We start from the raw sequence: 72,089 nt of genomic DNA on the forward strand, positions 1-72,089 counted from the left end.
GAGCTTCCCTTGGTGGTTAGGAACCCACAGCCTTGGCAGACTTACTCTCCACTCATTCACTTTTAGAAGGCATCACATCCACCCATGAGAAGAACCAGTAAAGGGGGCTAAAATCTCATGGATATTTCTTTACCTGCAGCTCTTTATTCCCCTCCAATTCAGGGATAGGAGATTTAGCCCAGTCATGCGCACAGGGCTGAAATTCAGAGGGCTGGGTGGAGAGGAAAGGGACGATATGGGGGGAGCAAGTAACAGACAGAGGCCTCTACTGTTACCATCCCTCCCACCTGTGCACTCCTCACTTATTTCTCCCATATGAGCTGTAACAACAGAGCTCCAGCTGGCATTAAAGTGCTGTGGTAGCGCTTGCCACGCCCAGGCACAGGTGTGACCTCCACTGGGACAATTCTCAAGTGCACAGAGATGTTTTCAAACTGATTCCACCAGGGAACTTGAAAGGTGTGTCTTCACTCAGTATCTCAGAGGTCTTGGGATTTGAAACACACCAAACTCAAGACAGCCCCTGCTCCAGCCTCGCTGTTTGAGGATGAAATACTCGGCAATCCATCTCAGCTGTCATCTCAATGGGATTCTGCAGCCCGATTCCCCAGTACTTACTCTTTTGGGTTATGGCACTGAAGGCCCCTGTGCAAATTTATTTTGCTTGGGATGGCTAATTGATTAACCCATGCTATCTTAGTTGCAGATACATTCTGCCACCTCGGGGCCCTGAGGGCATGGAAAAAGAATGCTTAAGTATTGAGGCTAAGAGAAGGGAGTGAGCAAGACAAAAATAACCTAAGAGCTTGTACTTGGTGGTTTATTAGCCATACCACTGCCTTAAGAGCCTTTTGGATTTGTCCCCTCCTCTCTATGTTCATTGCCACCATCCTAGGCTGGGCCCTAAACACTTCTCCCTTAGTTTACTACAGTACCTTACAAGCTGATCTCAAGACTCTCTTTGTTCCAATCAATTCTGCTTCCTATTGCATGACTAACCATCCTAAAACACTGCATATAAATGTCCAACAGCACTCCAAGGTCGCCCACATCCAAACTCTTCGTCCTGATATCAATGGCCCCCCAAATCTGGCAACCCTTTAGCCAACCAATCTTTTTTTTTCCCCACTGTGCCACCTCACCCATCCTCTCTATTCAGACATCCTTCTCACTCCTCCTTGATCACACCACGACTATCTCCACCTCCAGGCTTTTCTCTACACTGTGCTTCCCCTTCGGAAGACTATTCCTTTTCTAGCCAACAGACTAAATCTCAAACATTATTCAAAACCTAACTCAAGTTCAACCTTACTGGGACAACACCTCCCTCCACTCTGGCCCACAATGCTCACTCTCTCTGTGCCCTGAATCCCTATGATGCTTACTGTTTGGAGCATTTTGTTTTCCAACTTGCATTATTCCTAGTTGTTTCATATGAATAAATATTATTTTTCTTTGTTAAATTCTGAGTTTAACGAGCAGGTTTTTTTCTTACCCCTTCTTACCACAACAATGGCAAAGGGCTAGATCCAGGAGTGCTCAGACTCTTGTTCCCTTGTTTTGGCTCCAAAGAAGGAAAGCAGATATGAATGAAAGCCCTCTGAGGATCACCCCTGTCCATTCCCTCCCATTTCTAAAGAAATATTCCAGGCAGTAGAGGAGCTGAGATGCCCTGGGAGGCCTAGCCAGCCAATCCACCATCGGCTCTCTAGCTCTCAGGTGACTCCCACTTCCTAAGGCTTTCAAGGAAATCAACAATGCTGCTTAAGTGATCAATATGAAACACAATGGGCTGCAGGGGCCATTGTTTGATTAACTCAAGAGAATAAATGTATATTGGAAGAGACAGCAGGGAGGAAGGAGCAGAAGAGAAATGACAAATGATGAGGTGGTTCGGTAGAGGAAGAGAAGGATTTTTATGCATGAGGATATGATAGGATGGAGCTGAGGGTAGTTCTCACCTGATCTGATACAACAGCTTAAGCAAGTTCTTATGGAAGCAAATAAATAATATTACTTCGGGCTTTCTCAGTGCCCAGAAACTATCCTGGGCCTCCTGGGCAAACTTGGACCTTGATAGGATCACTTTTACCATAGTCCACTAAAAGTCTATGAGGCCATAGGCTCTATATTGGATAGAGAAGTAGGGGACCTCAAGGAAGGACTTGGTTCTTGAGCTATGCTCACTGGCTAATTCCACAGAGATTCCAAACTCTTCAATCTGCCAGTGTGCCACTCAAGGTTGGTGATTCAGAAAACCATGATGGAATGGGAAGGTAGGCTGATTTGCATTAGTAACATCAGCCAAGGCATTGCCTTCTCTCTAATCATCAGTACACTTACTATCCCTCTTCCTGTTTCTGGAGATTAGAATTTAATTATTTGGCAGTTATAAAAAATTGAGAACTTCCAGAGAAGATGGCAGAGTAGTGAGCACTAGCACTCACTCCTCCTCCAAGACAACTAGAGGATAGAAAGGAACTCTGTGAAACAAATGTTCTGGGATTCTGGAGGCCAGGGAGTACTGTTTTGCATCCAGGGAAGAGCAGGATGAAGAGGCTGAGAAACTGTGGTAAAGAACTGAGAGTACCTCACTCTCAGCAGCTGCCAGTGCCCAACCTGACTCTTGAGGTAGGCTACCTTGGGATCCATCTCTGGCTGAGGATGTGGACAGAATGGGATGTGGAAGTCCTCTTTCCCAAAGGGGGGGGGGCACTGATCCTGGCTTTTGATCAGCCAATTCAGATAGCTGGGGCCACAGCCATTGTTTCAACCCCACCCCCAACAGATGCAAAGGCAGTAGAGGTTTAAAGACACAGTGCCTCCTTAGGGCTGCAGATAATAGCTTATGAAGGGTGTCATCTGCTCAGCAGGCAAGGAAAGTGCACCTTCAGGGAGTCATCAGAAAGGCTTTTGGCAACTTTCCTGACCAGGGCAGTTAGGAGCTAGTCTCCACCCCCTTCGTGGGTCCCTGGCCCTGATTTGGCTGGGAAATACTGACTTGAGAAGGTCCTCTCTGGGGTCATCTGTCTACCAGAATTTGCCCTCCAGGCAAAAGTAGCTAAAGGCATCGAAAAGAATGTAAAAAGTACTATAGAAGCAAAACAAAAACAAGCAGAACAGGTCAAGATTCCTGGAGAAAGAACAGAGAAAAGGAAGTTTTCTTCTGGGAATGAAACAATTGCACAAATACTGCAATCTTAAAAATCGTACTATATAACCATGGCAAGAATCAGGCAAAGAGCTGAAAAAATATGATCATTTAAACATGGCAAATTCTAAAGGCCTAGAATAAGTTGAAACAAGTGTTAAAGAAGAGTCATAACATAAGGCCAATCAGCAATAAAATCTTAGGCAAGAGAGAAAGAATTGACCATCAGAGTAAATTCATCAAGAAAATCAAATGCGTAGATATCAGTAAAAAATTCCAAGCCATACTAAGAAATAGGAAGGTATGGCCCAAAAAATCTTAGGCAAGAGAGAAAGAATTGACCAACAGGTAAATTCATCAAGAAAATCAAATGCGTAGATATCAGTAAAAAATTCCAAGCCATACTAAGAAATAGAAAGGTATGGCCCAAGCAAAGGAACAAATTAAAACTTTGGAGGACACACAAAATCTGGAGCAAATAATCAAAGATGTTCAAACAAATCTCCTAAATCAATGAAAGGAGATGAAGGAAAATATGGCTAAAGAGATAAAGGATATTAAGAAGACACTAGGTGGACATAAGAATTAGAAAGTATCAGAAGAAACATAAAACAAATTACAGAAATGAAAGGCACAAAAGAAGAGATTAAAAAAACACTAGAGGCATACAATAGCAGATTTGAACAGGCAAAACAATCAGTGAACTAGAAGAAAGGACAATCAAAATGTTACACAGAAGAACAGATAGAGAAAAGAATAGAGAAAATTGAGCAGGCCCTTGGGGATTTGAATAACAGCAAGAAGCACACAAACATATATGTCATAGGTGTCGCAGAAGGAGAAGAGAAGGGAAACAGGTAAACAATATTTGAGGAAATAATGGCCAAAATTTCCCCAACTCTTTTGAAAGACATAAATATACATGTATATATACTCCCAAAAGAATAAATCCTAATAGACCTACTCCAAGATAAATACTAATCAGAATGTCAAATGCCAAAGACAAAGAGAGGATCCTAAAAGCAGCAAGAGAAAAGCAATTTGTCAAATACATTGAAACTGCAATAAGACTAGGTGCTGATTTATCATTAGAAATCATGGAGACAAGAAAGCAGTACTCCTAAGGTACTGAAAGAGAAAAACTGCCAGCCAATAATTCTTTATCTGGCTAAAATGTCCTTCAAAAATGAAAGAAAATGTAAAATATTCACAGATAAGCAGAAACTGAGAGAATTCATCAATAAGATGCCTGCCCTACAAGAAATACTAAAGGAAGCTCTGCAGGCTGAAAAAATACAGGAGAGAAAGGCACAGAGTAGAATGTAAGAAATGGGGATTATCAGTAAAGGTAACAAAAAGGGTAAAAAGGGAGGCAAAAATAATATATAACATTTAAAACCAAAGGATAAAATGGTTGAAGTAATGCCTTTACTGTAATCACACTGAATGTGAATGGATTAAACTCCTCCATCAAAAGACACAGATTGGGAGAATAGATAAAAAAGTATGCTCCAACTATATGCTACCTACAAGAGAATCACCTTAGACCTAAAGACACAATAGGTTAAAAGTGAAAGGTTGTAGAAAGATATTCCATGCAAACAGAAACCAAAATAGAGCTAGGGTAGCTATACTAATATTGGAAAAAACACTTAAAACGCAAAACAGTTATAATAGACAAAGAAGGACACTATATATTGATAAAAGGGGCAATCCACCAAGAAGAAATAACAATCATCAGTATTTATGCACCTAACCATGGTGCCCCAATATACATGAGGCAAACACTGGTAAAACTTATGGGAGAAACAGATGTCTGTACAATAGTAGTTGGAGACTTCAATATACCACTCTCATCAATAGATAGAATATCTAGACAGAGGCTCAATAAAGAAACAGAACATGAATTATACGATAAATGAACTAGACTGAAAAGACATACAAAACACTGCAGCCCAATACAGCAGTATATACATTTTTTTCAAATGCTTATGGATCATTCTCCAGGATAGATCACATGTTGGGTCACAAAACAAATCTCAGTAAATTTTAAAAGTTTAAAATTATACAAAGTATCTTCTCTGATCATAATGAAATGAAGCTCAAAATCAGTAACAGGCAGAAAACTGGAAAACCCACAATATATGGAAGTTAAAGAACATTCTCTTAAATAATTAGTGGGAAAAAGAAGAAATTCAAGAGAAATCAGTAAATATCTTGAGACAAATGAAAATGAGAATAAAGCACATCAAAACTTATGAGATGCAGCAAAGGCAGTGTTGATGGAAAATTATAGCCCTAAATGCTTGCTTGCACTAAAAAAGAAGTAAGAGCTAAAATCAAAGAACTAATTGTACACCTGGAAAAACTAGAAAAAGAACAGCAAACTAATCCCAAAGCAGGCAGAAGGAAAGAAATAACAGAGATCAGAGCAGAAATACATGCAATTGAGACTAAAAAGACAACAGAGAGAATAATAGAAAAATTGGTTCTCTGAAAAGATCAATAAGATAGACAAACCCTTATCTAGGCTGACAAATTAAAAAGAGTGAAGACAAGTAAATAAAATCAGAACTGAGAAGGGGGGCATTATCACTGACCACAAAGAAATAAGAAAGATCATAGGAGGATACTATGAACAACTGTATGCCAACAAGTTAGATAACCTAGATGAAATGGACAAATCCTAGAAATATGAACAATCTACATTGACTCTAGAAGAAAGAGAAGATCTCAAGAGACCAATCACAAATAAAGAGATTTTATCAGTCATCAAGAACCTCTCAACAAAGGAAAATGTTGGACAAAATGACTTCACAGGGGAATTCTATCAATCATTCCAAGAAGAATTAATGCCAATCTTGCTCAAATTGTCCCGAAAGAATTGAAGGTGGGAATGGTAACTCGTTCTATGAAGCCAACATCACTCTAATACCAAGCTAGATAAAGATACTAGCAGGAAAGAAAATTACAGACTAATTTCTCTAATGAATATAGATGCAAAAATTCTAAAAAAATACTTGCAAATAGAATCCAACAGCACATTAAAAGAATTATACACGAAAGGGTTTTATCCCAGGTATGCAAGGGTAGTTCAACAAGAAAATCAATTAATATGAATACCACATTAACAAAGTGAAGGGGGAAAACCAAATGATCATTTCAATTGAGGTAGAAAAGTCATTTGACAAAATCCAGCATCCTTTCTTGATGTAAATAATTTGAAAGATAGGAATTGAAAGAAACTTCCTCGACATTTTAAAGGGTTTATATGAAAAAAAACAACAGCTAACACCACACTTGATGGTGAAAGGCTGAAAGCTTTCCCTCTAAGATATGAAACAAGATAAAGATGTCCACCGTTTCCCCTGTTATTGAACGTTGTTCTAGAAATTCTAAGTAGAGCAGTTAGGCAAGAACAAGATATAAAAGGCATTCAAATTGGAAAGCAAGAGGTAAAACCTTTACTATTTGCAAATGACATGATCCTATATAGAGAAAGTCTTGAAAAATCTGCAACAAAGCTAGTAGTACTAATAAATGAGTTCAGCAAAGTGGAGAGAAACAAGATCAACATGCAAAAATCAGTAGTGTTTCTATAAACTAGTAATGATCAATCTAAGGAGGAAATGGAGAAAAAAATTCCATTTATAATAGCAACTAAAAAAATGAAATATCTAGGAATAAATTTAACCAAGTATATAAAGGACCCATACAAATAAAACTACAAAACATTACTAACATAAATCAAAGACCTAAATAAATGGAAGGAAACTCCATATTCATGGACTGGAAGACTAAATATTAAGATGTCAATCCTACCCAAACTGATTTACAGATTCAATGCAATTCCAATCAAAATTCCAACAGGTTACTTTCCAGAAATGGAAAAGCCAAATATCAAAATTATTTGGAAGGGTAAGGGGCCCTGAATAGCCAAAAGCATCTTGAAAAAGATGAATGAAGTTGGAGGACCCCCACTTCCAGACTTTAAAATGCATTACAAAGCTACAGTGATGAAAACAACATGATATTGGCATAAAGATAGATATTTTTTATTGTGAGAAATAACATATATACAAAAAAGCAATAACATTTCAAAGCACACTGCAACAATTAGTTATAGAACAGATTCCAGAGTTTGGTATGGGTTACAGCGCCACAATTTTAGATTTTTCCTTCTAGCTGCTCCAAGATACTAAATACTAAAAGAAATATCAATATAATTATTCAGCAGTCATACTTATTTGTTAAATCTTATCTTCTCTAACTCCACATTCCCCTTTAATGTTTTTTCCAATCTTTAGGAGTATTTGGGCTATGCCCATTCTAACTTTTTCATGTTGGGAACGGCTGCCAATAATATGAGATAGGGGGATGGAACTAGTTAATGTTCTGAAGAGGCTGGCCCCTCTGGGTTTCAGGACTTATTTGGTCTAGGAACCCATCTGGAGGTTGTAGGTTTCTGGAAAGTAATCATAGCACATGGGACCTTTGTAGAATTTCAGATAGAGCCCTAGATGTTCTTTAGGGTTGGTAGGAATGGTTTGGGTTGGGGTTTGGTAAACCATGGTTAACAGCAATATGTTACTGAAGCTTGCATAAGAGTAGCCTCCAGAATAACTCTATCTGAACTCTCTCAGCCACTGATACCTTATTTTGTTACAGTTCTTCTCCCCCTTTTGGTCAAGACAGAATTGTCAATCCTACTGTGCCAGGGCCAGGCTCATTCCTGGGAGACATATCCCACGTTATGTCCCACATAGGGGGAAGGGTAATGATTTTACTTGCAGAGTTGGGCTTAGAGAGAGTGAGGCCACATCTGAGCAACAAAAGAGGTCCTCTGGAAGTAACTCTCAGATATCACTATAGGTAAGCTTAGCTTCTCCACTACATAAATAAGCTTCACAAGAGCAAGCCTCAAGATCAAGGGCTTAGCCTATTGACTTTGGAGTCCCTAATGTTTGAGACAGTATCGGGGGTTTCCCTGGTGGTAAAGTTTAATAGTTCCATATTTCTAGTCCTATCCCTCAAAGGACTTTGCCAATATCTTTTGATTATCTGCTCAACATACTCTGGGATGTCTCTAGGAATTACATTGAGCTATACAGAATTACAAGCCCTCATTCCCATTCTGGGCTCCATGTGTTTGGGTTCTTTAAATGATCTAAGATAGATATACTGACCAATGGAATTGAATCAAGAGTTCAGAAATATATCCTCACATCTATGGCCAATTGATATTTGACAAGGCTGCCTAGTTCACTCAACTGGAATAGAATAGTCTCTTCCACAAATGGTATTGGGAGAACTGGATGTCCATATGCAAAAGAATAAAGCGGACCCCTACCTCACACCTTAATACCAAAATTAACTAAAGACCTAAATATAAGAACCAGGGCTACAAACTCCTAGAAGAAAATGTAGGGAAGCATCTTTCATATTTTGTGGTAGGCAATGGTTTCTTAGACTTTATACCCAAAGCACAAGCAATGAATGAAAAAACTAGAGAAACAGGATCTCCTCAAAATTAAAAATTTTTGTGATTCAAAGGACTTTTTCAAGAAAGTGAAATGCAACTTACTTAATAGGAGAAAATATTTGGAAACCACCATCTGATAAAGGTTTAATATCCAGAATAAGTAAAAAAAATCCTACAACTCAACAATAAAAAGACAAACATCCCAATCAAATAACAGGCAGAAAACTTGAACACACATTTTTTCAAAGAGGAATTACAAATGACTAAAAAGTACATGAAAAGATACTCAATATCACTAGCTATTAGGGAAATGCAAATCATATCAACAATGAGATATCATTTCACACCTTCTAAAATGGCCACCATTAAAAAAACAAAAAACTACAAGTGTGGTAGAGGGTGTAAAGAAATAGGGAGACTCATTGACTGCTGGTGGGTATGTAAAATGATGCAGTTGCTTTGGAAGATAGTTTGGCAGTTCCTCAGGAAGCTAAATACAGAATTTCCATATGATCTGGCTATCCCATTATTAGATATATACCCAGAAGAACTGAAAACAAAAACTCAAACAGACATTTGCACACTAATATTCATAGCTACATTATTCACAATTGCCAAAAGATGGAAGCAGCCAATTGTCCAGCAACCAATGAATGGATAAACAAAATGTGGTACATTCAACAGAATATTATTCAGCTATAAGAAGGAATGAAGTCCTGATGCATATGACAACATAGATGAACTTTGAGGACATTATGTTGCATGAAATAAGCCAGACACAAAAGGACAACTTTTGTATGATCTCACTGATATGAACTAATTGTAAAAAGCAAACTCATAGAGCTAGAATCTAGAATATAAGTTCCCAGGAGATAGAATTGGGAAAGAGAATGAGGATCTGATGCTTAATTGGTGTAGAATTTCTATTTATGGTGCTATAAATGTTTGGAAATCAATAATGGTGATGGTAGCACATTACTGTGAGTGTGATTAACAGTGCTGAATTAGGTTTTGAATGTGGTTGAAAGGGGAAGTCTGGGGTCATGCATGTTACTAGAAAGAAAGTTAGAAGATAAAACAAAGACTGTATAGCACAGTGAACCCTGTTATGGATAATGTACTGTGGTTAATAGCACAAATAAAAGAATATTCTTCCATAAGTTGTAAGAAATGCATGACGTTATTACAAAGTGTTATTAATAGGAAGGTAAATGGGAAAAATACATGTAATGTAAACTATGGACTACAGTTAACAGTAATATTTTAATATTCTTTCATCAGTTTTAACAAAGGTACCACAACAAAGTGTATTTGTATATTTCGGGCATATACGGGAATGCCGTATTTCTTATATGACTTTTTTGTAAACCTACAACTTCTCTAATTAAAAAGAGATAACAATGGTAGGAAGTGGTTTCTTATACCTTACACCCAAAGCATGAGCAATGTAAGAAGAAACAGATAAATAGGATCTCATACAAATTGAAAAGTTTTGTGTATCAGAGGACTTTGTCAAGAAAGTAAAAAGGCAGCCTACCTAATGGGAGAAAATACTCAGAAACCACATATCCAATAGGGGTTTAATATCCAGAATATATAAAGAAATCCTACAATTCAACAACAAAAAGACAACTCAAAAAACAGGCAAAAGGGCAGTGTGACAGTGGCTCAGTGGCAGAATTCTCATCTCCCATGCCAGACACCCCGGGTTCGATTCCCAGTGCCGTCCCATGTAAACAACAAAACAAAACAAAAAACAAAAGACATGGACACTTTTCCAAAAAGGAAAATATAAATAGCTAAAAAGCATATGAAAAGATGGTCAACTTCACTAGTTATTAGGAAAATGCAAATCAAAACTACAGTGAGATACCATCTCACACCTACTAAAATGGCCATTATCAAAAAAACAGAAAACTACAGGTGCTGAAGAGAAGTAGGTATATTTGTTCACTGTCAGTGGTAATGTAGAATGGTGCAGCCACTCTGGAAGGCAGTGTGGCAGATCCTGAGGAAGCTAAGTATAGAATTGCCATAGGATCCAGCAATCCTATTACTATGTATATACTAAGAAGAACTGAAAGCAGGGGCATGAATAGACATTTGCACACCAATGTTTACAGCATCATTACTCACAATTGCCAATAGACGGAAACAGCCCAAATGACCATCAACTGATAATTGGATAAACAAACTATAGTATATACATATGATGGAATACTATGCAGCTATAAGAAGGAATGAAGTCATATGCATGCAAGGACATGGATAAACCTTGAGGACATTAAGCTGAGTGAAATAAGTCAGAAATGAAAGAACAAATACTGTATGACCTCACTAATATGAACTAACCATAATGAGCACACTCTGAGAGTTAAATTTGAAAGCATGGATTATTAGGAGATAGAAGGTAGAGATTAGGCAATTGATACTTAAGGAGTGCAGAATATTTAATAAGGTTTATTGTAAAGGTTCAGAAATGGATAGCACAATACTGTGTGATGGTAGCACAATACTGTAAGTAACAAAAACTGAATGTGAGTATGGTTGAAAGAGGAAGGCTAGGGCATTGTATGTCACCAATGGAAAGGTAGAGGATAAAAACTGGGACTGTATAATTTAGCAAAACCTAGAGTGGATGATGACAGTGATCAATTGTACAAATATAAGAAAATTCTTACATGAACTAGAACAAACATATATCCCTATTACAAGGTGTTAATAATAGAGTGGTATGCTGGCTTGAAACTGTTGTGTACCCCAGAAAAGCCATGTTCTTTAACCGTGATTCAGTATTGCTGGGTGGGGCCTTCTGATTAGGTGGTTTCCGTGGAGATGTGTCTCCACCCATCCAAAGTGGGGTTGCTTACTGGAGCCCTTTAAGAGGGAATCATTTTGGAGAAAGCTTTAGAGCCCACACAGCCAGAGACCTTTGGAGATGCAAAGGGATAACACCCCCAGGAAAGCCTTATGAAATGAGGAGAGAAAGTTATCGGACATGTCCATGTTCCTTCCCAGCTGAAAGAGGTGTCCAGAAGCTAAAAACCCTAGCAGACACCAGCCACATGCCTTCCCAGCTGATAGAGGTGTTCCAGATGGCATCAGCCTTTCTTGAGTGAAGGTAACCTCTTTTTGGAGCCTTAATTTTGACATTTTCACAGCCTTAGAACTATAAACTTGCAACTTAATAAATTCCCTTTTTAAAGGCCAAAAAAAAGAAACAATAATTTTTAAAACTATGTTGTTAAAGAAACCATACACAAAGTACTATATATTGTATGATTCCATTTATTAAAAGTATAAATATAAATAAATCTATAGAGACAGAATTAGATTAGTGGTTATGTAGGGCTGGGAAAGGATAGAGGGATTGAGAGGTGACTGCTAAGGGGTATGGGGTTTTCTTTTTGGAGTAATGAAATGTTCTAAAATTAACTTTAGTGAAGAATGCACAGCTCTGTGATTATTCTAAAAGCCTGTGGTTGTATACTTTGAATGGATTGTATGGTATGTAAATATATCTCAATAAAATTGCTTTTAAAAATTAAGGAGTCCCTTTCTGAATTTTTTCTTAAGGGCCCAAATTTATAGCTATACCACTAATCAAAAATTTTCTTGGAAAGATAGTTTTATCTAAAAGAAAAAAACAGAGCAGATGGTTTATTACTATGAGGAAGTTCCTACTTTAATCTATACATAATTCTTGCTGCTCTTATTAAAAACCCATCTTTCAGATGTGAAGGCTTCATTACCTTTCCTATTACACAGGCTCAAAGCCTCAGAGTCATCTTTGACTCCTTCTCTCTCCTAATCCCATTCATCCAATTGGTAGGTAAATCAGGTTTCTTCTTCCTCTGAAATCCATCCATACATCTCTTTCTTTCTATCCCCTTCCAGCTATTGTATCAGCCTTCCAACTGGTGTTCAGCCATCTAGGGTCACCCCCTTTTAATCAATCTGCCAAAGGGGATATAAAAAAGAAGAAAATTTAAAATGAGCCTGAATTTAATCAGGCCCAGTGCTAACTTCCAGTGACTGGAAGTAGAAGACATAGAGGAACAAGCTAAATGATAATAAGAAGCAAACAGACAAACCAGAATGGGGGATGTTGTATAGAAAAACTGACCTGATTTCTCTAACAAGTCAATTGCTGAAAAAAAAGAGAGAGGGGCTGTTGAAAAAGTCCAAAGACACATAACCCAATGTAATGTATAGACCTTTTTTTGATCTTGATTCAAACACGCCAACCATAAGATTTTTTTTTGAGACAATTGAGGACATTTGGTTATGATCTGAGAAATGGGTAATACAAAAAAATAATTATTACATTTGTTAAATGTGTTAGTAGTACTGTGGTTATATGAGAAAATCCATTTTTTCAGAGAAGTATTGGGGATGAAATGACATGATAGATAGAATCATCAATCCAATCGTGATTGTTTGGAATTTCTCTTAAAATACTTCAGGAAAGAAAAAAGTAAAAAGGGATAGAGGTGGGAAATATGGCAAAGTTTTGATGATTGCTTATTGTAGATGATGGGTATTTTCGGGTTGTACTATTTTCTCTCTCTCTCTCTCTCTCTTTTTTTTTTTTTTGAGTTTGAAGAAATTCATAGCCAAGAATTCCTATCCCATATTTCTATGATATAGTTACCCTATGCTTTTGCTCAAGTTATTCCTGTCTGGACTTCATCCATTCAGTTACATACTCAATCATTTGTTCATTCAACAATACTTATTAAGCATCTCTTATATGCACTAGGAACTATAAACATACCCTTTGCCCTTATCTGTATATATGTTGGTCTACATTACCATAGTATGTGTCCTTGGAGGACAAAGGAGCCTCTTTCATCTTTAAATCTACCATAGCAACTAGCACAGTGCTTTGCACATAGGTGCACAATAAATGTTTATTGAACTGATGTGCAAGTAGAGATGTGGTAGAATACCTGTCAGATAAGTAGTCAATAAGGATTCAATCCAATTCAACAAATGCTTATTGAGTACCTATAATGTGTAGTTATTATGTGCCTTAGGGATGAAAAAGAGATGAAAAACATCATGTTCTTTCCTTCATTGAATTTATAATGTAAATAAGACATACAAATGTGAGACATTATATCTGTAAGTGAATAATATATGAATTAATGAGTCAAGCAACACTGGAGAGTGTCACAGTGATGTACTTTCCAAATACATTTTAGAGACAGTAAGTGCAAGAAGAGTTCAGAGGAAGGAGAAAGATCACTTCAGTCTAGAATGATCAGAGAAGATTTCAAGGAGGAGGTGAATTTGAATGCAGAGTTGAAGGATAAGTATAGTGGTATTGGATAGGAAAGGGGTATAGGTAGAGAGGAGAGGACATTCCTGGTGGGTGGAATGGCATTAACCAAAGCACGGAGGCAAAAAGAAGTACATACGCTATGTTTATTGGCTCCTGAGGAAATAAATTTGGCCAGAATAGAGGGTCTGTATAGGGTTGTTTGTCAAGTTGACCAAATACAACAGAATCACTTGGGGGAGTTTGTTAAAAATGCATATTCCTGGACTCCAGCTCAAGATCTACTGAATTGGAATCTCAGGGGGTGAGACCCAGGAATCTGCATTTTAACTAGTTTCTCCAAGTGACTTTGAGATACACTAAAGTTTGAAAATCCATGATGTAGATTACAGGGTGGAAAATAAGGTTGGATGAATACACAGTGTTAGGCCCATTCATGGAGAGCCTTGAACACAGGCTAAGGAAGCTGAAATTTATCCCACAGGCAATCAGGTATTACTCAAGGATGTTGATCAAAGGTGTCATGAGTAAACGATATTTAGGAATATAATCTGACAGGTATATTATTTACTGGAAAGGAAACAGACCAGTGACTAGTGCATTGATCTAGACAGGGTTGTGGTGGACCAGGGAGGACTTAGAGATGGTTCTGAATTTTCTAGTCTTGGGAGACTAGTACCCTATGATAACAGAAAGGTCAGACAAGCAAGTCACCTTTGAGCGATAAAGAGATAAGTTTGTGAATGTTGTGTGTGAGGTAATGGCAGACTATCCAAGGAGAAATGCTAGCAAGTAGCTGGAAATAATGAACCAAATCTCAGGAAGGGGCAAATTCAGGCCAGAGAAGTGGGAATGGCCAGCAGGGAGGTGAGACGGGAAGACATGACATGGCTGCATGTCCTTGCCCCCAAATGATGTGTAAAGCAAGAGGAGTTGAACAACACTCAAGTTTGAGGGGAAGGAGGAGAAACTAGAGAAAAAAGGAGGGATCACTGGGATGGAAGGAGACCCAAATGGTACAACCAGCCACAGAGCTCCTCAAAAAGCAAGGGATGGCTATCAATGTGGCTAATGCCAAAGTGATACTGAGGGTCTGAAAAAGGTCATTAGCTATGCACACATACAGAGAAACCTGCTAAAGCACACTTACTTTTTCATAGTCCTGTCCAGTAACATACACATATATAAACAGGAGTTTGCTCTCTCTGTGTATCATATTCTGCATGTAATATTCTAATTTCCAGACTTATTCCCGGATCCCCAAGAGAATAGGCACTAGTGTCCACTGGACTCTTAATGTTCCATTGTAAGCATGGTGGCCCTGGTCTCAGAAAAAGGAGTGCTGCTTGTCATGAGTAGGAAATAGTACAAAATCCTAAGATCCCTGTCTTTTACTTACCACCTCAGCTGAGGGAAAACTGGAAAGGAGGGAAGATAGCTTGCTTCCCTCCCCTCGCTCCCTCCTCTACCCCTTTGTCCCTAACCTGTGGGCAGGAGAGCCACAAGGTTCAGCCCATTTTGAAAGTCCTAATTTTGGCTGCTGATAAAGCAAGAGATTGTTTTTCCTTTTGAATTTATAGTAAGGAGGAAAACAGAAGTCCTTGAGAGAAGAGCCAGAATAGAATTTTCTGCTGTGAATGCTAATGGCCTCAAGGCTGGCCCACAAATGAAGCTGACTTAGATGTAGCTTCCTCCCAGGGACTTGACCAAGCTAATGGGCCTTTGCTCAGTATTAATGGGTGCCATTCCAGCCCTCCTAGAAGAGATTGGTAGGGCCTCTGGGAAGGCTTGAACCCCATCCCAGAAGCCAAACTTGTCTGCAAGAGCCTCACCTCCCACAAATTGCCCCAGGTGTGTCTGTATGTTTGTGTGTATGTGTATCTTTTATGGCTTCAGCTAGCCGACAGGCTCCAAAAGAACAAGGATCTTTCTTCTATTGCATCACTGCTACCCTCCCAGGGTGCCTAGTCTGGTGATAGTCAAGAGCCCAATTATGTATATGGAGTGGGTGTGGGTGTGAACAGAGTGCTTCAATTGGTCTGCATCCACCTCCCTCCAAGGGCTGAAGTAGGGATTATTGCAGTGGGCCAATGTGAGACCAATGCCTCTCTTCTGCACAACTCACTCTGAATCACCCCTTACCCACTGTGGCAACCCAGGCCTACAACTGCTTCATCTCTCAGTATCTTCCCCAGTTTGCTGCTATCAGTTATCCCAGGGCTTTCTTACTGCACTTTTACAACCTACTACTGTTCCCAAAGGATCTTGTTGGTGGCACAAGCCCCAATTGGGCCACACAGGTTACTTCCCAACACCTTTAGATTGTGCCATTCACCAGAGGAAGGGGACCCCCATTCAAAATGGGACCTGCTGTCTCCTAGCAGTCCCCACCCATATCACCCAAGGAGCCAGAAGTTCCTCTGCATTGTACAAAGCTGCAGCACCAACGGCATCACCAGCTTGTATATATAGGAGCACTGGCTGGCTTCAGGCCCCTAGCCTGGCCATTCTGCAGGATGCCTCTGATCTGGGAGATGCTCAGAGCCTAACCTAGCTGTTCTCCTCTCTCTAGTGGCTGTGTCAACCCACATTTGCAATGCAATTGGTCAGGGAAGGAGGTAGGTGGGGGAGAGGGGAGAAGTTCTCCACACAAGGAGTGTGTTTCTCTCCTGCTTGGATTATATCCCCTCCCTTCTCAGAATCCTGCAGTGGCTCCCAACTGCCTCTCAAATCAATTTAAACCGCCTCTCTGTGGGACTCTGAGGACCTCTCAAAGCCCTCTATAATTACATCCCACCTTCTCATGTCCTCACTCCCCCACACACATCATACATAACTTGGGGCCAGACAGATAATACACAAGCAAAGCTATCCCTAGAAGCCCTGGCTAGGGTCCTTCCACAGGTGCTTGAAAGCCCCACCAACTGAGCCACTCCTTGGCCTCCTTTAAAAATGCAAATGTTACTTGAGGGGTGTAGGCAGTAAACCATTACCGGTTATTAACACCTTGGCCTGGTTAGGATTCTGTCATCAGATAAGACAGAGCAAGGAGCAAAGCCCCGCCTTAATGGTCTGGGGGGGCAGGGAGGTACAGAGAGGAGCCTAGAGCAGCCAACGGGAGGGGTGCAGACAGGAGCAGGGAAGGGGCTCTGACGTTGAAACCATCTCTGTCACGATTTTACCGAGGGCTACAGTGTGACTTGGCGTCTCTACTTAAACCAGTCAAAAACACTAGTCCTTGCCCTCCCCACCTTGTTTCCCCCATCACACACACATTATGTTTTATTTCACCTCAGGAGTACCCTCATGCCAAACTGTTAAGGTTCAATTGCTCCCCTCACATGATAAAAAAAAAAAGCCATAAAATTGGGTAGAAGCCAGCATGTCTGTTTTGGCATGGGCAAATCCTGTTGAGATCTCCTGGGAGGGAGATGAGAGCCCTTTGCTCAGTAGAAATAGCATCTCTCAGCCCCCAGAAGGCTGTGAACTGGTCCCCCTGCCCTCCCCGCCCAAGTCCTGCTGCTCTGGCAGTTACCTTAGTGGGTAGAGCGGGGAGGGAGGAGCGGGTCTAGCAGCTGAAGACCCCTAATTGAACTGCCACACCAATCCCTGCCCTCTAGATAAAGACGCATGCCATTTAACCCAACCTTTGAACTGGGAAAACTTGATGGGGGCTTTGTTCTGAGTCAGCAGAGAGTCCCCCACCCTCCACCCCAAGAAGGGCACCCTCAAGGGATCCTTGCTCTTAGAACAGTTTCTCCAGTGGGCAGGAGTCCAGAGATTGCCCCGCCCTCAGCAAGGGCTGCAGGATGCTGAGACCACCCTGTGAAGTCCAGGGCTCTGCAGCTGAACCAAGATGCCAAGGGGAGGGGGCAAATCTGGTAGAATTCAGCAGTCACTTTGGTGGCAGCCCAAGGGTTGGGGTGACACCTGCTTCTGGGGGAAGGTATCAAGCATTTGCCCCTGCAGTGGTTTCGATGTGTGTATGGGTGTGTGGGCATGGGATGCCCAGCAGCTCAGGTGTGGAGGGCACGACTACAGGAGTTAGGCACGCTTTTAGCTAGAATGGAGTTCTTAAGGGCCCTGGTCGAGATGTCTACAGTCGAGTGAGGGGGGAGGGTGTTGGCTGCGTGTGTGTGGGGTTGGGGAAGAGCAGGTACTAGATTTGCAGTAATGTGCAGTTGTCATGTAGTTTCTCAGGGACACTCTGTGACAACACACACACACACTCACATATGCACTCTTCAAGCCCCAAAGCACCAGGATGCGGAGCAGATGAGTGTGTATGTGTGTGTTTGTACATGTTTCAGCAGCACTAGGGGTGTGTGTGTAGCTGTGTATGTGTTTGGGTGACTGCTTTATTAGCATCCTGTTGGTAGGGGGCAATGTGATGAAACAATACGAAGATTGTTTCATCTTCGTATAGGGATGACTGTATGGCTAAACGCCAGCTATGTGGTGTGGTTGTGTGTGTGTGTGTGTTCGTGTGTGAAGATGGCCTCGGGAACCACGCACATGCCACAGACAGTTGTTTCTGGCAGCCCTGGGTCTCCGGCTTCGCTGGGCACCCCGACTAAGTGGCCACCTCCCAGCAGCCAGGCCTCACATCTCGCCAGCTCTCCCAACTGTGCCCCCAGCCCCAGCGCGCACACAAAGGCTCCATAACGAATGCGCCGCACTCCCCTGTGCTCGCCTCCTCATCCGGCACCTCCAGCGGCCAAGGCGAGCCCGCCAATCTGCGATTCATCGGGGCAGTGGGCACGCAGCTGGCCGCTCCCCTCGCTCGCCCAAACTCCGGGTGGCCCGACTCTCGGCGCCCCCCGCCCTGCCCCCGGCTGCCGGGGGCGCCCCAGCGCCAGTCGCCCCGGAGTCGGCGGGGGGCTGCACGCTACCGCCGCGACCCACCCCTAGCCGGGCTGAGACTGCGGGCGCGCCCCCCTGAAGGCAGCGCGCCTCTTACCTTTCTCCTCCTCCTCCTCTTCCTCCTCCTCCTCCTCCTCCGTGGCACGGCAGCGGCGGCGGCGGTGCAGCGGCGGCTACAGCAGCGGCGGCGGGACTAGGGCTCCCGTGCCCCCGAGCCCGGCACGGGCTTGGGGCTCAGTGGCACCGGGCAGCGGGGAGGGCAGAGGTTGACCGGGTGGCAGCAGCTGGCCCGGGACGCGGGGAGCTGGTGCGCAGGCGGCGGGCTGCAGGCAGGCTGGCAGCGGCGCGCGCGGGCTCCTCGGGCGGGCTCCATGGCTGCGCCGCGGGCGGCACCATCGCCGTGGCTAGCTCGTCGCTCTCTCGTTCCAGGAGTGCGGCAGGCGGCGAGGTGATGGATGGCGGCGAGGCGGCCGGACGGCCGAGGAGGGGAGGGAGAAGGGGCGGGGGGAGGGGGAGGGAGGGGGAGGAAAGAGGGGAGTGCACTGTGAGGGGCCTCTCCGGCGCCTCCCGACCCTTGAGTGCTGGCGTCGGTTTCCCCGAATGGGAAACTGGCTTAAAGGCACAGCTCCTGGTTCGGGTCACAACTAAAAATAAGCACAAAATTGACAATTGGGGAAAGAATCTCCCAAGACACAACCCAGCAACCCAGCCACCCAACCCGGCTGCAGCCTCACTTCTTGAGCCTGACCGTTCCAGCTGGGCTCTGCCAGGAACTGCTGGCAGTTAAAGAGGGCAAGTAGATTTCTAAAGTGAACCTGGGAAAGGGGGTGTGAGTGTGGGGAGTTGGTGAACTGCGGAGAAGAAGCAACGGGAACGCTCCCTTCTGGGGGCTCCATTCCCTGGCCCCGACCTTGCCTCCTCGAGAGCGCCCCCTCTCCCCTTGTTTGCTTGCCTTCTGCTGGGATGCCCTCCCTGCAGCTTCTCTCCTGGTCACCACCAACATCCACATGCACCTTGAGTTTTGGCCCTGGCTCCTGCTCGCAGCACCTCACCCCAGGACTGGAGTGTGAGCTGCTGAGAGCCTAGGCCCAAGTGGAGATCCCACCTCAGGCAGGGGAAGATCTGGCAACTGGCAGAGGTCTGTTAGATTATGCGGTTAGTTTGGTGAGGAGAGAAGGAGGTTAAGGTGTGTGTGTGTGTGTGTGTGTGTGTGTCCCAGCAGATTTAGCGAGGGTCCTGGCCACACACACACACACCCGGAAGGAGAGCGAGCACAGTGCTGATGAATGATATCAGGGCAGTTTTTAGAGACATGCAATGAATACTAAACATGTAGCAGCAAAAATTCAAGAGAGGCTCTCTCCTTGATCTCCCAGCCTGCTCCAATTCCCCTTTGAAGGAGTTCTGGGGACCAAGAAGAAAAACCACTCTCCCTCCCCCTAAATGGGTAGCTCAGTGGGGACCGAGAGGAACTTGGAAGCTGGACAGTGGGTCTGGGAAGAAGAAGTTGAGGCCACGGACAAGAGAAGCAAGAGGTATCAGTAGAGTTTAAGAGCCTTTGGTGATACCAAATGCATGGTGAACTTTGGAGTGTCAGAGGCACTTTGGAAAGACAGCTAACTGCATCTGAGCTAGAGGGTTTTTTTGTTGTTGTTTTTTACTATCATTATACTTTTATTTCTTTTCTCTATATTAACATTTTATATCTTTTTCTGTTGTGTTGCTAGTTCCTCTAAACCCATGCAAATGTACTAAGAAACGATGATCATGCATCTATGTGATGATGTTAAGAATTACTGAGTGCATATGTAGAACGGTATGATTTCTAAATGTTGTGTTAATTTCTTTTTTTTCTTTTTCTTTTTTTTTCTTTTTTTTCTTTCTTTCCGTTAATTAAAAAAAATAAAAAATAAAAAAATAAAAAATAAAAATAAAAAAAAAAGAAAGACAGCTAACGTTGGCATATTTGGTCCTCAGTAGTTCAGAGTTTGAAAAGAGCCCTCCTCGATTCCCCCTGTGTTCTTGAACTCCGGAAGGGAGGATGTTAGGAAAAGGGGACTCATTCCAGTTAGAATATTTTCCTCACCTCTAGCTCTGTTTAAGCATTTGATTAAAGCCTCAGAAGAGGCTTTATGGCTACTTAGGATGATTGTGGGGCAAGAGGATGGTCTTGTAAACTGCCTGGAATTTCCAGGATACACAGGAAAGCTCCTATGAGGGCTCTGTGGCTCCCCGCATCTGGTATCAGAAATGGAATAGCTGACTAGCAGATTTAGCCAGCCATCCACTGAGCACATTGTTTGCTTCTTTTCTGGCACTTCCTACCTTGAAAACAAGGATGGAAATTCCCTGCACCTGGATGAGGGTAGCCCTAGGTTGGGAAAACAAGCTGATGGAATTATTAAAAACGGATGACGGATGAAAGTAAAGACACACAGGGAGAGAAACACGCAGCATCTCCAGTAAATGCACAGGCAGACCCACAGCAAGGAGATGCTCTGAGGACCACAACACATACGTAGGGACATACATGAAGTCATGTCTGGGGCCACAGACACACTGAGCTAACACACACACACATACACACACAAAGACGTCTAGCCAGAGAAGTGACTCACACTTGATTTCTAATCCTTCCAAAGGCAAGAGGTGAAGAGAAGCAGGGAAGAGCTGGCCTCTGGTCTCCAGGGAATGGGGAGGGAGCCTGGAACCAGCTGTCCAAGATGAATAATGCTTTTTGGAGCCAGACAGTCCTTGGCTGGTTTCCTTGGAATGGTGTCTCACGGGGATGGGATCCCCTCCAGGGTGACCCGATCCTCACCTGGTTCATTCTAGTTTGGAGGCCCTTGCAGACAGATGGTCATTATTTTTATTAATAAAACAGACAGATACCAACCAACAAGTTGATTTGTATCATCAGTTCCTACACTAAAATGCACAGGTTAATAACTAAAACATGTGCATCTTATGATTCTGATTTGCTCTTCTCTGCTGCTTGCTGGGCTCACTCAGAGCATATGCCAGGGTTCTCACCAATCTGTTGTATGGTAAACAAAAGCAAAGAAGGAGTGGTGAAGCAGGGAAAGGGTGTTGGGAGGAACTGTGTCACTGGACAAATCATACTTGAGAGCTGGGTGACTACTACCAAGCTAGCATAGTGAGTAAGTACACAGCTTTTGGAATCTGCTTCTTACTAGTGTTGTGACCTTAAGTAGGTCACTTAACCTCTCTGAGCCTTATCTGTGGAATGGAGATACTACCTCAGACAGTTATTGGGAGACTTCATTGAGATGAGGCATGCAAAATGTCTCAGTAAATGGCAGCTGCCTTTCTTTCTCCAAACCAATCTGCCTCATAGTCTTCTACTAAAAGGCTTCTAGTTTTGTTCTTATTCTGTTTATTTCCAGTCTGAGATGACATAGCATTTGCATTGCTTATCTCTCTTGGTCAAAGTGCATTCTCATGCCTGTGTTCACATTGGCTGATTTCACTTTCAAAGGGAAGACTCCCACCCCACCCCAGAGAATCAGGTAGATAGGTTTTTTTGTTGTTTGAGAAACTGTGTGCACTCCCTATGCCCATCAGAAATGAGGGAGGAAGGAGAGCGGGAGGCAGGGTGCAAAGAGGCACCATGAGATGCCAGAACATTCTAAACCCCATGTGAAAACACAGCAAAATAAACACGTGAATAAAACTGATCCATTCTCACTGAAATTTAGTGAGGAGGATCCCTTTGGGGCAAGAATTCAGCCTCTTCAAATCTCATGACAATTGAGTGACAAATGAAGATGTTCCAACCAGGAGTCTATTTCCTATTGAAATAAGTGTTTTGAGATGAAGCTAATAAATGGCACCATTTTTCTCACCTAAACACCAAGAGTGGATGGAGGCAGCCCAGCTTCACTGGCGCCTTGGTCTATAATCAGCACTTAACAACCAAGCAACTAATTCACCATTAACTGAGAATCCAGGGGGTAAATGGACAGAGTGGTAGGGCCTCCAGTAATATTAGTAATACTAACTTCCATTTATTGATCCATCACTCACTGTGAGTTTGACGCTCTGCTAGGGCACCTAGGAAAAGGAGAGCCATCCTTCATCCCAGGGGATACAATTAATTCCACTCCCTGGTAGGACCTCCAGCCAGCTCTGAGAGTTTCAGTGCATTAACTCATTTTAGGATCACCGCAACTCTCTTACTTAGATAACATCATCAGCCTCATTTTACAGAAGAATAAGCGAAGACTCACATAGCAGTAAGTGGTAGAACCTGTATTCTAACCCAAGTAATGATAATTAAGAGTAATATTAATAATCATTGCTCACACGTAAAGCAATTTTTATGAGCCAGGCACTGACAGCATTTTTACACATTTGGTCCTCACAATTAAACCCAAAAGGATAATGTGCTGATTTAAAACTGTTATGTACCCCAGAAAAGCCTATGTTCTTTTAATCCAATCTTGTGCAGGCAGACCTGTTGTTGGGTGGGAACTTTTGATTCGATTGTTTCCTTGGAGATGTGACCCTGCCCATTCAAGATGGGTCTTAAATCTGCTTGCCAGAGGCCTTTAAGGGAGAGGCATTTTGAGAGAGTTCAGAACTGAGAGAAGCTGAGAGAGGAAAAAAACACCCCAGGAGAAGCCAGAAGGACCCACGGGAGCTGAGAGAGCCACTTTGAAACCAGCCCAGGAGAGAAGGGCCAGCAGATGTCACCATGTGCTCTTCCGTTTGGCAGAGGTGCCCTGGAGAACATCATGCTTTCTTCAGTAAAGGCATCCTCTTATTGATGCCTTAATTTTGAACATTTTCATGACCTTAGAACTGTAAATTTGTAATCTGATAAATGCTCTTATAAAAGCCAACTGATTAAGTAAAAAAATAAAAAACAAACAAAAAAAAAACCCAAGTAAAAAATAAAAACAAGCAAACAAAAAAGCCAACCCATTTCTGGTATGTTGCATTCTGGCAGCTTTAACAAAGCAAAACAGATAGGTACTATGATTATCCTTATTTTAAAGGAAACTAAGGCTTAGAGATGCTAAGTAATTTCCACAAGATCACATAGCTTATAGGGCTTTGAATAGGATTTGAACCCACCCCTATTTGGCTACAAGAGTGATAATGTCTCCAAAAAGGTTATGACTCCAAGCCCTTAACTAGGGTTACACAGGGGACACAGGCTTTCGGCCTCTTTCACAGAGATTTAACTAAACTGCTAGCCTCTGCTGGAGCAATCCACTTCACTACCTCACCCCCCATTAGCACTCAGGAAAAGGTGAATGAATGAAGTACAGGGTGTCACAGATGGCGAGAGTATGATATGCACCTACCTAAGGCAGCAAAGGGACCCCTTAGGTGGCTGGAAAGGCCCTGGGAAGGAAGAAGTAAGGAAAGATCAAGGAGAAATCCTAAAGATCAAGGAGGAATCCGACTTTAAAAATTTTCAGCCCCCACACCCTCCATCCCATATCTTGCCTTTGGGTCAGACAGCCATCCAACTAAAAAAAAAAAAAAATCTGGGGCCAGTCAGGGTCCTGGATTGGGGACAGGGTTAGGTGGAGAAAAAGGAAGAGGAACTTCCTGATCTACTAGGGAAACAGAGCTGGCAGGAAAGCTGGGTGACCGAGAGAATGCCAAAATAAAACAGAAGGAAAGGGGAATTTCAAAGGATTTGTCCTTGGGAGGAGGGAGGACAAAAAGGCTGGGCAATCATGCTAAGAGGGCTTTTTAGTGGGCCTTTGTGTGCTAGCTGAGCCTGCCCACCCAGTGTGGGCGGGGAGACACTGAAGGGTCAGGCAGGGAACAACTCCAGGCTGATGAGCTGCAAACTGCCAGCCCACAGAGGTCTCAGCTGGTTCCGTCTCTCCGCATATGCAGCTGCTGAGTAGGACTTGTGACTTGCTAGTTCTGGGGTCCCAGATAGCTCCCAGCTTCCCTGTGTATGTCTACTGCCCCACCCCTCACACAACTTGCTGGGGGGAAGTGGAGGATTCCCAGGTCAGAACTGGGACTCATCATCCTCCACTAGTGTCCTGTGACCAGAATACCGTCTCTCTGTTCCTGACTCCTCTCTGGGGCTTGGATGGGGGCGGGGGAGGGGTGGGAGATACTCCCATTTGAGGAGTCCTGAATGAATGCATTATCCCAGAATCTGTTTGCCTTTTGACCTGATACATCTATTGAAGAGAGTAGCAGCATAAAGAATGACTAGAATAGTTTGGAATGTTGGGGTGTGGAGGGGTGCAGGAGAATCTGTCTTCCAGATGCACTCCCAGGTCCCAGAATGCAAGGTGGCCATGTTCTTGGTGTGATATGAACCTACCCTTTACTCATAGTCACACTTTGTCCCCCAGCTGTGCCTGCTGAAAATTCTCCTTTGGGTTAAGGCCTAGTCTCTAGAAGGTCCCAGTAAATTATACATGTTATCTGGAATGGACAGCAAATTAAGTCATTAGCGCCCATTATTGCACTCGCCTGAATAAATCTATCAGATTGCCTGTCACCTCTTGAGGGCAGAACTGTGAAGTGATGAGGTACTGACTAGCGATGTTTTCTTGAGGTGTGCTGGGATGGAGTGGAGGAGGCCTACAGTCTCAAACTATGGTCCTTGATCCTGCTGCATCAGAATCACCTGGGAAGTTGCGGGGAAGCTGATTCCTGGGTCCCACCCCAGCCCCCAGGACTTTACAGTCAACAAGCTCCCTTAGTTAAGACAACAGAATGTTGCTGGAGGGGGCACTGAGGCCTGGACCATTAAATTCTAGTGGGGCAATCGCCCCACCAGTTTTGTGTTGCTCTAGAGCTTCTTTTTTCTTTCCTTTTCTCAGCATCTCGCTAAAGAGCTTTTGTGCTCCTGCCTTCTCCTTGCCCATATCCCTCATATAGAGGGAGCCCCACAAAGGAGGTACAGTCGCTCAGGAAGGCTTTTGGAGTGGAAGCTGAATTGACAGACTCTGGGGAATCGTCCATTGCTTCCTTATATGTCTTCCTTCTCTTTCCTCTGCTGACATTTTAGCATGTTTACCCTCCTGGAGTAAGGAAGCAAAATACCAGTTTAAATATATTCCGAAGGAGGCTGTCAGACAGCAAGTGCTTACTACCATTGCCACCGGTACTGCTATTCCCCAAAAGGGAGTCCTGACGCATGCCTGGGACACCGCTGCCAATTTCTGGATCCCTCATCCTTACTCCACTCTATCTGGATAGGACCGGGGATGGGATGAAACTTGGAAAGGAGAAACTGGGTGAATGGGAAATGTACCTATGCTGGTGAGCCAAGAACTGGGCTCTAGGGTGGGCCATGGTGGCTCAGCAGGTAAGAATGCTTGCCTACCAAGCCCGAGGACCCGGGTTCGATTCCCGGTGCCTGCCCATGTAAAAAAAGAAAAGAAAAAAAAAAAGAACTGGGCTCTACATCCTGATTGGGCCACTGTGTGTTGATGGACACTTACATAACCTCTCTGTGCCTAAGATTCCCCTGAAAAACACAAAGGAAAATCTAAAGTTTGCCCAATGCTTTTCACAGGGGAGCAGACTTAAAGAAGGATGCACTTGGAGGTTTTGGAAGGAAAACACCACACAGAGAATAAAGTCTCTTGAAAGACCTGGGAAAGAAAGGGTATTTAAAACCACCTCCCCCAGAAGTCTCAGGGAGGGGGGTACTGATCTGATTAATTAATTCTTGCTAATGTGCGAGTGAATCAATGAACTAACCTCCCAATATCTGTCTCTAAAGGGTGGATCAGTACGAATGTTTGGTGTGGAAGCAAGTGGATGAGGAGTTTGAGGGTACTGGAGCCTTTCTTGATTTATCCTCAGGTAATCCCTTACATGTGCACAATGCTTTACAGTTTATTTTGATCTTCACAATAGCACTGTAAGGTGGGTAGGACAGCTATAATTCCCATTCTATAGATGAGGAAATTGAGGCTCAGGGAGGCTAAGATCACACAGGTAGGTCAGGAAGCAGATGATTCCTGAGTCAGTTTCCTCATTCTTTTCCCTGGATCAGATTCCTAGCTCTGGTCCATGCACTTGCTTATTTCCCCTGAACAGAGCACAGGGCTCAGAGATACCAGGCCTAGAGTGATCAGGGCTGGCTTCTTTGGATCACTTCTACTGTTTATCACTGATTTCTCCTTTCTTCAGTCTGTCTTTTATGGCCCCAGTTTCTGTTCCTCTGGCTGTGATTCACCAGACAGGAAAGAAAAAAACAAAAAAAAAACAGCTCTGAAAGGGAAGGTGGGTGTTAGTTTATATGCCTCGGTGAGCTTAAGCAATACCCCCAGAAAGGCCTGACTAGAACATCCTCACCACTGGATTGTCAGTACCTTTCTGTATTTGACTTGGAGTCGATTGATTAACCATCTTTTCAACCTGCATAAGCCTCACCAGCCTCATGGCAGGGTGGATGTGAGGAAAAGAGGGGGAGAATGGGTGGGAGATAGCTAATTAATCACAAAAGCTGAAAGGTACTTTGCCACCATTCCTTAAGTAATGCATCAATGTTTAATGGCATTCTTTGCCTCAAATGTCATGGCTCAGAGATGGGAAACATTCATTAAGGCACTGTAGGCAATTCCCTGGTAATCCAAGAAAACTCCTATTTAGGGGGAAAGCCTAATTATAGCTTCTTCTTTTCTTTACTGCCTTCTCTTGTTCATTAAGACCAAAGGACATTCACTCAGGAAATCTGTTCTTGGTTTCAGAAGATTTCATCTGCCCCCACAAATCGAATTTCCCACCTGGAGTCAAATTCTCTATTTAATAACGGAGATAACATCTGCCTAGAAATCTGTCCTTGGTATGGGCCTAAGCTTGCCAAGATGTGCTCTGAATGGTGACCAGCTCCATGGGCTTTATGAGCCTGGAGAAACTAAGGATATGATCCTCAGTGTGGGGCCTAGACCATCCCGACTGGAGAGATTATTGGGCTTCAACTAGCTTTGTCAATTGTGTCCTAGACCCTGTCAGCATTTCAGCATTTTTCCAGTGGCTGCAACCGTAGAAAGTTTCGTTAGGGCTATGGTCTTCTGCCTGGTCTTCCTACTTCTGCCTTCAATCCTCCATGAAACCAATCTGTCGAAAGCATGGGTGACATCATGACATTCTTCTGCTAAGAAGCCTTCAGTGGCTACTCACTACCGGTAGCATAAAATCCAAACACCTCTGCCAGTGTCAGTCTCTCGCTATCTCCTCCTGAGAATTGCTCACTCCAGCCAGGTATGGCTCTTCACCCTTTCTTGCCCCATGCCTGTATTATTCTCCCTTCTCCTCTCCGCCTAGCCACATTGTGTCCCTACCCCTTGGATCCAGTCCCATCACCTGCAAAGTTCCCTTTCTCCTAGGAATGCTGAGCACTTCTCACTGCACCAGACATTTGGCATATATCAGAGAGTGAGTTCCTTGTTGCACTTGTATTCTTGACTTGGATTGTAATTTGTCCTTTTGTGAGCATAGCTCTCTCTCCTTACCTTGTGGGAATAGGCCAAACCTTATACTTCTTTTGATTCCCTGATGCTGGGCCTGTGGTAGGGTGCTCAGTGAAGGTAGCTGGGCCCGGCTACTTGCCCCATACACCCATAGCTCCCTGTGGCTCTAAAGTCTCTGGTGAATGTTTTGTTTCAGCCTTCACACCCATCCCCCTATCCCTTTAAATCTTGTCCTTCACTGGAAGCTCCTGGTACCATCAAGTAGCTTCATCCTTTTATTAATCACTTTGGAGGTGCTTCCTTGGACCTTCTTCAGTTTCTCTGGAATTAACCAATCCAGATGCAGCCAAAAAAAAAAAAATACTGGGAAGTGGGAGAAGTCTGTATATCATGTGATCCTCCCTCCCCTATCTAGTTGCTCTATGTCCAGTAATAAACCAGACAGCCATCATTTTCACTTCCTGTTCCTTGAAATTAAACTTTACCAAAAAGAAAACAAAAGCATGTAAAAGTCCTTTTTACAATTAAAATAAATGTTGATTGCCTGGCTAGACACTCTGAGATGGATCTCAAAGTTCCTGAACCCTGGGTGGCTGGAAGCTGGGACAAATTGGTTGTTCTAAGACAGCCTGAAATGTATTTTCTGGGGCTAAAGGGTAGCAGTGAGAACATATCCTTAGGAAAGGAATAAACTTTTATGTTCTGGGTGGGATCACTTTCAGTCACCTACTTACTCATGGATCTTGATGGCTTCTGAGTTGGAGAAATTATTCAAGTACAACTACTTCAGCCTGGCCTGGTAAATTCTTTAATGGTGCCAGAGACAGAAGGTGGAAGGAAGGTCGAGGGTGAGGGTGGGGAACTAGCTGGAAGGAGAGCCCACACAATTCGTTGGTTGAAAAGCAAGAGCTTATATTTATTAATCCTAACTGAGCTTTTACCAAGTGCCAGGCATAGTGCCAAGCATATTATATCAGCGATCCCATCAAATCCTCATAACAACTCCATGAGGTATATTTATTGACAGTTATAGATGAAGAAATGGAGGCACAGAGAGATGAAATAACTTGCCTAAGGTCACTAGCCAGTGGCCATGTTGGGATTCAAACCCAGATCTATCTGATGCCAAAGCCCATGAACTTGACCAACACTCTATTCTACCTTTATGTGAAACCACCTTTCTGGAAAAAGCATATAAAAAAGGGCCACCCTTTGAACTACTGTCTCTATACTCTCAGGGTATGCTTTCAAGCTGCTACCTGTGACACTTTCCATTAGAGTATTAACAACCATAATATGAACCACTCCCTGCCCTACTTTACTTGTCTTGTTCAGAAGCTGTACAGACCAGTGGATGAGAGCACATTCTCTGGAACCAGACTGCTTGGTTCAAATCCCCACTCTGTCACTTTCTAGCTTTGTAACTTTGGGGAAGTTGCTTAATCTCTCTGGGCCTCAATTTCTTTGTCTATAAATTAGGGCCAATAATAATATTTACTTCACAGAGTTGCTAGGAAAACTAAATGAAGTAATGGTGGTATTGTGCTTAGTGCGGTGTTTGGTAAATAATAAACTCTCAGCAAATGCCATTTATTATTCTCCCCTTTTTTGGCCCTTACTACACAGGGTTTCTAGAGACCTCATGCCATCCTCTGATTACAAAGAACTTCGCTTCATGGCACCATTTTCAGGGCTGCTGGTGTACTGAACATCAGCTTTCCCACTCCAAACCTAATGCTGAGTCTCAGTCTGTCCACTAATTGTTGATCCTTAAAAAGCAATCTGTAAACGTCTATGATGCTCTTAGGCACTGAGGATACAGTGGTAAACCGGATAGACAAGGGTCCTGCTTTCATGAAGCTTACCTCATAGAGGGGAGGGAGAGAGAAAATCTACTCAACAAAAGAATGAATAAGATATTTTTAGACAGGGATAAGTGCTACGAAGAAAATAAAACTGATTGGGGAAGCTACTTTAAATTAGGTAGTCAAGAAATGCTTCCAATTAACCTGAATTCTATATGATAGAAGAAGCCAGTCATGTGAGGAAGGACGTTCTAGGTAAAGGAGACAGCTAATGCCTAGGCCTTGAGGCTTGAACTAGATTAAGGTGAATCAAAAACCTAAAGGTCAATAAATGTGGAGGTGAATTTAGAAAGATAAGCAGAGGACAGATCTCAGATGGCTGTATAGGCCATGGTGAGGGGGTTGGATTCTAGTCTAAATCCAATAAAAAGCTAATGGAGGGTTTTAAACAGGGGAACTACATCCTCAGAATAACTTCTTTAAATAGATCATGGGCATCTGTGTGGAGGATAAACCCAAGAAAGAAATTATGCTGATTTGGGCTAAGGTGGCAGCAGGAGACAGAGACAGAGAGTTGTATTTTCTGGAAATATTTGGGAGTTTGGCAGCTCCTATCATGGAATGGACGTAAGCAACAAGGGAAAAGGATGACAAATGAGGTGACAATTAGGTTTTAGTCCTGAGCAACCGGATGATTGGTGGCACCATCTGCTAAGATAAGGAAAAGAGAAGGAATGGTTTGGGAAGTAGAAATCAACAGTTCTGTTTTGTCCCTGTTAAGTCTGAGATGCCTATGAGACATCCAAGAGAAGATGCCAAGTACACAGCTATATATATTTCTCAACAACAACAATAATAATAGTTATAATATTCTGAAGTTTACTACATGCCAGGTATTGTCCCAAATGCTTTACACATGGTTGCTCATTTAATTCTCACAACAACTCTGTGAGGTAAGGTATTATTGTTATTCCGCTTTAAAGATGAGGAATCTGAAGCAAAAGGCTACTTGTTGAGGCAACTTGCTCGAAGTCACACAGTAAGTGGTGGAGCCAGGATTCAAACTCAGAAAGTTTCTGACCTCAGACCTGTGCCATTATGTCATGAGTTTGGAGTTCAAAGAGAAAGTGAGGTGTAGACATATAAATTTGGGAGCGTTCATCTTATTAATGCTATTTAAAGCTGTAGAACTAGATGAAATCATCTTGACAGTGAGAAACAGGTTTAGTATAAGCAATGGAGCATCCCAAACATTCAGAAGTGGAGTACGGAAAAAAGAGTCAACAGACTAAGAAAGCACAATAAGACACAGGTCAGGAAAGTGTATCCAGAGCCTAGAAAAGAGTGTGTCTCAGAAAGGACAAATGGTCAACTGTGTTCAAAGCTGCTGACAGAGCCAGTATGTTGAGGTCATTGGCAGGACTAATACTGAAGAGAAGGAAGGATAGTTTCCTAATGTTTTCATGCTAACATTTGTTTAATGCTCTTTCCCTTCTCTTCCCTGCTTTCCTCCCTTCATCCATTCAAATACACTGACGTTCACTTCTGTACTAGAATCTGTGAAATGCCATGAAAGGTTTGAGATCTAGAATATCACTGTATCCTCTTTAGTATTTTCTTTGGAAGAGATTTCAGAGTCATTCTCAAGTTGCAAGAGGGAATTCAGCCATACCTGACCTGAAGAAGGCCTTTTTTTTTAATTGTATAATATAACATATGTACAAAGCAAAGAAAGAAAAAAGCAATATTTTCAAAGCACTCTTCAACAAGTAGTTCCAGGATGAAGAAGACTTTTTTTTTTTACATGGGCAGACACCGGGAATCGAACCCGGGTCCTCTGGCATTGCAGGCAAGCATTCCTGCTGAGCCACCATGGCCTGCCCAAAGAAGACTTTTAATGGAACAAGATAGCCTTGAGGTATTGCTAATTTACTGAAGGTAAAGAAATTGGTACCAAATGCTCCCACAGCAGCTTGGGTCTCCTTCTTGGAAAACAGCCTCAGGAACATGGCAACCTCTAATCTGCTGCATGCGTCCTCCTCACAGTAAGCCATAAAGAACTACTACCACTCCTTTCTTAACAGATAAAGATTTTCCAGGCAACAAGCACATTCTATCCATTTGTAGAACATATTTCAGAGTTTGGTATGGGTTACAATCCCAGAATTTTAGGTTTTTATTTCTAGCTGCTGTAATGTGCCAGAGACTAAAAAAAACATCAATATACTGATTCAGCAGTTACACTCATTTGTTAAATCTTATCTTCTCTGTTATAACTCTTCCTTCTCCTTTGATCCTTCTCCAAATTTTTAGAGGTATTTGGGCTATGCTCATTCTACCTTTTTCATGCTGAAAAGGTGTCAATAACATGGGATAAGGGGATAGAATTAGTCGATGTTCTTGGGGAGGCTGGTCCCTCTGGATTTCAGGACTTATCTGGTCCAGGGACCCATCTGGAGGATGTAGGTTTCTGGAAAGTTGCCCTAATGCATGGAACCTTTGTAGAATCTTATATAATGCACTAGGTATTTTTTTCATATTTTACAACTTATATTTGTATTATTATTAGTATTATTACTACTTTTTTATTGTATAATTTAACATATATACAAAGCAAAGAAAGAAAAAGCAATAGTTTTCAAAGCACTCTTCAACAAACAGATACAGGACAGATCCCAGAGTTTGTCATGGGCTACCATACCATCATCTCAGATTTTTCCTTCTAGCTGTTTCAGAATATTGGAGGCTAGAAATATATATATATTTTATCATTAAAATCGACCTTTTTTGTGAAAAATAACGTACGAAAAAATTTCAACGCACAGCACAATTAGTTGTAGAACAGGTTTCAGAGTTTCGTATGGGTTACAATTCCACATATTAGGTTTTTATTTCTAGCTGCTCTAAGATACTGGAGATGAAAAGAAATATCAATATAATAATTCAGCAATCATACTTGTTTGTTAAACTCAACCTCTGTATAGCTCCAGCATCACCTTTGATCTTTGTCCCACTCTTTAGGGATATTTGGACTATGCCCCTTCTAACTTTTTCATGTTGGAAGGCGCTGTCTATAATAAGGGATAGGGAGATGGAACTAGCTGATATTCTGGAGAGGCTGGCCCCTCTAGGTTTCAGGCTTTATCTGGTTCAGGGATGCATCTGGAGGTTGTAGGTTTCTGGAAAGTTACCTTAGTGCATGGAAGCTTTGTAGAATCTTATATATTGATCTACATGTTCTTTAGCATTGGCTGAAATGGTTTTGGTTGGGGTTTGGCAAGTTATGATAGGGAGCAATGTCTAACTGAAGCTTGAGTAAAAGTGACCTCCAGAGTAGGCTCTTGATTTGATTTGAACTCTCTCAGCCACTGATACCTTATTTGTTACACTTCTTTTCCCACTTTTGGTCAGGATGATATTGTTGATCCCACAGTGCCAGGGCTGGATTCATCCCTGGGGGTCATCTCCCACGTTGCCAGGGAGACTTTCACCCTTGGATGTCAGTTCCACGTAATAGAGAGGGCAATGGAAAGTTGCAGAGTTGTATTTATAGAGAGAGAGGCCACATCTGAGCAACAAAAGAGGTCCTCTGGAGGTGACTCTTAGGCAGCTTATAGGTAGGTTAAGCTTCTTTGCTATATACATAAGCTTCACAAGAGCAAGCCTCAAGGTCAAGGGCTTTGCCTATTGATTTGGGTGTCCCTAATGTTTGGCACAGTATCTGGGGTTTCCCTGGTGGTAAATTTCACAGTTCCATATTTTTTTTCCCATCTCTTAAGGGACTTTGCCAATACTTTTTGATTATCTGCTTAATATACTCTGGGATATATCCAGGCATTACATTAAGGTGTACAGGATTAAAGGCTCTTATTCTTATTTTGGGCTCCCTGTGTTTGGATTGTTTAAATGATCTATCTAGACATTTTGAGTTAGATTATGTACTAAAGAAAATTTATGTTCTAGATAGAGGAAAACTTCTTCCTTTGGTCTCAAAGAGAAGGTAAGGTTCTAAAATATAAACAATGTCTTCCTTATGCTTGTATTCTGAATAACCTTAATCACAACCCAATCAGCTTCATTCTTATCTCTAAATACCAGGTTATACATATATAAAAGAGCCCCTCAAAACCCAGAAATAACAATTACCACTCCAGAATAAATGTGACTGCTATAAGAGCTTACAATCTAGGCCACAGTTTTCTTATAATTATTTTCTAAATGAGATCATACACATCTGCTCTTCTGTTTTTGGCTTATTTTGCCTCACCAAATATCCCACAGATTCATTCATATCATTGCATGCCTCACAGCTTCATTCTTTTTTATAGCAGCACAATATTCGGTCATATGCATACATCATCGTTCACCAATCTATTTCTCAGTCAGTGCATCCTTCAGCCACCTTCATTCATTGAGCAACATGTATAAAGTCCGAAGTCAATACAGTCCATCACAACTCTCAATTTTAGATAGTTTCATTGTTCCCAAGAGAAAGGCAACCAATAAATACACCCTCACCAAATAGAAAATCTAAACCTGCCCTTAACTCTTGTCCCTCCCCCTATTATTTACCCCTGGTGTTGCTGTGGCACTGTTTATGATTTCCTGGTAAACATAGCCCATAGTATGCAATAGCAGTTTTACCCCTATTCTCCAAATTTATACACTCTTTGCACAGGATTCATGTCTTTGCAGTAGTTCATGCAAGAACTTATTAATATTTGTAGTGTTAATCAGTGGAACACATGGGTCTATACAACCCCTTTCAATCATGTTCACCTTCAATATGTTAATATTACTTGTAGAACCACCAATGAACTGCCTTCACTTCTGTCGATTCCCTTAAATTTAAGTGCAACCTCATTAGCTAACCATTCACCCATCTCTAGCTTCCATATATCTCTAGGCCCCCTACATTCTGTATTAGAAGCCTCTGAGTTTACTTTTACCATTGTCATAAAAGTGGAATCATACAGTTTCTTTCCTATTGTGTAGGTTTATTTCACTTAGCATTATGTCCTCAAGCCTCATCCATCTTGTCATGTGCTTCAGGACATCATTTCGTCTTACTGCTACATAATATTCCATCGTATGTATATACCACATTTTGTTGATCCACTCATCTGTTGATGGGTATTTGGTTTGTTTCCATCTTTTGGTAATTGTGAATAATGCTGCTATGAATATCAGTGTACAAATGTCTGTTGTGTCACTGCCTTCAGCTCTTCTGGGTATAAGCCAAGCAGTGCTATTGCCGGGTCAAAGGGCAACTCAATATATAGTTTCCTGAGCAACTGCCAAACTGTCTTCTATAGCAGTTGTACTATTATACATTCTCACCGGCAGTGCATAAGAGTCATAATTTCTCCACATCCTCTCCAACATTCGTAGTTTCCTGTTTGTTTAATAGCAGTCATTCTTATAGGTGTGTGGTGGTATCTCATTGTAGTCTTAGATTTGCATTCCCCTTATAGCTAAAGAAAATGAGCATCTCTTCATGTGCTTTTTAGCCATCTGTATTTGCTCTTCTGAAAAATGCCTAGTCATATCTTTAGCCCATTTTATAATTGGGTTATTTGTTCTTTTGTTGTTGAGTTGTATGCTTTCTTTGCATATAGAGGATATCAAACCTTTATTTCTATGTGATTTCCAAATATTTTCTCCCATTGAGAGGCTGTCTCTTCACTTTTGAAGCACAATAGTATTTGACTTTGAGGAGTTCCCATTTATCTATATGTTATTGTTGTTGCTTGTATTTTGGGTACAAAGTTTAGGAAGTTACCTCCTATTACTAGGTCTTGAAGATGTTTCCCTACATTTTCTTCTAGGAGCCTTATGATACTAGTTCTTATATTTAGGTTTTTTATCTGCTTTGAGTTAATTTTTGTATAGGGTATAAGGTAAGGGTCCTCTATCATTCTTCTAGCTATTGATATCCAGTTCTCCTGTGCCTATTTATTTATTTATTTATTTATTTTATTAATTAAAAAAAATTAGCTAACACAACATTTAGGAATCATTCCATTCTACATATGCAATCAGTAATTCTTAATATCATCACATAGATGTATGATCATCATTTCTTAGTACATATGCATCGATTTAGAAAAAGAAATAGCAAGACAACAGAAAAAAATAAAATGATAATATAGAGAAAAAATAAAAATAAAAAATACAAAAATATATAAGAAAAAAACTATAGCTCAGATGCAGCTTCATTCAGTGTTTTAACATAATTACATTACAATTAGGTAGTATTGTGCTGTCCATTTTTTTTTTTTAGAAATCATACCATTCTACATATGCAATCAGTAATTCTTAACATCATCACATAGAAGCATGATCATCGTTTCTTAGTACATTTGCATCGGTTTAGAAGAACTAGCAATACAACCGAAAAAGATATAGAATGTTAATATAGAGAAAAAAAATAAAAGTAATAATAGTAAGAACAAAACAAAACAAAACAAAACAAAAACCTATAGCTCAGATGCAGCTTCATTCAGTGTTTTAACATGATTACTTTACAATTAGGTATTATTGTGCTGTCCATTTTTGAGTTTTTGTATCTAGTCCTGTTGCACAGTCTGTATCCCATCAGCTCCAATTACCCATTATCTTACCCTGTTTCTAACTCCTGCTGAACTCTGTTACCAATGACATATTCCAAGTTTATTCTCAAGTGTCGATTCACATCATTGGGACCATACAGTATTTGTCTTTTAGTTTTTGGCTAGACTCACTCAGCATAATGTTCTCTAGGTCCATCCATGTTATTACATGCTTCATAAGTTTATCCTGCCTTAAAGCTGCATGATATTCCATCGTATGTATATACCACAGTTTGTTTAGACACTCGTCTGTTGATGGACATTTTGGCTGTTTCCATCTCTTTGCAATTGTAAATAACACTGCTATAAACATTGGTGTGCAAATGTCCATTTGAGTTTTTGCCCTTAATTCCTTTGAGTAGATTCCCAGCAATGGTATTGCTGGGTCGTATGGCAATTCTATATTCAGTTTTTTGAGGAACTGCCAAACTGCCTTCCACAGTGGTTGCACCATTTGACATTCCCACGAACAGTGGATAAATGTGCCTCTTTCACCGCATCCTCTCCAGCACTTGTCATTTTCTGTTTTGTTGATAATGGCCATTCTGGTGGGTGTGAGATGATATCTCATTGTGGTTTTGATTTGCATTTCTCTAATGGCCAGGGACATTGAGCATCTCTTCATGTGCCTTTTGGCCATTTGTATTTCCTCCTCTGAGAGGTGTCTATTCAAGTCTTTTTCCCATTTTGTAATTGGGTTGGCTGTCTTTTTGTTGTTGAGTTGAACAATCTCATTATAAATTCTGGATACTAGACCTTTATCTGATATGTCGTTTCCAAATATTGATTCCCATTGTGTAGGCTGTCTTTCTACTTTCTTGATGAAGTTCTTTGATGCACAAAAGTGTTTAATTTTGAGGAGTTCCCATTTATTTATTTCCTTCTTCAGTGCTCTTGCTTTAGGTTTAAGGTCCATAAAACTGCCTCCAATTGTAAGATTCATAAGATATCTCCCTACATTTTCCTCTAACTGTTTTATGGTCTTAGACCTAATGTTTAGATATTTGATCCATTTTGAGTTAACTTTTGTGTAGGGTGTGAGATATGGGTCTTCTTTCATTCTTTTGCATATGGATATCCAGTTCTCTAGGCACCATTTATTGAAGAGACTGTTCTGTCCCAGGTGAGTTGGCTTGACTGCCTTATCAAAGATCAAATGTCCATAGATGAGAGGGTCTATATCTGAGCACTCTATTTGATTCCATTGGTCGATATATCTATCTTTATGGCAATACCATGCTGTTTTGACCACTGTGGCTTCATAATATGCCTTAAAGTCAGGCAGTGCAAGACCTCCAGCTTCTTCTTTTTCCTCAAGATGTTTTTAGCAATTTGGGGCACACTGCCCTTCCAGATAAATTTGTTTATTGGTTTTTCTATTTCTGAAAAATAAGTTGTTGGGATTTTGATTGGTATTGCATTGAATCTGTAAATCAATTTAGGTAGGATTGACATCTTAACTATATTTAGTCTTCCAATCCATGAACACGGTATGCCCTTCCATCTATTTAGGTCTTCTGTGATTTCTTTTAGCAGTTTTTTGTAGTTTTCTTTATATAGGTTTTTTGTCTCTTTAGTTAAATTTATTCCTAGGTATTTTATTATTTTAGTTGCAATTGTAAATGGGATTCGTTTCTTGATTTCCCCCTCCGCTTGTTCATTGCTAGTGTATAGAAATGCTACAGATTTTTGAATGTTGATCTTGTAACCTGCTACTTTGCTGTACTCATTTATTAGCTCTAGTAGTTTTGTTGTGGATTTTTCCGGGTTTTCGACATATAGTATCATATCATCTGCAAACAGTGATAGTTTTACATCTTCCTTTCCAATTTTGATGCCTTGTATTTCTTTTTCTTGTCTAATTGCTCTGGCTAGAACCTCCAACACAATGTTGAATAATAGTGGTGATAGAGGACATCCTTGTCTTGTTCCTGATCTTAGGGGGAAAGTTTTCAATTTTTCCCCATTGAGGATGATATTAGCTGTGGGTTTTTCATATATTCCCGCTATCATTTTAAGGAAGTTCCCTTGTATTCCTATCCTTTGAAGTGTTTTCAATAGGAAAGGATGTTGAATCTTGTCAAATGCCTTCTCTGCATCAATTGAGATGATCATGTGATTTTTCTGCTTTGATTTGTTGATATGGTGTATTACATTAATTGATTTTCTTATTTTGAACCATCCTTGCATACCTGGGATGAATCCTACTTGGTCATGATGTATAATTCTTTTAATGTGTTGTTGGATACGATTTGCTAGAATTTTATTGAGGATTTTTGCATCTATATTCATTAGAGAGATTGGCCTGTAGTTTTCTTTCTTTGTAATATCTTTGCCTGGTTTTGGTATGAGGGTGATGTTGGCTTCATAGAACGAATTAGGTAGTTTTCCCTCCACTTCGATTTTTTTGAAGAGTTTGAGGAGAGTTGGTACTAATTCTTTCTGGAATGTTTGATAGAATTCAGATGTGAAGCCGTCTGGTCCTGGACTTTTCTTTTTAGGAAGCTTTTGAATGACTGATTCAATTTCTTTACTTGTGATTGGTTTGTTGAGGTCATCTATGTCTTCTTGAGTCAAAGTTGGTTGTTCATGTCTTTCCAGGGACCCGTCCATTTCCTCTAAATTGTTGTATTTATTAGCATAAAGTTGTTCATAGTATCCTGTTATTACCTCCTTTATTTCTGTGAGGTCAGTAGTTATGTCTCCTCTTCCATTTCTGATCTTATTTATTTGCATCCTCTCTCTTCTTCTTCTTGTCAATCTTGATAAGGGTCCATCAATCTTATTGATTTTCTCATAGAACCAACTTCTGGCCTTATTGATTTTCTCTATTGTTTTCATGTTTTCAATTTCATTTATTTCTGCTCTAATCTTTGTTATTTCTTTCCTTTTGCTTGCTTTGGGATTAGTTTGCTGTTCTTTCTCCAGTTCTTCCAAGTGGACAGTTAATTCCTGCATTTTTGCCTTTTCTTCTTTTCTGATATAGGCATTTAGGGCAATAAATTTCTCTCTTAGCACTGCCTTTGCTGCGTCCCATAAGTTTTGATATGTTGTGTTTTCATTTTCATTCGCCTCGAGATATTTGCTAATTTCTCTAGCAATTTCTTCTTTGACCCACTCGTTGTTTAGGAGTGTGTTGTTGAGCCTCCACGTATTTGTGAATTTTCTGGCACTCTGCCTATTATTGATTTCCAACTTCATTCCTTTATGATCCGAGAAAGTGTCGTGCATGATTTCAATCTTTTTAAATTTGTTAAGACTTGCTTTGTGACCCAGCATATGGTCTATCTTTGAGAATGATCCATGAGCACTTGAGAAAAAGGTGTATCCTGCTGTTGTGGGATGTAATGTCCTATAAATGTCTGTTAAGTCTAGCTCATTTATAGTAATATTCAGATTCTCTATTTCTTTATTGATCCTCTGTCTAGATGTTCTGTCCATTGATGAGAGTGGTGAATTGAAGTCTCCAACTATTATGGTATATGAGTCTATTTCCCTTTTCAGTGTTTGCAGTGTATTCCTCACGTATTTTGGGGCATTCTGGTTCGGTGCGTAAATATTTATGATTGTTATGTCTTCTTGTTTAATTGTTCCTTTTATTAGTAGATAGTGTTCTTCTTTGTCTCTTTTAACTGTTTTACATTTGAAGTCTAATTTGTTGGATATTTGTATAGCCACTCCTGATCTTTTCTGGTTGTTATTTGCATGAAATATCTTTTCCCAACCTTTCACTTTCAACCTATGTTTATCTTTGGGTCTAAGATGTGTTTCCTGTAGATAGCATATAGAAGGATCCTGTTTTTTAATCCATTCTGCCAATCTATGTCTTTTGATTGGGGAATTCAGTCCATTGACATTTAGTGTTATTACTGTTTGGATAATATTTTCCTCTAACATTTTGCCTTTTGTATTATATATATCATATCTGATTTTCGTTCTTTCTACACTCTTCTCCATACCTCTCTCTTCTGTCTTTTTGTATCTGACTCTAGTGCTCCCTTTAGTATTTCTTGCAGAGCTGGTCTCTTGGTCACAAATTCTCTCAGTGACTTTTTGTCTGAGAATGTTTTAATTTCTCCCTCATTTTTGAAGGATAATTTTGCTGGATATAGGAGTCTTGGTTGGCAGTTTTTCTCTTTTAGTAATTTAAATATATCATCCCACTGTCTTCTAGCTTCCATGGTTTCTGCTGAGAATTCTACACATAGTCTTATTGGGTTTCCCTTGTATGTGATGGATTGTTTTTCTCTTGCTGCTTTCAAGATCCTCTCTTTCTCTTTGACCTCTGACATTCTAACTAGTAAATGTCTTGGAGAACGCCTATTTGGGTCTAATCTCTTTGGGGTGTGCTGCACTTCTTGGATCTGTAATTTTAGGTCTTTCATAAGAGTTGGGAAATTTTTAGTGATAATTTCTTCCATTAATTTTTCTCCTCCTTTTCCCTTCTCTTCTCCTTCTGGGACACCCACAACATGTATATTTGTGCGGTTCATATTGTCCTTGAGTTCCTGATACCCTGTTCAAATTTTTCCATTCTTTTCCCGATAGTTTCTGTTTCTTTTTGGAATTCAGATGTTCCATCCTCCAAATCACTAATTCTATCTTCTGTCTCTTTAAATCTATCATTGTAGGTATCCATTGTTTTTTCCATCTTTTCTACTTTATCCTTCACTTCCATAAGTTCTGTGATTTGTTTTTTCAGTTTTTCTATTTCTTCTTTATGTTCAGCCCATGTCCTCTTCATGTCCTCCCTCAATTTATCGATTTCATTTTTGAAGAGGTTTTCCATTTCTGTTCGTATATTCAGCATTAGTTGTCTCAGCTCTTGCATCTCATTTGAACTATTGGTTTGTTCCTTTGAATGGGCCATATTCTCAATCTTCCGAGCGTGGACCGTTATCTTCTGCTGCTGGCGTCTGGGCATTTAGTCAGATTTCCCTGGGTGTCGGACCCAACAAGGTTGTAAGATTTTTCTGTGAAATCTCTGGGTTCTGTTTTTCTTATCCTGCCCAGTAGGTGGCGCTCGTGGCACACGTTTGTCTCACGTGTTTGGAATGGATCTCCCCCGGTCACCGATCTCCGCGGCCTGGGGATTTCCGATCCAATTCTCTCAGTTGGTTCGGGGGGCCGTGCGTGGTGGGGGCGTCAGCCGCCGCAGGTTGAGGGGACCCTGTGGCTTGTCGCCGGCCGCAGCGGGCCCGGGGAATTTGCCACCGGACCAGGAAGTCGCCCGTGGGCGAGGAGCGTTGGTCACCGGCCGCCGTGGCCTGGGGAATTCCCCACCGGACCAGGAAGCTGCCCGCGGGGGGGGGCCACCGCGGCTTGGATAGCCCTCTGATCTGAGACTCGTAGCCGCGGACTCGAAGCCGAGACTCGAAGCCACCCGCAAAAGAGGGGCGCCGGCCGCCTCGGCTTGGGAAACTTGCCTCTCCGAGACTCTCAGCTGGCCCGGGAAGGAGGGAGGGAGTAGCTCCGGCCGCCGTAGCTGCCGCTGCTTGTGTAATCGCGCCTGTGCCTATTTATTGAAAAGACTATTTTGTCCCAGTTCAGTAGATTTTGGGGTCTTGTCAAATATCAGTTGACCATAGATTATAAACTCTCAGTTTGATTCCATTGGTCAATATTTCTGTCTTTGTGCCAGTACCATACTGTTTTGACCACTGTGGCTTTATAATAAGTTTAAAAAATCAGGAAGTATTAATCCTCTTACTTCGTTCTTCTTTTTATCTTTTAGGATGCTTTTAGCTATTCGATTCTCATTCCCTTCCAGATAAATTTGGTAACTAACTTTTTTATGTCTTCAAAGTAGGTTGTTGGAATTTTGATTGGTACTACATTGAATCTGTAGATCGATTGGGTAGCTATATTTAACCTTCCTATCCATGAGCAGGGATGTCATTCCACCCATTTAGATCTTCTTTGATTTCTTTTATCAATATTTTATAGTTTTCTGTGTACAAGTCCTTTATTTCCCTAGTTAAGTTCATTCCTAAGTATTTGTTTCTTTTAGTTGCTATTTTATTTTTATTTATTCATTTTTTTGGCATTAGCAGGCTCCAGGAATTGAATCCAGATCTCTGGCATGGCAGGTGAGAGTGTCACTGAGCCACCATTGCTCTGCCCTTAGTTGCTATTTTAAATGGACTTTTTTCCTTAATTGACTCCTCAGTTAGGTCATTGCTTATGTATAGAATTGTTACTGAGTTTTGCACATTAATTTTATATCCTGTCACTTTGCTGAATTTGTTTATTAGCTCAAGTAACTTTGTTCTAGATTTCTCAGGAAGTTCCAAGTATAGACTAATGTCATCTGTAAAAAGTGAAGGTTTTACTTCTTCCTTTTCAGTTTGGATGCATTTTATTTCTTTTTCCTGCCTGATTGCTCCATAGCTAGAACTTCTAGTACAGTGTTGATTAGTAGTGGTGACAGAAGACATCCATGTCTCATTCCTGATCTTAGGGGAAAAAGTTTTAGTCTCTTTCCATTGAGTACGATGCTGGCTATAGGTTTGTTATATATGCCCTTTATCGTATTGAGGAAGTTACCTTTGATTCCTACCTTACGAAGTGTTTTTATCAGAAAATGATGTTTTTGGAAAAGTTTGAAGAGGATTGGTGTCACTTCTTTGTGGAATGTTTAAAAAATTCCCCTGTGAAACCATATGACCCGGGGTTTTTCTTTGTAGGAAGATTTTTGATGACTGATTGAGTCTTTTTACTTGTGATTGGTTTGTTGAGATCTTCTATTTCTTCCTGAGTCAGTGTAGCTTGTTTGTGTGTTTCCAGGAATTTATCCATATCATCTAAGTTGTCTAGTTTGTTGGCATATAGTTGTTCACCCTCTTATGGGTTCTTTTATTTCTTTAGGATCTATGGTAATGATCCCCCTCTCATTTCTGATTTTGTTTGTTTTCATCCTCTCTCTTTTTTTCATTGTCACCTTTACTAGTGCTCCATCAATTTTATTGATTTTCTCAAAGAACCAAGTTTTGGTTTTATTGATTCTTTCTATTGTTCTTTTGTTCTCCTATTTATTTAACTTGCTTTAATTTTTGTTATTTCTCTTCTATTTGTTTTGGGGTTAGTTTGTTGTTCTTTCTCAAGTTCCTCCAGATGAGCAGTTAAGTCCTTAATTTTTACTCTTTCTTGTTTTTTAATATGGGCATTTAGGGGATAAATTTCTCTCTCAGCACAGCCTTTGCCAAATCCCATAAGTTCTGATATATTATATTCTAATTTTTTTTTAACTGGGCAGGCACGGGGAATCGATCCCGGGTCTCCAGCATGTCAGGCAAGAACTCTGCCCATGAGCCATCATAGCCCGCCCTATGTTCTCATTTTCATTCATCTCCAGATAGCTACTGATTTCTCTAGCAATTTCTTCTTTGACCCACTAGATGTTTAAGAATGTGTTATTTAGTCTCCTATTTCTGAAAGTTCTCATTCTTTGGTGGCATTTGATTTCCAGTCTTATGTGGTTTCCCTTGTATGTAGTAGTTTGTTTTCCTCTTGTCACTTTCAGGATTTTCTGCTTCTCTTCATCATTTGACGGACTGATTAGTATGTGTCTTGGGGAAGGCCTATTTGGATTTATTCTATTTGGAGCTTGTTGGCCTTCTTTGATTTGAATATTTATGTGCTTTATAAGGGTTGGGAAGTTTTCCCCCATTATATCCTCAAAACATCTTCCTAGCCCTTTACTCTTCTCCTTCTGGAACACCAATGATTCATATATTTGTGCACTTTGTTTTGTCCATCATTTCCCTGAGATCCAAATCAAAGTTTTCCATCCTTTTTTTTATTAATTTTTAATTTTTTAAAAAAATATAACAACAAACAAACGCAAACATTCTTAACCTATGATCATTCCATTCTACTTATATAATCAGTAATTCACAATATCATTACATAGTTGCATATTCATCATCATGATCATTTCATAGAACATTTGCATCAATTAAGAAAAAGAAATAAAAAGACAACAGAAAGAAATTCATACACACCATACCCCTTACCTCACTCTTACATTGATCACTAGCTTTACAATCTAAATTTATTTTAACATTTGTTTCCCCTATTATTTATTTTTATTCCATATGTTTTACTCGTCTGTTGACAAGGTAGATAAAAGGAACATCAGACACAAGGTTTTCACAATCACATGGTCACATTGTGATAGCTATATCATTATACAATAATCTTCAAGAAACATGGCTACTGGAACACAGCTCTACATTTTCAGGCAGTTCCCTCCAGCCTCTCCATTACATCTTGATTAACAAGGTGATATCTATTTAATGTGTAAGAATAACCTCCAAGATAACCTCTCGACTCTGTTTGGAATCTCTCAGCCATTGGCACTTTATTTTGTCTCATTTTGCTCTTCCCCGTTTTGGCCAAGACGGTTTTCTCAATCCCTTGATGCTGAGTCTCAGCTCATTTTAGGGGTTTTCTCAATCCCTTGATGCTGAGTTTCAGCTCATTCTAAGATTTCTGACCCACATTGCCAGGAAGGTCCACACCCCTGGGAGTCATGTCCCATGTAGACAGGGGGAGGGTGGTGAGCTTGCTTGTTGTGTTAGCTGGAGAGAGAGAGGCCACATCTGAGCAACAAAAGAGGTTCTCTTGGGGTGACTCTTAGGCCTAACTTTAAGTAGGCTTGACCTATCCTTTGTGGGGTTAAGTTCATATGAACAAACCCCAAGATTGGGGGCTCAGCTTATAACTTTGGTTGCCCCCACTGCTTATGAGACTACCAAGAATTCAACTTGGGGAGGTTGAATTTTCCCCGTTTCTCATGACTCCCCAAAGGGGACTTTGCAAATACTTTTTTATTCACTGTTCAAATCACTCTGGGATTTATTGGGGCATCACTCTGGGCAAACCAACAAAATCTCATGCCCTACTCAAGGTTCCATGTACTTATGGTGTTCAATTAAGCTGTCTACATAAGTTATATTAGAAAATGCACTAGTCAAAACATAAATTTTGTATCAAATAAACATTTTTTGCTTAAGTCTCACACATAAGTTAAAATTTTAAAATATTCATTACCATCTATTTTCAACACCCTGCAGTATGACATTCCTTTGTTCTTCCCCATGCAAAAATATTTTTAAAATTTTTACATTTAGTCACTATCATTATACACTCTAGGCATTCCTAGATTATACCACCTCAGTCTTTATCATCTATCTTTCTTTCTAATTTCATTTGTGCCCCCAGCCCTCCTCCCTCTATCATTCTCACATTCAGCTTCATTCGGTGTTTCAATATAATTGTATTACAGTTAGGTAGTATTGTGCTATCCATTTCTGATTTTTCACAATCAGTCCTGTTGCACAATCTGTATCCCTTCAGCTCCAATTACCCAATATCTTACCCTATTTCTATCTCCTGATGTTCTCTGTTACCAGTGACATTCTCCAAGTTTATTCACTAATGTCAGTTCATATCAGTGAGACCATACAGTATTTGTCCTTTTGTTTCTAGCTAATCTCACTCAGCATAATGTCCTTAAGGGCCATCCATGTGGTTACATACTTCATAACTTTATTCTGTCTTACAACTGCATAATATTCCATCATATGTATATACCAGTTTGTTTAGCCACTCGTCTGTTGATGGACATTTTGGCTGTTTCCATCCCTTCACAGTTGTAAATAATACTGCTATAAAATTGGTGTGCAAATGTGCATTTGTGTCCTTGCCCTCATGTCCTCTGAGTAGATACTGATCAATGGTATTGCCAGGTCATATGGCAATTCTTTATTTAGCTTCCTGAGGAACCACCATCTGTCTTCCACGGTGGTTGTACCATTTGACATTCCCACCAATAGTGGATAAGTGTGCCTCTTTCTCCACATCCTCTCCAGTACTTGTCATTTTCTGTTTTATTGATTATGGCCATTCTGGTGGGTGTGAGATGATATCTCATTGTGGTTTTGATTTTCATTTCTCTAATAGTCAGGGAAGTTGAGCATCTTTTCATATGCCTTTTGGACATTTGTATTTCCTCTTCTTAGAAGTGTCTGTTCAAGTCTTTTGCCCATTTTATAACTGGATTGTCTGCCTGTTTGTTGTTGAGTTGAACACTCTCTTTATATATTCTGGATACTAGACCTTTATCTGATATATCGTTTCCAAATATTGTCTCCCATTGTGTAGGCTGTCTTTTTACTTTCTTCACAAAGTTCTTTGATGCACAAAAGTGTTTAATTTTGAGGAGTTCCCATTTCTTTCTTTCTTTCTTCAATGCTCTTGTTTTGGGTGTAAGGTCTAGGAAACCACCTCCTAGTATAAGATTTATAAGATACTTCCCTACATTTTCTTCTAACAGTTTTATTGTCTTCGATCTAATGTTTAGGTCTTTGATCCATTTTGAGTTAATTTTTATATAGTGTGTGAGATATGGATCCTCTTTCATTCTTTTGCATATGGATATCCAGTTCTCTAGGCACCATTTATTGAAGAGACTGTTCTATCCCAGGTGAGTTGGCTTAACTGCCTTATCAAAGATCAATTGTCCATAGATGAGAGGGTCTATATCTGAACACTCTATTCTATTTCATTGGTCAGTATATCTATCTTTATTGTAGTACCATGCTGTTTTCACCACTATAGCTTCATAATATGCCTTAAAGTCAGGTAGCATGCAACCTCCGACTTCATTTTTTTTTTCCTCAGGATACTTTTAGCTATTCGGGGCACCCTGCCCTTCCAGATAAATTTGGTTATTGGTTTATCTGTTTCTGAAAAGTAAGTTTTTGGAAGTTTAATTGGTGTTGCATTGAATATCCAAGTCAATTTAGGTACAATTGACATCTTAACTATATTTAGTCTTCCAATCCATGAACACAATATCCCCTTCCATCTATTTAGGTTTTCTGTGATTTCTTTTAACAATTTCTTGTAGTTTACTTTGTATAGCTCTTTTGTCTCTTTAGTTAAATTTATTCCTAAATATTTTATTCTTTTTGTTGCAATTGTAAATGGATTTTTTTTCTTGATTTCCCGCTCAGATTGTTCATTACTAGTGTATAGAAATGCTACAGATTTTTGAGTGTTTATCTTGTAACCTGCCATTTTGCTGTGCTCATTTATTAGCTCTAGTAGTTTTGCTGTGGATTTGGGGGGTTTTCAGCATATAGTATCATATCATCTGCAAGCAATGAGAGTTTTACTTCTTTGTTTCTAATTTTGATGCCTTTTATTTCTTTTTCTTGTCTAATTGCTCTGGCTAGAACTTCCAGCACAATATTGAATGACAGTGGTGATGGTGCACATCCTTGTCTTGTTCCTGATCTTAGGGGGAAAGTTTTCAGTTTTTCCCCATTGAGGATGATGTTAGCTGTGGTTTTTTCATATATTCTGTTTGTCATTTTGAGGAAGTTCCCTTCTATTCCTGTCCTTTGAAGTGTTTTTAACAGGAAAGGATGTCGAATTTTGTCAAATGCCTTTTCTGCATCAATGGAGATAATCATATGGTTTTTCTGCTTTGATTTGTTGATATAGTATACTACATTAATTGATTTTCTTATGTTGAACCATACTTGCATACCTGGGATGAATCCTACTTGGTCATGCCCATCCTTTTTTATTCACTGTTTTGTGCATTCAAAATCAGTTGTCTTGTCCTCTAGTTCACTTATTCTCTCTTCAGCCTCTTCAAATCTGCTGTTGTGTGTCTCTAGTATATCTTTTATTTGGTCTACAGCATCTTTGATCCCTGTGATATTTGCTGTTTTTCTGTTTATTCTTTCAAATTCCCTATTAGGGCCTTCAAATGTCTTTTTGATTTTTTTTTTTTTTTTGGTTAGCCTATCCTTTGCAGGGATAAGTTTCAGAGGGGTGGACCCCAAGATCAAGGGCTCATCCTATTTTGATTTGGTTGTCCCCACTGTTTGCAAGAATATCAGGAATTCTCCAAATGGGGAGCTGAATTTTTCCCCCTTTTTCCTCATTCCCCCAAGGGGACTTTGCAAATAATTCTTTATTCACTATTCAAATAACTCTGGGATTTATTGGGGCATCACATTAACCTGGACAAGCCAACAAAATCTCATTCCCTTTTCAAGGTTCCATGTACTTATGATGTTCAATTAAACTAATCATATAAGTTAAGCTAGGAAATGTGCAAGTCAAAATATAAATTTTGCACCAAATAATGATTTCTCCCTTTAGTCTCACACAGAAGTTGAGATTTTAAAATATGAATGGCCATCTATTTTCAACATCCCATACTACTGACACTCCTTTGTTCTTCCTCATGCAAAAACATTTTTTAATTTGTAAATTTAATCACTGTCATTGTACACTCTAGGCATCCCTAAATTATGCCACCTCAGTCTTTATTGTCTATCTTTTTTTCTGGTTTCATAGGTGACCCAAGCCTTTCTCCCTGTATCACTCTCACATTCATCTTCATTTAGTGTACCTACACAATTGTGCTACAATCAGGTAATATTGTGCTATCCATTTCTGAATTTTTACAATCAGTCCCATTGCACAATCTGTATCCCTTCAGGACCAATTACCCAATCTCTACCCAATTTTTATCTTCTGATAACCTGTGTTCTTAAATGAAATTCTCCAAGTTCACTCATTAATGTTGGCTCATATCAGTGAGACCATACAGTATTTGTCCTTTTGTTTCTGTCTAATATCATTCAGCATAATGTCTTCAAGATACCTCCATGTTGTTACATGCTTCATGACTTTATTCTTGATCTCCTTTATGTCATTAGCCATCCCATTGATTTTATTTAGTAGAATTATATGAACATCTTTGATTAGTTGTTCCAAAGTCAGTGTCCTTTGATGTTTTAATTTGGTCATTAGGCTGGGCTATATCTTTCTTTATCTTGATATACTTAGTGATCGTCTGTTCTCTTTGAGGCATGTAAATATCTTTTTTTAAACTTTTAAAATTGTATAATATAACATATATACAAAGTAAAGGGAAAAAAAAGCAATAGTTTTCAAAGCATTCTTCAACAAGTAGTTACAGGACAGATCCCAGAGTTTGTCATGGGCTACCATACAATCCTCTCAGATTTTTCCTTGTAGCTACTCCAGAGTACAGGAGGCAAGAAGGCATAAATATTTTTTTATCATCACAATAGACTTTTTTATTTTTTTGTGAAAAATAACATATATACAAAAAAGCAATGAATTTCAAAGGACAGCACCACAGAAGGCATGTAAATATCTTGATAGAGTTACTTTGGAAGTTGATTTCCTTCAGTAGTCTAAACCTTTGTATTTGCAGGATGGATGTGGAGCAGGATGTGGGGTGTGGGGTGGGGCACAGTAGTGCATTGATAGGTTGTAGTGCTGTTATAGGCATAGATTGGGGATACTACGCTGCTGCCTGTGAGCATGGGTTGCAGGGCACAGGGTTGTAGTGGTGTGGTACGTAGGCCATGGGGCCAAGGTGCATCTCTGTCAGGTCTTGGAGCACAAGAGCAAGGTGTGGCATGGGGATAAAAGAGGTAGGGTGCATTGGGAGGCAGACTGGGGAATGTGAAGATACATGGGGGCTGATGTGTATGTAGGATGTGGGTGGGCACATGAAGAATATGGGTTGTGGGTATCGGGGTATAGGGTAGGTGGCACAGAGGTCAGGGCACAGATGCGGCAGGGCACAGGTGTGTCCTTGCACAGGGGAGAACATCCAGGCATCAGGGATACAAATATCAGAGTGTGTAGGGGCAGGGCACAGGTCATGGAGGTTGTGGGATATGGGGCAGGGGTGAGTGATGTCAGGTGGGCACAAGTGTGGGGGGTGGGGGATGGAGCAAGTGTACATGTGTGGAGGGCAGGGGCTATGTAGCACAGATGTGCAAGTGAGCACCTGTCTGGTGTGGGAGCAGGATGCTTGTGCCGGGGGATGGGGAAAGTGTGCATCACAGATGACTGGATAAACAAAATGTGGTATATGCATATGATGGAATATTAAGCAGCAGTAAGGTAAAATGATGTCCTGAAGCATATTACAAGATGGATAAGCCTTGAGAACATGATGCTGAGTGAAATAAGCCAGAACCAAAAGGATAGATACTGTATGATTTTGCTATTATAACCCTGGTAAAGGTAAAATCAGAGACTTATAATGTAGAATATAGGGGACCCAGAGATACAAAGAAGCTAGAGATGGGTGGACAGTTAGGTAATGAGGTTGAACTTAAATGAAAGGGAATGGATGGAAGTGAAGGTAGTTCACTAGTGAGGTTATAAGAAACATTGCTATATTTTAAGGTGAACTTGATTGAAAGGGGTTGTAAAGAGCCATGTATCCCACTGATTAACACTACAAATATAAATAGGTTCTTGCATGGACTACTTCAAAGTATGAATCTTGATGAAGCACCAATAATAGGAACAAAATGGTGGCATAGTGAGGTGTGGAATTTAGTTCATCATTGATAACAGCTAGTAAATAGTTAGGGATGGTACATAACAACTGCTGAGGGAACATCAGTGACTGGAAACACTTGTACAGCAGTCTGGACCAGGTGGAAAGGCTGAGTTCCCCCACAGAATTTTAAGTCTCCCAAGCTGTGGAGCCTGTGCCCCTCCCCCACAGGCATGGGAGGCTGGTTCCCTGAGCGGAAAGGAAACAGTCTTTACTAGCAGCTCCACCAATCTCCAATTGCAGGATTAATTAACAAATTCTGACTTCTGAAAACAGGCCCCCAGCAGAGACAAACCTGGAATAAGCACTAAAGGAACTAAAAGTTTTAGTCCTAGTAGACAGGGTGTGGAGCTGACAGAAAACACACACGCACACACACACACACACACATACACCCACACACAGAGCCTTTTTAGTTAGACAGCATAAAATACTGGAAAAAAGCTGGACACAAAGGAAAGGGGGCACATAAAGCCTGGAGATATATAGAGCTATGTACCAACTCAAGCTCTTGATTGACAAACCCAAGGAAGGGGGTCAGGTTCTGAAAGGGCTATTTTGCTTTTTTTTTTTTCACTCCTAAAGCAACTCATTAGATAGAACTGTGAGCACTCCCAGGCTCCAGCACAGCCTCAGGAAAGGGCAGAACTAAGCTTGTCTGAGAGACAGAGTACCTAGACAGGTGAAGGGAGTTAATTCCTTAAAGGGTGTTGCTTCCCCAAGAAAAAGGGGATAGGGTCCAGCTCAAGTGAAACCCCTCCTTCAAAGAATTCAATCCCCAGGGACTGGAAAACAGAAGCAATTAAAGCCTTCCTACTACCTCACCTCTGTCTTAACCATGCCCCTGGCAGGGAGAATCTGCTGAAATTAAAGGCACCATATCACTTTAAGTGGTAGAAAGCTGCAGGCTCACAAGTGTCATATGCTTGGCAGATAGGAAAATTACAGAGTCTAGAGGCTTCATGGGAAAGTCTGACAACCTATTCGGTCTCACCCTCAGAGAAAACTGATGCTGGCTACTATTTCCTCCTGAGATATGGTGCTGTCTAATCTGGAAAAATCTAACTGGGGTCTATAATATCTGAGGAGGCCCTCAAGAAAAAAAAGTCTCCATATAGGCATGGAAAGGAAGAGAAAAACAAGAGCTGAAAAATTCTGATCAGTTAAACAGAACCTATGCTAGAGGTTTCGAATAAGTTGAACTGAATGTCAAAAAAACAGATTGAGAACAAAGCCATCCAGCAAGGAAACTGTTCCAGGTTGCTAGCTTCCAGGAAGCAACATGCCAGAAATGGAATGGCTTTTAAAAAGGGGAATTTAATCAGTTGCTAGTTTACAGTTCCAAGGCTGAGAAAATGTCCCAATTAAAGCAAGTCTATAGAGATGTCCAATCTAAGGCATCCAGGGAAAGATACCTTGGCTCAAGAAGGCCGATGAAGTTCAGGGTTTCTCTCTCAAGTGAGAAGGCACATGGTGAACACAGAGTTTCTCTCTCATCTGGATAGGCACATGGTGAACACAGTCAGGGTTCCTCTGTCATCTGGAATGGCACATGGTGAACACAGCATCATCTGCTAGCTTCTTCCAGCTTCCTGTTTCATGAAGCCCCCTGGGAGACATTTTCCTTCTTCATCACCAAGGTCGCTGGCTGATGGACTCTGCTCCTTGTGGCTTTGTTGGTTCTACTCTGCTATCTCTGAATCTCTCATTCTCCAAAATGTTTCCTCTTTTATAGGACTTCAGAAACTAATCAGTACCCATCCAAATGGGTGGAGACATGACTCTACTTAATCCAGCTTAACAACCACTCTTGACTAAATCACATCTCCAGGGAGATGATCTAATTATAGTTTCAAACATACAATACTGAATAGGGATTAGAAGAAACGGCTGTCTTTACAAAATGGGATTAGGATTAAAATATGGCTTTTTTTAGGGCGCATACATAATTTCAAACCAGCACAGAAACCCTAGGTAAAAGAGAGAAAACAACCTCCAGAATAAAATAATTAAGGCAATCAAATACCTAGACCCAGGAAAAAATAATGAGTCATATTAGGAAAATCGAAGATATGTCCCAGGCAAAGGAATAAACCAACAATTCAAATGAAATACAGGAGTTGAAACAACTAATTCAAGATGTTTGAACAGACATGGAAAATCTCATCAAAAGTCAAATCAATGAGGGAGGATATAAAGAAGACATTGGGAAAACAAAAAGAAGAACTCAAAAGTTTGAAAAAACAAATACAGAACTTATGGAAATGAAAGGCACAATAGAAGAGAGGAAAAAACAATGGAAACCTACAACAATAGATTTGAAGAGACAGAAGAAAGGATTAGTGAACTAGAGGACTGGATATCTGAAATCCAACACACAAAAGAAAATATAGGGAAAAGAAAGGAAAAATATGAGCAGAGTCTCAGGGAATTGAATTCAACATGTAATACATGAATGTATGTGTCGTGGGTGTTTCAGAAGGAGAAGAGAAGGGAAAAGGAAAGGAAAGATTAATGGAGGAAACAATAACCAAAAATTTCCCATCTCTTATGAAAGACATAAAACTTCATAATCAAGAAGTATAGCATACCCCAAACAGAATAGATCCAAATCAACAAAGTACAGAAAGCTTACTAATCAGATTTTCAAAATTCAAAGGGATAATTTTGAAAATAGCAAGAGAAAAGCAATCATCATATACAAGGGAAGCTCAATAAGTCTATGTGTAGATTTCTCAGCAGAAACCATGGAGGTGAGAAAGCAGTGTTATGATATATTTAAGTTTCTGAAAGAGAAAAACTGCCAACAAAGAATTCTATGTCCAGCAAAGCTGTCCTTCAAAAATGAGGGGAAGATTAAAATATTATCAAACAGTCACTGAGATAGTTTGTGACTAAAAGACCAGTTCTGCAAGAAATACTAAAGGGAGCACTACAGGCAGATAGGAGAAGGCAAGGGAGAGAGGTCTGGAGAAGAGTGTAGAAATGAAGACTATCACTAAAGGTAAAAAGAGAAAATAAATTTGATATGACATATAAAATCCAAATACAACATGGTAGAAGAAAGTACTGCTTTATAGTCATAACATTAAATGTTAATGGATTAAACTCCCCAATCAAAAGACATAGACTGGGAGGGATTAAATACAAGACCATTCTATATGCTGTCTACTGGAGACTCATTTTAGACCCAAGGACAAAAATAGGTTGAAAGTGAAAGGTTGGAAAAAGATATTTCATCCAAAGAAAAATCAGAAAAGGGTAGAAATAGCTATACTAATATCTGACAAAGTAGACTTCAAATGTAAAACAATCAAAAGAGACAAAGAAGGATACTATACATCAATAAAAGGAACCATTCAACAGGAAGACAGAACAACCATAAATATTTATGCACTGAGCTGAGTGCTCCAAAATAAATAAGGCAAGGACTGACAGCACTGAAGGGAGACGTAGACACCTCTATCACATTAGTAGGAGACTTTAACTTCCTGCTCTCATCAATGAATAGACTACCTAGACAGAAGATCAATAAAGAAAAAGATTTTTAATAGTATGATAAATGAACTAGACTTCACAGATATTTACAGAACATTACTCCCCACAACAGCAGGATATATATTTTCCTCAAGTGCTCATGGATCATTCTCGAGGATAGGCCCTATGCTGGGTCACAAAGCAAGTCTCAATACATTTAAGAAGATTGAAATCAAACAGAACACTTTCTCACACCATATTGGAATGAAGTTGGAAATCAATAACAAGCAGAGAGCCAGAAAATGCACAAATATATGGAGGCTAAACAACACACTCTTAGATAAGCAGTGGGTCAAGGAAGAAATTACCAGAATAATCAGTCAATTTCTCAAGGGAACTGAAAATGAAAACACACAACATATCAAAATTTATGGGATAAGGAGTGGTGGTCTACATTAAGTATCATGGCCTTATGTATGCTCAAATGGAATTTTATGTAACTTTCTTATTTAATTTTGGTCTGTTGTTTTTCAAATAGAATTGAAAGGAATTGTGTAAATCAATAAGTATATCAGTTAACACATAGTAAAGGAAATTGAGACAGTAAAATATTATATACATTTCTAGCTTGCCTTTGAGGATTTGATGGGGACTCTTCCCTCCTGTCCCCAATTCACATCCCTGAAATTTGACTTACTAGCTAATGAAAGTTAAAATCTAGAATTTTGTCTTGTCCTAGGAGGACTGGATTAGGAATCTGAAAACAAACTCTGATGTCAACTTTATTTTTTGACTAGGCCTAAATTTCCCTATCTCTAAGATGATCTCTAAGTCTTTCCCATTTATCAAATCTTATGATGCTCCTCTTATTAGCAATAATCATTGTTGGACATTACTTTTTCAGCTTCACATTTTTAAGATGGTAAGATCCATGCATATAGATCATTAGAACTCTAAGCAAAGATGACTGTATCATCTGAACCTGAGGTGCCTTTAGATACTCTACTGAACTTGACAGGGTTTGGAGTTTCCCATTGCTTACTAAGAACTTCTTAATTGCTTTGGCTCTTTAGTATTTCTTTTTGTGAAATCCTTCCTGCCACTTTAACTAAAAACCAAAGATTTGTTTTCTTTTCATAAGCAGAATGTAGAAAAACTGTCTTATTTTCAGAAGCACTTCATTAAAGGCTTAGGTTTCAACAGATGTTCAGAGAATCACTGAACAACTAATTCAAACTAGTGAAAAATCTGGGAAATAAAATACTTAGAAATATTTTATCGACATGAATTTTGCTAGTGAACGCAAATACATTGCTTCAAATAAGGTCATGTATGAATGAACTAAAAGAAATTTATAATTAATTTTTGCATGTAGAAAATCAGTTCTAAAGTTCTTAAACAAATGCTTTAGGGACTCTGAAATTTTATTTAATGCTTTCCTAACTTTTATCCTTATTCTGTCTCTAAAGGTACATTTACGTTAGCCCATGTTATCAAATTTCTAATAATTGTATCCTGATTAATGGTTTTTGTTCCAAATTATCTTATTTATTTTAGACACTGCTTCCATTTGATTTTTCACTATTAATTTAAAATACCAAATTAAATACCAGTGTGCTGGTTGTTGTTTTTCAAGTGACTGTTACTTTTACAGTGTCCCATCTTAACATATGGGGTTACAAATAAAATAATATACATAGTGTAAAAAAATTTATGGGATGCAGCAAAGGCAGTGCTGAGAGGGAAATTTATTAATTTAAATGCCTACATTAAAAAAGAAGAAAGAGCAAAAATTGAGGAATTAGCTGTTCACTTAGAAGAACTAGAGAAAGAACAGCAAACTAACCCCAAAACAAACAAAAGGAAAGAAACAATGAAGATTAGAACAGAAATCAATGAAATTGGGAACATGAAAACAATTGAGAAAATCAACAAAACCAGAGCTTGGTTCTTTGAGAAAATTAATAAAATCAATGGAGCCTTAGCTCAGTTGACAGAAAGGAAAGAGGATGGAAATAAATTAAAGCAGAAATGGAAGGGGAGACATAACCATTGACCTCACAGAAATAAGGGACATAATGAGAGGATACTATGAACAACTATATGCTAATAAAATAGACAATGTAGATGAAAATGACAACTTCCTATAAAGGCATGAACAACCAACCTTGACTGCCTTTTAAAATTTAACTGGAAATCTCCTGAGGTGCATTCAGCAGTCATTCAGTATGGCTAAAATAAGCCCCTGACTTTGATTTATTAATTCCAGATAAATTCTGAGTGACTCACTGCAGTGCCTACTGACAAATCCCCTGCCCCAGGAATCTGTTTTGAGGGAGGTTCCAGACAAAGCTAAAACAGTTTGTTGCCCCCTTATGCAGAGAAAAGAGAATTAACATGTGTTAGATTTCTAGGTTTGCTATGCAGGGACTATCTCCATGTGAGCTATCTTGTCTCACCCTCCCTCCTCCAGTAGTACAACCCATAATTCCTCATTGGCCTTTTCCCATACCTTGCTCCTTTGGATTCCCCTCATTAGAAGAACACTTTCATCAGGAAAGTCCAGCCACTCAGCAGGGTTTCATGGGCTTGTCTGAAACTTAAAATCTTCCTATCCATGATTCTCCAGAGGTCAGGGGTGTGGGATTGGGCAAGGAAGGAGAGGCCTCATAGATCATCACTCCCTGCTGTAGTAGTTAGGTTCAGGTGTCAACTTGGCTGGGTGATGGTGCCCAAATCTGTTGCTGTGGACTTAAATAATCAGAATGTGATATTCATCTATGGTTGATTAGATCTGTGGTCAGATAAGGGGAGTGACTTCCACAATGGTGACCTTTTAATTTGATCACCTGATGGCTTAAAAGGAGAAGTAGGAAGAGAGAGAAGCAGCTCAGCACAGCTCAGCTCAGCACTCAGCCAAAATAGATCCAGACATTTGGAGATGCAGAAGGGAAATACCTCCAGGGAAAGCTGTTTGAACCCAGAAGCCAGGAGAGAAGGCCAGCAAATATCACCAAGTGCCTTCCCATGTGACAGAGAACACAGATGAAAGCCAGCTGTCTTTTCATCTGAGGAACTGTAAATTTGCAACTAAATAAATCCCCTTTATAAAAACCAATCAATTTATCATGTATTGCATTCTGGCAGCTTTAGCAAACCAAAATGCTTGCTGAACCAGGAATTAAGTAGTTCTGTCCATACCGTTCACTTCATCATCCCCAAGGATTTTAGGGAGTTGGCTTTATAAGAAATGACCACCCTCCTCCCCTGCTCCCATGGGCCTTCCTGTTCTGACCCCAATATAACTGACAGCTAGCCACCAAGTGGTTTCCAGACTTCTTCTAAAAGTTGTCTATGGAGGAGCACAACATCAACTGCACCTACTGACTTCCCTCTGTTCAACTCACAAGCACATGGTGTCAAAATGTTGGAGGCTCATATCCACAGCCCATTTGGAATTAATTTTCCCTTTCTAGGCACTCACTAATTTTCTTATTTTAAAAATGTTCCCTAGAACTTTTTAAAACATTTTTTCTTTCTTTCTTTTTTATCTTTTGGCATGGGCAGGCATTGGGAATTGAACCCAGGTGTCTGGTATGGCAGGTAGAAATTTTGCCACTGAGCCACCATCACACCACCCTTAAACATTTTTTTAATTGTGAAATATAACATATATACAAAAAAAACACAATAAACTTCAAAGTAACATAGTCATAGAACAGATTGCGAAGTTTGGTATGGGTTACATTTCCACAATTTCAGGTTTTTCCTTCTAGCTGCTTCAAGACAGTGGAGACTCAAAGAAATGTCAATATAACAATTCAGCAGTCATACTCATTTGTTAAAACCTTTCTTCTCTGTTATAGTTCCTCCTTTTCCTTTCATCCTTCTCCCAAAATTTAGAGATATTTTAGCTATGCCCATTCTAAATTTTTCATGTTAAAAAGGGGCATCGACAATAATGGATAGGGAGATGGAACTAGTTGATGTCCTTGGAGAGGCTGGCCCCTCTGCATTTCAGGACTTATCTGGCCTAAGAAACATCAGGCAGTTATAGGTTTGTGGAAAGTCAACTTAGTGCATTAAACTTATAGCATCTTAGATCAAACCCTTAAGTGTTCTTTAGGGTTAACAGGAATGATGTTGATTGGGGTTTGGCAAACCATGACATTTACCAATATCTAAATGAAGCTTGCATGGAGTAGTCTTCAGAATAGCCTCTTAACACTATTTGAACTCTCTTAGCCAGTGATACCTTATTTTGTTACATTTCTTTTCCACATTTTAGTAAGGAAGGTGCTGTTGATCCCACGGTGACAGGACAGGTTCAACCCTGGAAGCCATCTTCCATATTGTCAGGGAGACTTTCACCCCTGGTTGTCAGGTCTCATGTAGGGGGAAGAGTAAAGATTTTCCTTGCAGAGTTGGGCTTCAGAGAGAGGCCATAACTGAACAACAAAAGAGGTTTTCTAGATGCAAGGAGCCAGCCTCTCCAGAACATAAGCTAGTTCCATCCCTCTATCCCATATTATCAACAGCCCTACCAACATAAAAAAGTTAGAATGGGCATAGCCCAAATGCCCCTAAAGAGTGGAAGAAAGATCAAAGGTGGAGTTCTACAGAGAAAGTAGGGTTTAATAAATGAATATGATTGCTGAATCATTATACTGATATTTCATTTAGTCTCCAGTATCTTAGAGTAGCTAGAAGTAAAAACCTAAAATTGTGAAATTGTAATCCATACCAAACTCCAAAGTCTGTTCTAGAATTAATTGTTGTGATGTGCTTTGATATTTATTGCTTTGTGGTATATATGTTATTTTTCAAAAAAGAAAAAAAGTCCATTATGTTGATAAATGCGCAGCTCTATGATGATGTTGTGAACCATTGGTTGTACACTTTGGATGATTACATAGTATGTGAATATAAGATATGTATCACTAAAAAATAAATAATTAGAAAAGAGATTTTCTGGAATTAACTCTTAGACAATCATAGGTAGGCTTAGCTTCTCCACTACAGAGATAAGTTTCATAGAATAAGCTTGGCCTATTGACTTGGGAGTCCCTAATATTTGCAAGACCATCAGGGATTTCCCATGTCAGAAAGTTTAATAGTGCCCTATTTTTTTCTCAAGTCCCTAGAGGGACTTTTCCAACTCTTTTTAATTATCTTCCCAACATATTCTAGCATGTATCCTGATATTATATCGAGCTACGTAAGATTACAAGTCTTCATTCCCATGCTGGGCTCCATGTGTTTAGATTGTTTAAATAAGCTATACAGGCAGGATGGGTTAAATTGTGTGCTACAGAAAATTTATGTTTTGGACAAGATAAACCTCTGTTTCTTTTATCCCATTCGGGAGTTGAAACTCTAAAATACAGACAATATCATCATCTGCCCTGTATTCTGATTTACCTTAGTCACAACCAGATTGGCTTTATTCTTATCTCTAATTGGAGCCTGATCTCTTTTTTGCTTTCTTCAAGCAGTTGTTGTATGTAGCAATGCTTTCAGAGCTCAGAACTCCGACTCTGGGTCTTAGGTGTCACAGAGGTAGCCAAAGTTTTAGGGAAATACCAGGTTATGCACAAATAGCAAAGCATCTCAGAATCTAGAAATAACACTTGCAAATCCAGACTAAATATGACTGCTCTAAGAGCTTACAATCTAGGCCCCAATTCTCTCATAAGTATTCTCTAAAAGAGACCATACAATATTTCTTCATTTGATTTTGGCTTATTTTGCACAACATAATGTTCCCAAGGTTCATTCACTTCATTGAATGCCACAAGACTTCATTCCTTTTTATAGCTGCACAATATTCCATCATATGTAAACACCACAGTTCACCTTTCTGCCTCTCAGTCAATGTATCCTTTGGCCAACTCCACCCATTGTACATCATATATAATGTCCAAAGTCAACAATCCATGTCTCATGTTATCTTCACTTAGTTGTACAATCATCAACACTCTCAATTTTAGAAAATTTTCATTGCTTTTCCAGCATCAATTGAAATGATCATGTGATTTTTCTCTTTCAATTTGTTAATATGCTGTTTTACATTGATTGAGTTTCTTGTGTTGAATTACCCTTGCATTCCTGGTATAAACCCTACTTAGTTATAGTGCATAATTCTTTTAATGTGGTGTTGGAGTCAGTTTTGTTGAGAATTTTTGCATCTATGTTCATTTGGGTGATTAGACTGTAGTTTTTCTTTCTTTTAGCATCTTTACCTGATTTGGATATTGAAGGTGATGTTAACTTCACAAAATAAGTTAAGTAACATTCCTTTTTCCTCAATTTTTTTTGGAAGAGTTTGAGCAGAATTTGTATTTGTTCCTTTTGGAATGTTTGATAAAATTCCCCTGTGATGCCATCTGGCCCTGGGCTTTTCTCTGTTGGAAGATTTTTGTGACTGATTGAATCTCTTTACTTGTGATTGGGTTGTCGAGATCTTCAATTTCTTCCCAAGTCAATGTAGGTTTTGCATGTGTTTCTAGGAATTTGTCCACTTCATCTAAGTTCATCTGAGTCATCTAGTTTGTCTAATTGTCTAGTTTGTTGGCATATAGTTGTTCATACTATCCTCTTATTTTTTTTTTAATTTCTTCAGGGTCCATGGCAATGACCCCCCTCTCAATTCTGACTTTGCTTATTTTCTTCCTCTCTCTTTTTTTCTTTGTCAGTTTAGCTAGGGGTTCATAGATTTATTAATTTTCTCAAAGAACAAACTTGGTTTTATTTTTGTATTTTTTTTTTTGTTCTCCAATTCATTTATTTCTGCTTTAACCTATGCTATTTATCTTCTTCTATTTGCTTTGGGGTTAGTTTGTTGTTCTTTCTCTAGTTCCTCCAGGCGAGCAGTGATGTCCTTGATTTTTCCTGTTCTTTTTTAATATAGGCATTTAGGGCAATAAATTTCCTTATTAGCACTTCCTTTGCTGCTTTCCATAAGTTTTGATATGTTGTATTCTCATTTTCATTCATCTTCAGATATTCACCAATTTCTTCTTTGACCCACTGATTAAGAGTGTGTTATTTAATCTCCATATATTTGTGAAAGTCCTGGTTCTTTGGTGATTATTTATTTCCAGCTTAATTCTGTTGTGGTCAGAGAAAGTACTTTGAAAAATTTCAATCTTTTGAAATTTATAAAGACCTGTTTTGTACCCCAGCATATGGTTTATCCTGGAGAATGTTCCATGAACACAAGAGAGGAATGTATATCCTAGTGTTTTGGGGTGTAATCACTTATATACATATGTTTCTGTTTGGTCTAATTCATTTATCAAATTGTTTAAGTTCTCTATTTACTTGTTGATTCTCTGTCTGGTTGTTCTATCTATAGAGAAGAGTGGTGTATTGAAGTTCCCCACTATCATTGTTGAAACATCTATTGTTCCCTTCAGTTTTGCCAAAGTTTGCCTCCTGTACTTTGGAGCCCCTTGATTGGGAGCATAAACATTTATGTTTGTTATTTCTTCTTGATCAATTGTCCCTTTTATTAATATGTAGTTCCCTTCTTTGTCTCAAGACATCCTTACATTTAAAGTCCAGTTTGTGTGATATTAGTATAGCTACTCCTGCTTTCCTTTGGTTACAGCTTTCATGGAACATCTTTTCACTTTCAATCTATTTGTACTCTTGGGTCTAAGATGAGTCTCTTGTAAGCAGCATATAGATGGATAATTTTAAAATCTATTCTGCCAGTCTGTTTCTTTTAATTGGTGAGTTTATTCTGTTAACTTTCAATGTTATTACTGTAACAGCAGTTATTGAATCTACCAATTTATCCTTTGGTTTTTATTTTTCAGATCTGTATATTCCTTTCCCTCTCTTTTTATCCTTTTACTTACACTTACTGGTACTCTTCAATTCTATGCCCTCTTCCAGACCTTCCTCTTCTGTCTTTTTTTTCAGCAACAGATCTTGTTTTTGTATTTCTTGTAGGGCAGATCTCTTGTTTACAAATTCTCTCAGCCTTTGTTTGAAATTTTTAATTTCTCCTTCACTTCTTCTGTTTTTTTGCATGGCCAGGCACTGGGAATCGAACTCAGGTCTCCAGCATGGCAGGCGAGAACTCTGCCTGCTGAACCATCATGACCCACCCTCTCCCCCATTTTTGAAGGACAATTAGGCTGGATAAAGAATTCTTGGCTGAGGGGGTGTGAGAGTATTTCAGTGGTAGAATCCTTGCCTGCCATGCTGGGTTCAGTTCTCAGCCCATGCACTTCCCAAACAAAGAAACCAATAAAAAGACACAAGCAAACAAAAAATTCAACAAAAATGGTGCCGCAATAATGGGATATTCACATGGAAAAGGAATAAAATGTTACCCTGCCATACAGTATAACAACAACAGCAAAAAATAATTCTTGGCTGAAAGTCTTTCTCTTTTAGGACTTTAAATATATCATACCACTGCCTTCTCACCTCCATGGTGTCTGCTTTTGTCCAAACTGTCTTATGTGGTTTTCCTTGTATGTGATGAATTTCTTTCCTCTTGCTGCTTTCTGGACTTTCTGCTTCTCTTCAGCCTTTGACAGTCTGATTAGTATGTGTCTTGGAGTAGGCTTATTTGGATTTAATCTATTTGGGGTTATTTGGCAGCTTTGATTTGCATATTTATGCCTTTTATAAAGGTTAAGAAAATGTTCCCCATTATCTCTTCAATTAATCTTCCTAGTCCTTTTCTCTTCTCTTTCTGGGATAACAGTGAATCTTATGCTTGTGTGCTTCATATTGTCCATCATTTCCCTGAGATCCAATTCTAAGTTTTCAACATTTCTCAACATTTGTTCTTTCCTACCCTCAAATTCAATTGTCCTATCCTCTATATTGCTGATTCTTTCTTCTGCCTCTACAAATCTGCTGTTGTGTGTCTTAGTATATTTTTAACCTGGTCTTCAGTATCTTTCATCTCTGTAAGGGCTGCCATTTTTCAATTTATTCTTTCAAATTATTCTTTATGCTTTTCTATTGTCTTCTTGATATCTTTTATGTCATTAGCCAACACACTGAATTTATTTAGAGTATTTGTATGAGCATCTGTTGTAGTTTGCTAGCTGCCAGAATACAATATACCAGAAACAGAATGGCTTTTAAAAAAGGGGAATTTAATAAGTTGCTAGTTTACAGTTCTAAGGCCAAGAGAATGTCCCAATTAAAACAAGCCTATAGAAATGCCCAAATCTAAGGCATCCAGGGAAAGATACCTTGATTCAAGAAGGCTTATCAAACACAGTCAGAGTTTCTCTCTCATCATCTGGAAAAGCACATGGTGAACAGTCAAGTTTCCTCTCTCATCTGGAAGGGCACATGGCAAACATGGTGTCATCTGCTAGCTTCTTCTCCTGGCTTCCTGTTTCATGAAGCTCCCCGGGAGGCATTTTTCTTCTTCATCTCTGAAGGATGCTGGCTGGCGGACTCTGTTTCTTGTGGCCATGTCATTCTGCTCTGCTCTCTCTGAATCTCTCATTCTCCAAAGTGTTCCCTCTTTTATAGGACTCCAGAAAGTTATCAAGACCCACCCAAATGGGTGGAGACATGTCGTCACCTAATCCAGCTTAACAACCACTCTTGATTAAATCACATCTCCAGGGAGATGATCTGATTACAGTTTCAAGCATACAGTATTGAATAGGGATCATTCTGCCTTTATGAAATGGGATTTAATTAGAACATGGCTTTACTAAGGGACATACATCCTTTCAAACCAGCACAGAATCTTTGAATAATTGTTTCAAATTCTGTTTCTCCTCTGGTGTTTTAATTTAGTCTTTTGTCTGGGCCATATCTGCCTGCATCTTCATGTGCTTTTTGATTTCCTGTTGCCTTCAAGGAATTTTATTTTCTTGATAAGATTAATTTGAACATTGATTCCCCTCACTCATCTATGATTTTGTGTTTGCTTGGGTTTGCATTGAAGGTCTTGTTTTGCCCTTGTTTTTTCAGTAACTCCCCACAAAGCCAAGGCCTGGACCTCATTCAGGGTATGCAGCTCTACTTGAGGGTCTGTTAAATGTTAAGCAGATACGGTATGACAGACTGCACTTTCTGCTTCTTCCTAGTAGATGGCACTCTTGGGCCACCTCTCTCCTTAAGCCCACCTTTCCCAACTGCAGTAGCTAGCTAAGCTGAATGGAGATCTGGTGCAATTCCAGCCAGGATCACTTGTCTTGGTGCCCCCTAGGGCAGGGGGGTGGGCAGTGTACACCTTGGCAATGACTCTGCTTATAGGCCTGATGGATCTGGTGGCCTACAGACTCCCACCTACAATGACTTTGGGCTGTGGGACTGGCATTTCAACTGCCTATGCCTACAACCAACCTGGGAATGCCTGGTGGCTCATTGTGACTTGGCTTGGCTCATTTCCTTGTCTCCGCCTTTCCCTTCATGCATGACTGAGGTCTCCAGGCCTCCGTGGGAAAATGAGCACATTATTGGGACCCAGCAATTCTCATTCACTGGTTAGTTGTCAGATTGGCTCCACTCTGCATCTCCCCCACCTCCCAAAGTGAGGGCCCCCCAATCTCTTCCCTAAAACCAGGCACCTACAATGGCTTCCCCAGGGGTCAGGGGCAGGCACAGTGTACAGACTGGATGGTCTCTATGCACAGTGAAAGCAAATCTCCTGACTTTTGTGTTCCCCACAGGAGTTCCTGACTGCAGAGCAGTGAGGAAAGATCTTCCAACCTAGCTGTGGGCATAGGCTGGAGTCCAGGAACACTCCATTCTTTCAGGAGCTATACTTTCCTGTGCTTCACTGCCTGCCCAAGTGGGGTCATGACCCAGTGCACTCACCCCATTCTCTCCAACCCAATTTCTCTGCTTTTTCATCCAGAACCTCCCTATATATTGTGGAAGACTCTCTCTGGTCACTAGTACCCTGCAACTGCAGTTCGAGTAGTTTTACTGTCACTTTTCTCATTTTTCCACAGAGTAGAGGGGTGAACTCAGCATATCCTATTGTGCCATCTTCCTGGAGGCTCACATTGGAACTTGTCCTCTTAGAATGTTTGTTCTTGGAGCTCTGGGCCACCAGGTGAAGAAGTTCAGCTACCCGGCTGAAGAGATCTGTGCTTTAGAGGTCTCTAAATCCTCCATTAGACCATGGGATCTAGGAGTCTTCTTCAAGTTCCTTTGGCCTGGAAAAACCACACCCCACACCCACTGGCCAACTGTGTGAGACATTTCCAATGTACAAAATCAGCAAATCCAAACAAGCTTCCTCTGATGTTCTTTTTAAGAGTATTTCACTGATGCTGGAAGGATTAGAACATGCCTGATTTGCCCAGCTTCCTCCACAATCAGGAAAGATTTAGAGCTCTTTCTGGGGTACTTTTTGGCTGTAGTTCTTTTTCCTCTCATGCACATCCCATTTTTACCTCTTTGTAGGGCACTGTCTATCCAAGACATTGCATTTTCTGTCTCAAGTTCCAGTTGATCCTAGGAAGGAAGTTTGGAGAGGCTTTTGACTGTAGAGTTCCCAAGGTGATGTGCATGACGAGACCCTGGTTTCTGGGCTAAACCCATTCATTTACATGGCAGGCACTGGACATAGAGTGATGAAAAAGACAAACTCTATTCTTGCCCTCAGGGAGCTTATAGTCTATTGGGAAGAAAGGTATTAACAGAATCACCACACCCATAACTAAAACAGTTGTAAATTGTGATAAGTGTAATGAAGGATACAAGTGGTGGTAAAGTAGAGAATAATGAGTAAGAGAAGTAGCTTTATTTATATCAAAAGGAGACATGTATCTAGTTTAAAAAATCAGATAGTTTAGAAATGCTCACAATAAAAGCAAAACTCCATTGCTCTATACCTCTCTACCTTCAGTTCCATGTTGCTGCCAGTTTTAACAGTTCTCTTTTAATTCTTTCAGTGACTTACCTCTGTGTCTCTAAATGATTCTGTCATCTTTTTTTTTTATTTATTAACTTGAGACATTCATCTATTGAATTACTATTACCATGGATGGGAGTGAAGTACTCAACTCACTTCTACTCTTCCACACCCCCAATATAGTTATGTAATATTGTAGTTCTACTACTAATTACCATTGTGACATTAAATAATATACATAAACCCTTATATATTGTTCAATCAACTAAAGGCAACATTTCTTGACTCTACTTTTCTAAGGTGGGACTACCCTTCATTCCACCTGTTTTCCCCTTCTACTTTCCAGTTCCTTTTTGAATATATAATTGCTTTCATGTTGTCAAGGTTGATAGGATTTTACACTCTTTTCTATAAACTATAATTACAACCATTTTGCATTGTTTATGGATTGATTCCAAAAGTAGACATTGCAAATATAATTCACTGAAGACAGGGGCACATTATAAATTTCATGGGGCATATGTACTTTTGCTATTGTGGGCCCTTACACCATAAAAAAATAAAATTTACATTCATGATGGCATTGGTATAAAAACAAATATATTAAAGCATTTTCTTCAATCTAAAAGATAATTTTTTCTTTCTGATATTAAAATAAATTGAAACATTTCTGCGGGCTCCTAAAAGTATTCTGGGCCCTAGGCACTGTGTCTCCTGTGCCTGATGGATAAGGCCACCCTGACTTCAGAACCAAGTAGTTCAGGGATTACTTTATTTCTTTCTCTATACTTCTGAATGACTGGACCCTGCATTACTCAAACAAGAATATGCAAAAAAAATTCTCCTCTCTTATTTTACACCCATTGCTCAAAACCACATCATATTTTATTTTGATTCATTTCAAATCATGCCTCTTTTGAAAAGCATTTTAAAAAATTTGTCTCTGCCTGCCATTAGTTGTCATTGTTAGTAGATAGATATGCCTTCTTGACCATACCCCTCGTATCCTCCAGCATCTCATAATATTTTGTCTATGGAATTTTCTTATTTTCTCAGGAAATGTCCTCCTAGTGCCTTCTGTTTTTCTGCATAAATCTAGATTGATTACTGTCTGGGCATGTTACACAGCTGTCAAGGGGAAACTTCCCATCATTTGTCTTTCCCATTAGTACCCTGTTTTCTGGATCCCATCCTTATTTTTTTGGTTTACTACCCTGTTTTGCTGGAGTATGTCCCCAAATAACTTCTTATTAAAGTGTGCATATGAAATAAACTCTCTTTGCAGTCTAAAAGTGTCTTTATTTTACTTCACATTTGAACCATTTTGGGGCTGAAAATAGAATCCAAATTAACAATCTTGATTATACATAATTTCCCCTCAGAACATTGAAGGCATTGCTCCAGAGTTACAAATGAGAAGTCTTATACCAGTCTGATTCTTATTCTTTTGTATGTGACCATTTTTATTTCCTTTCAAGAAGGTTTTTTTTTAAAAAAAAATCCTGTTAGCACTCTTTAAAAATTAGATTTATTTAAATAAGATATATTTCACATAGTATAATCTCCAGGGTTTTTAACTTCCCTTTATTATTGGAGTTCTGGGGTTTCATAATAATGCTCTAGGTGTGTTTTTTTTTCCAATAAAATGAATTTTATTGAGGTATAATTTATATACAATAAAAGGAATGTACCCATTTTAAGTTTTGATAAATGTATATATGAGTGTAACCAACATCTAGATCTAGAAATAGAACATTTCTATTGCCCCTAAAGCTCTCTTGTGCCAGATCCAATTCAACTCCCTACCCCAGACAAGCAGTGATCTGATTTCTATCACTATACATTAGTTGCCATGATTCTCAGGCATCATATAAATAGATACACATGTATGTCTAGTTTTGTTTCTGACTTAAGATAATGTGATTTTGTAGTCTTTTTTTGGCATTTTAAAAATTTAGAGACATTATAGATTTACATAAAAATCATGCAAAAATGCAGAGTTCCCATCTATCACCCTATTGTGAACACCTTGCATTAGTGGGGTACATTTGTTACAGTTCATGAAAGAACATTTTATAATTGTACTAAGAACTATAGTCCATGGTTGAGTGTTATACAGTCCTATTTTAAAAAGATTATTCTACTAATATATATATGTATATCCTAAATTTTCCCCTTTTAACCACATTCAAATGTATAATTCAGTGGGCATCCTTGTCTTGTTCCTAATTTTAAAGGGAAAGCTTTCATTTTTTTACCATTAAATAAAATGTTAGCAGTGGGTTTTTCTTTGTATACCATTATCATAATGTGGTAGTTAGATTCAGTTGTCAACTTGGCCAGGTGAAGGCACCTAGTCCTGTTGCTGTGGACATGAGCTAATGGTACGTGAATCTCATTTGTTGCTGATTACATCTGCAGTCAGCTAGGAGGCATGCCTGCTGCAATGAATGAAGTTTGACTTAGTTGGCTGATGCTTGAATGAGAGAGCACAATGTAGCACAGCCCAAGCAGCTCGGCATACCTCATCTCAGCACTCACAGCTCAGCCCAGGCCTTTGGAGATGCAGAAAGGAATCACCCCGGGGAAAGTTGTTGGAACCCAGAGGCCTGGAGAGAAGGCAAGCTGAGATTACCCTGAGCCTTCTCACGTAAGAAAGAACCTCAGATTAAAGTTAACTGCCTTTTCTCTGAAGAACTACCAAATAAATCCCCTTTTTATTAAAAGCCAATCCTTCTCTGGTGTGTTGCATTCCAGCAGCTAGCAAACCAGAACAAATTTTGGTACCAGAGAGTGGGGTGCTGCTGCAGTTTGCAAATACCAGATGTGTTGGAATGGTTTTTTTGATGACTAAGGGGAAGATTTTGGAGGAACTGGGAAGAGAATGATGGAGAAGTGCTGGAGTGCTTGAAGAGACTGTTGGTGTAAACGGAAACACTGCCAATCTTGACAAAGGTGGACACAAAAAGGAAAAAATTGGAGTTTGCAGAGTGAGAGCCATGGAAGCTCAGGTCTGAAGCCAAGAAACCTCAGTCAGCAGAGTGGACCCACCCATATACATGGAGAGGGTGAATTTACCCTGAAGGGTGAGGATGAGTTTCCCACCTCATTGCAGTGGAAGAGTCATGCAGCCTCAGGCCTTGGAGAAGGTACAGCACACTCCTTGGGGGACTGGAGAGAGCCTGGCTGCCACCACATGGAGGGGTTGAGCATGTGCCCCAGAAATGGCAGAGAGCCCAGGGGTGGCCCTCATGTCTGGAGAGAGTGGAACTGAGAAAAAGGTAGTCTCCTCAATGTTCCCCAAGGTTGATTTGGAAAGAGGCGGGCCACTGCATTGGCCCTCGGAAAGGGTGGGACTGCCAGTTTCTAAAGCTGAAGGATGAATGACTTTCAGACTTTGAAATCCAATGCTGTTTGCCCTGCAGGTTTTACATGTGTTCTTTCAAGTTCTCCCTATGGAAATGAAAACCTGTATCCTGTGAATATCTTCCTTTGCATATCGGCACTAGACAACTTGTTTTAAGATTCACAGGTCCACAGCTGGAAGTGAACTTTTTGCACCTTAATATTGTTTAAGGTGATGTGTGTAGTTGCCAAGTTGACAAGGGGTGGACATATGGTAGTTAGATTCAGTTGCCAGCTTGGCCAGGTGAAGGCATCTAGTTCTGTTGCTGTGGACATGAGCCAATGGAACATGAACCTCATCTGTTGCTGATTACATCTGCAGTCGGCTAGGAGGTGTGCCTGCTGCAATGAATGATGTTTGATTTAATTGAGAGATCCTTAAATGAGAGAGCACATTGAGCACAGCCCAAGCAGCTTGGCATACCTCATCTCAGCACTTGCAGCTTAGTCCAGGCCTTTGGAGATGCAGAAAGGAATCACCCTGGGGAAAGTTGTTGGAACCCAGAGGCCTGGAGAGAAGGCCAGCAGAGATTACTCTGAGCCTTCCCACGTAAGAAAGAACCTCAGGTGAAAGTTAGCTGCCTTTCCTCTGAAGAAGTAATGAAATAAATCCTCTTTTATTAAAAGCCCAATCCATCTCTGGTGTGCTGCATTCTGGCAGCTAGCAAACTAGAACAATAACAAGGAATTTTACTTCTATTCCTTGTTTTCTAAGTGTTTTTATAAAAAAGGCTGATGGATTTTCTTAGATGCCTTGTCTGCATCAATTGAGATGATGATATGGTTTTTTCCTTCATTCTTTCAATGTGATGTACTACATTAATTGATTGTCTTATGTTGAAACACCATTGCATATTTGGGATAAATCCCACTTGATCCCGGTGTATAATTCTTTCAATGTGCTGTTGGATTCATTTGCTAGTAATTTGTTGAGGATTTTTATTTCTATTTATAAGGGATATTGGTTTGTGATTTTATTTTCTTGTTATCTTTATCTGACTTTGGTATGAGAGTGGTGTTGCCTTCATAGAATGAGTTTGGGAGGTTTCACTCCTCTACAATTTTTTGGATGAGTTTGAGCAGGATTGCTGTTAATTGTTCTTGGAACATTTGCTAAAATTCCTCAGTGAAGCCATCTGGTCCTGGGCTTTCTTTGCTGAGAGGATTTTGATTACTGATTCAATCTCTTTACTAGTTATTGTTCTGTTGAAATCTATTTCTTCTTGAGTCAGTATAGATGGTTTGTGTGTTTCTAGGAATTTGCCCATTTCATTTGGTTATGTAATTTGTCAGCAAACTGTTCATAATATCCTCTTATAGGCTTTTATATTTCATATATATTTTATATATATCTGTGAGATCGGTATTAATGGCCCTGCTTTCATTTCTCATTTTAGTTATTTGTATCATCTCTCTTTTTCATTGTCAGTATAGCTAAAGGCTTGCTTATTTAATCGAGCTTTTCAAACAACCAAGTTTTGGTTTTGTTGATTCTATCTATCTTTTTATTCTCTATTTGATTTATCTACACTCTCATCTTTGTTATTAACTTCTTTCTCCTTGCTTTGGATTTACTTTGTTCTTCTTTTAATAGATTTTCCTGTTTTGAGGTTAGGTTTCAGATTTGAGATCTTCTTTTTTAAAAATTTTTATTCTGTTTCTATATATACAATCTCACAATTCCACCTTTTAAATTACATTCAGATATATATTTCAGTGCTACTAATTATGTTCACAATGTGGTGTTACCACCACCATCATCCAGTACCAAAACATGTCCATCATCCCAACAGGAACTCTGCACATTTTAAGCCTTAACTTCCCATTCCCTATGCCCACCCCATCCTCTGGTATTATATTTTAGATACTGATTCTATGAGTTTGCTTATTCTAATTGTTTAAAGTCAGTATGATCATATGATATTTGTCCTCTGTCTGGATTATTACATCCAATACAGTGTCTTTAAGGTTCATCCATGGTGTGGCATGTTTCAGAATTTCAATAATTTTTATGGCTGAATAATATTCCAACCTGTGTATTTACAACATTTTGTTAATCTGTTTATCAGTTATAGAAGACTTGGGTTGTATTCATCTTCTTGCAATTATGAATAATGCTGTTATGAGCATTGGTGTGCAAATATCTGTTTGAAGCACTGCTTTCAATTATAATGGGTATATACTGAGTAGTGGGATTGCCAGGTCATATGTTAGATCTATACTTAGTTTTCTGAGGAAACACCAGTCTGTCTTCCACAGTGGCTACACCATTATACATTGCCACTTGCAATGAATGAGTGCTTC

This window comes from Tamandua tetradactyla, chromosome X, assembly GCF_023851605.1.
Source record: "Tamandua tetradactyla isolate mTamTet1 chromosome X, mTamTet1.pri, whole genome shotgun sequence".
Classification (NCBI taxonomy): Eukaryota; Metazoa; Chordata; class Mammalia; order Pilosa; family Myrmecophagidae; genus Tamandua; species Tamandua tetradactyla.